A 72,089-nucleotide genomic window follows, 5' to 3' on the forward strand; every position below is an offset into this window, starting at 1 on the left:
GTCTTCTAACCTTAAATCTATGTCCAGTCAAATAACTCCTTCTTTCCAAGAACTAAATATACACTTGAACACTGAGCAGCCAACCAGACATATGAGTCAACAAAGAAATTGTGAGCAAATAGTACCATACCGCTATCCCACATAAGATACTACATGGTATAAATCCTTAAATATAGAAGTTACCCTCTTACCTAGAGATAAATACATGGTGATTTTTTTTTTCCTTGGACACAACTACTTGCATGGGACAGGACTCCTTTCAGTGAGAAAGAGAAGGTTCATTTTCCTAGAGATAGATTAATTTTTTAAGAATGCGTCTAAGCACTTTACATGTTTAGAATACTTCCTGTTCATGAATGACCATAAATTTGTGCAGAGCTAGTAAGATTTTAAATGTACACATTTTTATAACCTTTCCTGACTCAAGGGCTTGTGTGGATAAATAAGATTTATCCCTCTATCCCCTACAATCTGTTCAGAAAGCACCTAACAACTTTCATTGCATCCTAGAAGTAGAGACAACGGTCTGAGAAAACTGATGCTGCTCAGAGGTGGAGCTGTTCTCTCACAGGACCTAGAAAGAGGTATAAAGATCTTTGCATTCCAGTCATAGTGGGTTTGAAATCTTGAGCATGTTGTTGTCCTAGCTCTGTTGCATTCACTGAACGTCTGCCATTCTCATTTCTACAGCCTTAACCACCCAACTCTGATAGAATAAGGGTTTGTGTATCTCACAGGATCTGTCCAGTCTCCTGCTGTCATTGCCAGAACTATTTTGTCTTGTCTTAATCTCATCTGCTTCCCTCTTCAAAGCCTGTTTCTGTCATGGTTGGTCTCCTCAAGTCATGGACCACTGGCTACTTCTCATTGTGGTGTTGTCACATTATGCGAGGACAAGGCTCATGAAAAAGTACTGAATAGAAATATAACAACAAGAAACAGGGAGATGCAAAGCCTTGACTAGAAAATAACAAGCCTTCAAGGTGTTCCCTTTCCCACTGTTTACATGACAGGCATTTACAGATGTCATGGCCAAGAACCTGTTGTTTCAGCGTTTAAAAATAAATGCTTTTTTTCAGCTTTCCTGGAAAGACCCGGTGATGGTTTATCACTAAGAAATCTGTTCAGATATGATTTCTGCATAAAGACAGTGAGCATACTTTCTCATCCTCTGGCAGACTCCCTTTTCAGACCGCTCACCACTAAAGTGGACTAAGATCTTTGGCTAAAGTCCAGGAAGCATGTTCCTGCTCAGGTTTATGGATGTAAACTGCATGAAGAGTATGTGTGTGTGTGTTTTTAAACTGCATAAAGAGTTGGAAAAATGCTTTAATTGTGGATAAGTATGTAAAAAGAGCAAGAGAATTAGTCTTTGCAGGGGAAAAAACTGTCCTAAATTTCCCAAAGTGATGTCTTGAATTTTACCTGAATCAGACTATCAGTCTGTTTTCCTTCCAACATCTCACTCCAGACCTGGGGAAAAAATAAACTCACCAAGATTTCTTTTAGACTTTTCTTGGATACCATGAAGTAACTTTAATTTTTTTTTTGTTGCCTTTGGGTTCACCATAAGGAGAAGTAGTCCCACTCGGCATCTGTCAAAGCATTTTCCTCTGAGAAATCCGCAGGGCTGTTACCCAAAATTCTCTTCACACATTTGCAGAGCTCTGCACTTGTCCTTGCCTCCAAGAAATAATGATTGATTTAGGGGGCCAGCTCTATGCTCTGTGTTTAATTAAAGCTTACCCTGTCCTCCTTTTTGCTATACTGTCTTTCATGTCCCAGAACTCTTCACAGAGCACATAGTTGGTGTTGTAATTAAATTCCTCCATTCTGGGACCTTGTTTCTTACTACTAACCACTGGTTTTTCACCTTTAGAATGAAGTTTTGTTAATCCACTCATGTCCTTTAGTATAGACTTTACACTTTCCTATCAGAGGTTTCCTAACTTCTCTCCCCTGCCAATTTTCTGACTGCAAAGATCTTTGGCATATCAATAGTCTTGGTACGCTGCTCTTGCTTGGGCACCTTTGTAACATGTCTGCTTGTGGTTTTTATGACCATAAAAAACAACTTCCCAAATATTCCTGTGTCTAGCATCTCCAGAACTCCTCAAAGTGCTTGCCTAGACCCTTAATAGTCACAGAATTTCTAGTTATATGTTTCTTAAAGATGTCCTTGTTCTTGATGCTGCGCTGCTGCATCTTGCCTTACTGCAGGGCGTGCCCATAGTGTTTTCTACAGATAAATGTATTTATCAGCATCTATTTAACAAAGGTATGTTGGTGTTCACTGAGTGCTGGTTCAGAAACATTTCTCAGTTTCACTAAGACATGGGTAGGTGAAGGGGTATTCATTCCCAACCAAAGAATTGCTAGTTAATAATCATTTCTTTTTTACCAAGCAGTTTATAAAGTTGTCCTCTTCATGTTGTAAATAGGCAAACAAATTTGATATTAAGTGAAGTTTTAAAGGGTTCTACACTTCAAAGAAGACTCACAGTATTTTACATATGAGCATATTTAATATGTACAAATCTGAATAGTTGCACATACTGAATACCAAAAGAAAAGCAATTTCAGAATCAAATTCTTAATAGGTGTCTGTCATCCATGGTATCCTGTCTTGAATAACCTGGGTTCTCATTGGCAGACTGACATCTGTGAGGTAGATAAGCATGTGCTAAATGTCTGTATGCTTCCTCTGGCAAAAATGTACACCTAAAATACATCAGTGGAAGTTTGAAACTTAGGTGAAGGTTACTTCAGGCTAATGCTGCCATTCTTCAAAATTAACTCCTCAAAGAGGGCTAAAAACGCTTGTTTTAACATGAAACCTTTACTAAAAAATAGCATTTATAGTATTTATATATTATCAGACCCCCTCACTGAGCACAATATGTGTAGCTTAATCCATTTTTCATCCCCTTTTATCTTCATCCTCTGTAATCTGGCTCATTGCTTCAGTGTGGGAAAAATACTGGGAGTTAGAACATTCCCTTTACTTCACCTTCTCCTCCAAATATTGAATCTGTTTAATTCCGCAAAAAGAGCAAAACTAATAATGGATGTAAATATTGACACATTTGAAATGCATCAGAAACCCTTCCTCTCAAAGTATCCTATAATTTTGAAAAACTAACTCTAAAAAGAATATACTGTGGGGATGACAATTTGGATTTTTCTCCCTGACTTGCTAAACGGGAGCTTTTCTAATTGCAATGAGTGTAGTTCAAATAATCTGAAAAAATAAATTTGATTAAAACAAAAAATTGCTTTCATTTCACTAATTTAAATGAAGTATTTGAAGTACCAAAAGCTTAAACAGGAGAAAGCAAATTTAAATTAGCACAGATGCTATTAGTAATAGAATATAAATTTGCAACTCACTGACAATGAGGATCATGCTTAATTATAAACTCAGCAGGATTTAGTCCAGTGTTGAACAACATGATTTGATGTGTGTGCTCAATATATTGACAACTTCAAGGTGTGATTTGAATAAAGTGAATTGTCATAACATTTTTTAAAAGAAATGCTGTTTATAATTCTGACATATAAGAATCTTCAGTGTCTCAGACTTCTTATATTAATGATGACTGTTTCTCAAAAATAATGACTAAATGATTTTTTTTTTCTGGGTAAAGTAATCCAAAAATACCTGGCAACTGTGAAGGATGATATGACTGAGATTCCAGCTTTCCTGGGATTTTGCTTCTGTAGTGACAGTAATTAATAATTACACAGTCATTAGGATTAAATGAAAATGTCACATTGATGTTATTACAAATGAAATAGGTTTTCCTGAAGGTGACACTGTGCCTTGCTTACAAACCAGTGTGATGACAGCCATTACACATTTTTGTGGCAACTGGTGTGGTCCAAATTTTCTACGCTCCTAGGAACAGCAGCAACATGTGTTTGAGTCATCTGGCTATATAATCAGAACATGAATATAATTATATACACACACACTCCTCTGACTCCATACCCACGAGGGCTGCTGCTGCTGCACTCTCCCTGCGGCATCCAGGGCCATCTCCCTGCTCCGACTGCACACTGCTTCCCAGACAGGCAATGTTTTTATGTTGGGGTCTTGCCCCATTGTGGAGCTGGAAACAGTTCCAGCTCAGCCATAAGCTAAGGAGAATCTGGGTCTAGGTTCCTAAAGTACCTGTGTTGCATTTTCCTGACTCTAATTGTGCTCATTATTCCTGCTCCCTCCCACAAGCTGTTTATCAAAGCAGGCAGTGGATTCAGTGTATTTAGGAATCTGATCTCCTGAGTTGATTACAATTCTGATATAGTTAATAATGCTCCTCAGAAAGCCAAATTACCCAACTAATTATTATACATTTCTAATGAGATAACACTGAAGCTGTCAGTCAGCAGACAGTGGTGCTGTATTTATTAAAAATTAATGCTGTTTTTGCACTCTTCTCCTTGGCTTAAAGTGGTGGCTGGTCTAGTTTAGTTTTGTTTTAACTGCACAGCTTCTACTAATCTACTTCTCATTAAAAGCACCAAGGCAAATCCTTTCTTTCTGTTTTGGCTGGCAGTTTCAGAATTGTCTGTACATCCAGTGCAAACAAATTTTGCCTTATTAATACCAACCACCCACCTCCTGAGCACCTGATTAATCCGCCTAATCTATGGCATTAAAAAAATACCTATTGCCGTGGCATAATTAAATTTCCCGATTAAATATAATTTGATTTCATTTGGAGGGAATTTTCACGGTGTGGGTGGATCTCGAGGAGGGTTTAGAAAAATCACGCAAGCTACTTAACAAGCTAGTAGGGGATTTAGTGGTTGTAACCCTCTGCTGAGAATGCAAAAGACTAAAGAACATAACCAGCCCATGCACATGGTTAAGGTGTATGGCAGAAACAAGTAGAAAATGTAAGTATGAAACTACTGAAAAAATATTTCTATATAAATGGGAGAATAGAGCCTTGCTTGGACAAGTGCTGTGGTCACCACCACACTTGTACATTGCTCACATCTGACTTTAGTTTATGTCAATAGGATTATGAAGCTGTTGATACACATGAATGCTATCACCTCCAGTAATAAGATGCTGAATTAGTATTAAAACACTTAATCCTCTTCCACTGAATTTAATGCTGTGAATAAAGTGCAAGAGAAAACACAGATGAGTCTAAAATTCCTTGGAAACAGCCATTTAACTATTGACTTTCTTTAGAAGCTGTTGTAAAGTAGAAAGCCTCTACTTGACTTTCAGTGATTTCTGAGATCTGGAATACTTGTCAAAAGAGGGAAAAGATTGTTTCTCTATTATGGCAATGACACTAATAAGTGTCTTAATATGGGGAGTTAATATAGTGGCTTCATACAAGGCCACAATTTATCATTCTTGATTAGAAAATCATTGAGTTTATTTCCTATTTTTTTCTGACAAAACCTGCCAGAACTTCTGATAAACCTGGTTTTAATCAGTTTGGTTTGATTTACTGTAAGGGTAACAGTGATTACCCTCTTGAAAGGGGAAGAAAATAAAGAGTTGCTAAGAACTGCAGCAAAACACAGCAGATATGATAGTCCCAGCCACCAAATGGATTCTTATTGTTTGAGAAATAGAGATTGATCTGCAAATAGTTGCAAAAGTATTTTAAAATGAGACTCTGAGCAATGAGATTGAAAAGCTGTTGATGTCATGGATACATACTGATTTATAGTGTGTGCCTATTTGCTGCATAGGGAGCTTCCTCAGGTTTTTTTCAGACTACTTTCAATCCTCTCCTTTATAGTAAGATTGTCTTTGCCATGGTGACTAATGACTTTTTCCTATGTATGTCAAGGTTGATTTTTCTGCTGCCCTTCTGTCTCACTTCAGTGAGTCTCTAGTGAGACACTAAAGGTTCCCTCTTCTCACACTGAGAATTGTTCCCCAGGCCTTGGATAATGTGTATATGGAGAGACATAGTTCCAAGCATTTCCACCACCGACTGGGTCACCTGAAGGGGAATTTTACTTACACCAGCAAACACAAAAATCCCTTTAGACCCTTCACTTCCCTGGTAATTCACACCTGACTCCCACCCAGATAATTTAATCAGTGGAGGCTTTAGGACTCCATTTATCATCTCTCTCTCTTCTCATTTACTAGGCAGCTAAAGTTATCTCCACTTCCTTCTGCCTGGGTCTCATCACCCTCTTAATCCATTTAAATCCTTCTATTATTTTTTTCCTCTGCTAAATCCTCAGCTTCAAGGTCCTATGTGCCACCTCTTAAAGTTTCCAAGTATATCCAGAACTACAGTACTGGAGTGGTTTTGCCAAGACTCAGTAGAGCCAGGAAAGACAATTTATCTTTTGGCCTTTTGTCTGCTGCTTATGACTAAGTAACAAAATGGACTTTTGCTTTTTTCGAGTCTTCCTGCAGGTTCAGGACCACAGGAATTCACCTACAAGGAAGTGAATTATGGTTGGACTCAATGATCTTAAGGGTCTTTTCCAACCTAAATGATTCAATGAATAGGTCAGACTGGTCAATCTGTTTAGTTGAACACACCATTTTCAACAATAGACTAGTTTCTGTTTCTTTGTTTTTCCAGAGGAACTGTATCATTAAATTAGTGCTTTTTTCTCTTCAACTCCATTTGTATTTTTTAGATCTTTTTTATGAGACTTGTCTTCAAGAGAAAGCTAAAATGAGTCTTGCTCGATATCTAAATATCCTTTAATACTTTTGGGCAGTGTATTCTGTAGCCATAAAACAACCTCATAAACTGTCTGCTCCATAATCCAAGCCTTTACCTCTTCTTACAGGTTCCATTTCAATTGTCTTCATCGTAAGAGTGTTAACAGGATTTTATGAAGATGGCACATGCATGGAAAACAGCCTGTACCCAAACTCTTTGATCTTAAGACGCGTCCTAGATTTTGACTTCAGTTTGGATTTCTAGAGTGTGCTAATGCAATTCACAAAAGGGTACTGGGCAATGCAAGTTGAATGGTAGGAGATAAGTTAATAATGAATAAAATAGTGAGTAAAAGTAAGATATTCAGGAAAACATTTGTTTTCCAGGTTCCCAAGTGCAGTCCTTCATCAGGCATGAGCTTGTGTTGACCACAAGGAAGGGAAGAATGAACTGACTGTCAAACAGAGGGATAAGACTGAAATCATTCACATCACAGACAGCCCAGAAGGAAGGCGGCCGGGCAGGATAAGAGGATGCTATGTATACATTTAAAACAACCATGGATTGATTATGATTCTTTTAAAAGAAAACAACAGTTTCCTGCTGGAGCCGATGTGAAATTTGCAGAGAGTGACATGGAAGTGTATGATGATGTTGCAGAGCAGGGCATGATTATCAGTCCGTGCGGTGACCAAAGCGGAGCTGGAAACGTTCCCTCCTCCTCCCTCTGATCAAGGGATTTATGATGAAATCGATGATGAAGATCCTATAACTAGCATGCCTTCTTCCACAAAGCAGTCTGGAAAAGATTGTGGAGAGGATGTGTATGACGATGTATTCTTCAGACTTCCCTCCACCACCTCCTGATCCCACTGCACCAAAACTAGCAAGCTTTGGAAAATGTTAAATCGGATGAAAAAGAGGTACAAAAGCATAAGAAGACGGAAAGAGAAGAGAGAGTTCTGAAACAAAGTTCAAATTTTTAGGTGAACTAAAAGTTCTATACCACCACAGTTCAGGATTTGCCCAAGAAAAAAATGGAGATTTAAAGAATTACAAGTTAAACCAGGGGTGTCCCTCGATATTATAGAAAGTACATGTGACACCAAGGTCCTGTGCTGGCATGAAGAGGGAAAATATGGCAACATCTTCAGAAACATACAGGCAATTCCTCTGGAAAAGCCTATATCTGGGAATTTTTTGCCAATTACTTTAAAAAGAAAAAAAGGGAATACATGGAAGCTGTTGCTGGTATTACTACCACTATTTAGGTTGCAGTAGCTTATGGCACACTGCATAGGCACAACAAAGAAGATTTTGTTGCCTCTGTGGTTGGAAACCACCCATATTTTCCATTCCATACTGCAGCTCTATGTGCATCTTCACTGCCTATCTGCAGGCATTGCCCTTCAGAGAACAGGGGTTATGTGGATTCCTACCAATACCATTTAATATCCAAAGTTAGTATCTGCCCTGAATCAACTTTATGTAGTTTCTGAATCTCTCCTGAGCTACCTTTAGCTTGCAAAGGGTAAGTAAACCCATGGTTTATGTGTTTGGTAGGTGCATAAATAACTGATTTTACTATTATAACACACCAAACTACATTTTAGCCCATAAACCACCAATTTTTTCATGTTGGAAAATAGCAAGTGGAAGAGTTAGTTGCTTTGATGTAAGTATGCCTCAACAGTTTTGAGTTATTTTATTGTGTTGTATGAGGAAACATAATTTGATTCTTTCCTTTTTATTCCCTTTAAAAGGAATTGTTTTGGATTTTTAAAATCCATTAGAACAGACAGTCTGGACGATGAAAAACAGAATGAGTTTATTTAGAGAAAGGGAAGGAAACTCTGCTTATCAAATGACACTCATGACCAAACTAAATTCACTTCCACACAAAATGCACATGCTGTTTTTCAATCAACATTAATTTGTCTTTCTCATTTTATTTTCAAAGTCTAATGGGACATTTCTAAGAATATATTTTAGTTGCTTCTTCTAGATTCAGAAGATCTGCAATTACTCTAAGCAAACTTATCCAAAATATGCTCTAAAAATTCATCATCTCACTATGTATTTTCTCCATGTTTAGAAATGTGTTAGAAGGGGACTAATCAAGTGGTTTCACAGATGCAGTGAAACAGATTAAAAAATCTTTTATCTTTACCCCTGTTGATTATGATTTGTCATGAATAATTTTATTTTCTAAGTGTCTACAACAGTTTAGTGGCCTCAGCCTGTAGAAAAATATAGTTTAAATTACAATTTTTTTTGGGATTATGCTGATTATTTTTATTTATTAACTTATGAGTCTTCTTGTAAGAAAGGAGGATCTATATTTTCTATTTTAAGCACGCTTTATGCTAAGGAATAAAGATGGGCATGATTGCATTCTATATTATTTTCCAAAATGCTGATAACTCTGGAAGCTGAGCTTATAGATAAAAGTAAATTTGCATTTGATAGATGTAGTAGTCCTGCAGATAATGCCATGGATGATAGAATGCTGACCCAGCTTCAGAGGAAGCTGGCTGCTCCCTGTTCAGGTGAAGTTTATTTAAAGGCAAATTTAAATCCTGTCATTTTCTCACTTCTAAAATTATGATTTACAGAGCACCCACAAATTCAGAAGAACTGCAGAAGGGCAACAGTAAGTGCCTACTGACCTGGGGGATTCTGTGAAATGGGCAGCCTGCCTGCTTAAGGATTGCAGAATAGTGTTTAAAATGCATGAATTCACAAATAGCACAAAACTGTCTTGAGACAGGGTAAACTAGATGGAGAGAAAATGAATTAAATTGACTCTTTATAGTGTATCAGTGTGACTTCTTGCATAAAAGCTTTTCAGCTACTATAGGCTTAGGGCAGAAGTTTATAAGAGCAAAAAGGTATTTTGGTTATTTATTACTTCTGGTTTAGCCTGAAGAGTTTATGCTGATTCAATAACACATCAGTCACACTTAGCTGGTTAGAGCAAGTTTATGGCTATCCTGCATTACTGAAGTGGTATAAAATATTTTGGCAAATCTTGCTTTAGCTGCCATTTGACCAGGTGTAAGAAAGCAGATAAGAAACTTTTATTATTGTACTGATGGAGAAATAGAAGCAGGTGAGGTGACCTGAGTTGCTCAAGATGACAGAGCGGGTCCGGGCAAGCAATCAGATACTGTCTGTAACACAAACTGATGAAAACAGTGAGGTTACGTGAGGAACATATGTATATATATATATACAGATAGATGTACTTAAGCTATTTCTACACAAAATTTCCCAGAGTTTACATCTTATTAATTTCTCACATAAATCAAATATTTTGTTAGGTTTTACTGAGTTTATGCAAGATCCTGTGCCAGCATAAAGTCTTCTGTTATTGTAGTTATTTTGATTATTCGCATAAGAATCAGTTGCCTAAGAATATAATAATTTCTTTTATACCTGGTCTGAGAATGATACTTCCGAAATATATACTTCTGGACCAACTCACATAAAAAAGTCACTTTCATGACTTAGTTTTCTCTTACTGCTTACTGCTGTGGATTTTTTTTCTTTCCACTCTATAGACATTTTCATGCCATCATTTAATGCCATTTAAATTCTTCCCTTCCCAAGGAACAGATATGTTTTCATCCAACAGAACTAGTTCGACTGCAGCACCTGTTTTCAAGAATATATTATACTTCAGTGTTAATTTTGGTTGGCCTTATGCGTTGTCAACTGTTATTAAATGGAACGGTGATGTTATACCATAATTCATATTGCACAAATACTGGTAACATGTTACTTCAATGTAGGAGAAAGCTAAAGCATATTCATGTTCCTGTGTACACAGTGATATTCAAGATCAGAATGACACAGGCTGGACAGACTGTAGCACTCCAGAGCACATTTCTCGGATGCTAAAAGGAGTTGGTTTGGATTTTTTTGTTTGCTTATTTAGCTGTCTAAAAATTGTGATGCATTTTCTAGACACCCAGCTAAACCCCTGCCCAGTATCAGAAGCTGGGCATCAATTATTAATTAGAAGACTCATATCTTCCTAGTTCTCTGCAGATGCATATTTGTGTCTTTGTATAGATATAGATAGATATATAGATATTAAAAATAAAAAAGATGCTGCAGCAAATCTTGAAAGCCAATGCCTGGGGTTTTGCTCAAGAGACATAAAAGTGTCCCTAAGCCTATGGACTAAATTTAGTGTGCAATCCCACTGCTTACATTGGGAAGATGGTGCTCTCACATCAAGGCAGAGCAAGAAAAACGCTGCTCCAGCAGCAATTCAGAGCATTTAAACTGGTCTCCTATTTTGAATAGAGATGGGGAGAAGTGTTTTCTTTGACAGTAGTGATGAGCAGTTGTACTAATAGGATGACAGTACCACATAGTAGTAGATATAATCACAGTTACAATTACATGTGATACAAATGGTCTTTTCCAGGCAAAGGCAGTGTTTTGAGTTTGTCTTCAATCTGTTTTAAAACTACAAAATGAACATCCACCACCGCTGGGTATTCAATGCATGAGTGTATTTATACAAAGGATGAAGATACGTAGTTGTAAACCTCCTCCTTTCCCTTCTCTGTGGCTATAAGACAGACTCTGTGACTTGTTTATCAAGAAATAGATAATTGCCTTTTCTAACCCAAAGCATAGCAGCCATTTTTCTACTAAAATGCAACTAGAATATGTTGTGGTGGCACTTCTGTAATGACCTAGAAATGAATGCTGTCAGCCTGGAAGTGGGAACTATTTTCTTTTCAGGGAGAATGAGAATACAGCTCTTTCCTCTTGTGGCCAAGTGTTCCAGCCACCACATGATCCTATCCCAGATCTTTTGTTTAATTTTGCTTCAGCTCAATCATTCTTGCGTCCTTTGTTCACAGAGATCCAGTTTCAATAGATGGGATAGATAATACTCCTACCCAAATTACTGGGTAATGAGAAAGGGTGAGGAATGAGCTGAAAGGAACTATTATACTTCCTAGCTATATTCTTATGTAAAAGAACACTATTGCCTTCATTTACTGAAAATCACAAGGATAAGGGAAGACCCTGATAAGTAAGAAAAAAACCCCAAACCAACCAGCATTATGTTCCTCTTTTAAAAAGGCAAGAAGGAGGATGCAGGGATGAGGTGGTCGGCCTCACCTCAGCTCCTGAGGACTTCATCCTCTTGGAGTCCGTTCTCAGGTATATGACAAAGCGACCAGCACAAATAACTCACTCTCTGGAGGATCAGCAAATGGTGAATATGAAGTAATCAGACCATAGTGAGGCCTTTGACATCCCCCGTAGCATCATCATTTAGGAGCTGAGGGATTATGGCCTGGAGCAATAGATGACCAGGAGGATTTGAGACTGGTTGCACAGCTTGGTTCAGAGAACAATTAGTGCACAATATTCGTGTGGCAGCCAGTGACCGGTGGGGGGCTCCAAGATTCACACCAGGAGCTGATGTTTTCCAGCATATTCACCTGGATGGTGACACAGAGTGCAACTCAAGGGTACCGTGGTACACAGGAGATGTCTCTGACATGGCAAACAGCACACTCAGTCCAGAGGGAGCTTGCTGAATTTCAGAACTGGACTGGCAGCAACCTCATAAAGTTCTACAAGGAGAGGTGCAGAGCTCTGAGCGTCGGACAGAGCAACCCCAGGCATCTCCCCAGGCTGAGACCAACCAGCCCTGCCGAAAGGGACCCACAAACATGGCAGTGGATGCCAGGCTGAACACAGGCTGCCCATGTACAGAACTTCCAGGTGATTTTGTAGAGGCACCATATGCTTACAGGCCCAAGATGAAAGTGCATCTCACCCCAGACAGATTTTCGGACTAAGACCTGAAACATCAGTGTCAGTGAAATGCCTTTGCCTAAATACTTCCACTATTCACTTGGGAAATTATAAAATTTTTTAGGTTAATGTTCTTAAGTTATCTTAAGTTTGTATTATCTTTATTTACCATCAACCTCACTAATTTTACCTGTCAGAGAATGAAAGTATCTGAATTAATACATAATTACGCATGAAAATCAGTGACTTAAAAGTTACAAAAGCAGTTAAAACAACTACTACATGTTTAAGTAGATAATCACGCCTCAGGCCCACCCTTGCAAAACATTTATTTTTGGATGTGAATCACTGCCCTACCAAAAGCTTTACCAAAGATATTACAAGCTTGCAAGGATTTGCAGCTCCACTCCCTTTCCGTGCAGAGCTGGCTCCGAACGGGCTGGGATGTGCGTGCACCCCGACCACGAGACCCACAGCGGGTCTGAGTCACGGAACAAAAAAGAGGCAAAATGGTAATAGTGCTACAAACTTCATACAAAGCAAACAAAAGCTTATGTATGCATATGATGGCTCAGATTTGGATGACTTTAAGTATGCCTCATGCTGCCCTTCTCATCGTAATCTATTATGGTCCCTTGTCCATCCAGATTGCCTACTTTCATATCCAAATAACATCATATTGAAACTGTCAAAATAATCGAAAAACACACAGTACTCTTTCCTAACACTCTGCAAAAGATATGGCAAATCATTTGGAAAGCATAAAAGGTCTTTGTTTAACCCACCCCATCAGGTTCTTCAGTGTTCGTACAGACCTCACAATGCTACAACTTTTTGTGCAGTCTTTTTACTAAAAGTTCCTTCTTTTCTTAGCCCTAACTAATATTTAAATAAGTATAAATCCATATGTAAAATCACGCGTGACACAAACCTCCCATTAGCTTCAGACCACTGAACTAAACGTAGAGAGACGGGGATTTTTTTCAGATAGGAAATTTTGCTCTGTTTCATCTTCTTTGTGCCTCTTTTAGGCCTTATCTGTCAGTCTTGCAGCCTGCAAGGTTGCAGCCAATTAGATCATGGCGTGTTTGCTATCTGTGTCAAACTAAGTTACACAAAACCACAAAACAAGGTTTGGTTCTTGTCCTGATACTGTCTCATTAACTACAACATTGCACAATTGTATCAGAAATATCTGACCCTTAGCTATAATATTTCACTAAGATGATGTCATCTAAGCTGTCACCTTAGGTATAGGAGGTACTATGCAAATAAACTTGATAACAAAATGCCTCACTTGCTTTTGAAGGTTGACTACAGGGTCTTAGTTTTTTGTGTACAAATGAAAGACCCCAGCCTAAGCGGCTGTGCCTCTTCATGACAATCTCAGGTTTTTAACCCTTTGAACTTGTTTTTAGGATTTATTTTTTTTAAAAAAAGGATTTATCATTGAAAGTGTCTATATGCTTTTGCTTCCTAGTAGTAATCTGGGGGGGTCAGTGCAAGGCCACTCCCAATCTTCACCTTTAGGCTGTACAAAGAACTTTTTTGAAAGGTCATACTTTAGACTCCGCAATATTTTACCTAATTATACTGTAGGTCAGCCACACTTTTTTCCTACTTCTGTTCTTTTTCCCCTCCTTCTTCCCTTTTACATTCCCAAAAGTACTTCATACTCCTCATGTAAGCTGTAGAAGAGATATCCTAAAGGGAAGCTTTGCTCAGATGCAGCGCCCACAGGTTAATTTTGGGGGTTAGTGATTTTGTGTCCTCTGTACCGTGCTGAAATCAAATTATTGTCATCTGTTTGCTTGTAGAATGTATGTATTAGTATGGAAAGGTAAGTATTTTCACAATTATTATCTATAACTCCATCGTAATTATGTTTAAATATCTGATTTTAGCAAACCATGCTGTTACTCCACCTGCTTCAGAATATTCATATTGGATGTTGTGAAATCTGACAGTGCCTTTTCATCTAACTTCGGGTTTTGTTTGTGTCGTGGTCAACAGAAAGACAGAAGTTTCACTTTCTCCCCAGTATCATAATTTTCCTCATCTTTTTTTTTTCCTGGATCATCTACCATTCTAATGTTTGTGCCTAAGATCTGTTTCTTAACGTGTTGAATCTGAAATTGTTTCTTGTGGGGTTTTTATAATTTTTTCTGTCAACCTCTGTTTTGTCTCCAGTCTGCTCCCCAGTCCAGAGCTGCAATCCAGACGTTATCTATCCCTATTCCTTTATTGTTAAAAAAAAAAAAAGGAAGAAAAGAAGAAAATATTTTACAGTTCAAAGTCTCTTGAACTTGTATTAGCATTAGTTTTGGAAGTCTTGAGTTTCCACAACATTTCGAAATGGAAGGGTGGTGCAGCTGGGAAAAAAACCAAAAAACCAAAAAAACAAAAAACAACCAAACCTAGAGAAGATTATTTGCCTAAAGTGTACAGTTAAAAAAAATACAACCAAGTAAGAAAGGTTAAAAAAACCCAAAACAAAACAATCACAGAACATTTTCTTTCTACTAATCTTATTTCTGTTTCTCCCCCACTCCCAATTGCTTTGCGAATTTGTAATTCACTACTTCCAAAGGTTCTTCAAACTTGTTCTACTGGTTTTCAGAAGCAGACAGACTTGTTTTTCTAAGCTCTTCAGCACACCAACTAAATTTATTTAATTTATCATTTTGCTCCTACAAAGAATCCCGGGACACTCCTTGAAAAGTCCTAAATCACTCTGTTGTATCCTATGGATATATTCAGTATGTACTCCACGATACTTTAATTACCTGGTATATGAATCTGTGCTAAAATGAAGGCACTATTTAGCAATCGTGAAGACCTCGATCCAACAGCTAATGGAAAAGCACATTATCATAAATAATGCAGCCGGCTACGAGGGGAGCAAATTTTAATGAAAATCCTTCCCTTGCTCTGTCACAAGACTAAAGGGTGAGAGTTGTAACTTTGTTGTCCTGGGTGGAGGGGGCTTCACAAGGGCCTCTTAAAGGCCTCCCGGAGCAAGTTCCACCCTGTTTTCTTCCATGTTGAAGTTGTCCTGGAGCAAGTTCCACCCTGGTTTTAAGGTCCATGTTTCCAAGGGCTTGTAGGGACCCAAAACTGTAAAGCTCTGGGGTTGCTTTAATGTGCTGGAAGACAAGGGTGTGGGATACTCCAATGGAGCCCTCGGAGCTCTCACAGTCTTGGAAACACAATTTTTGGGTCCGTGCATACCCTGAAGGAAGGGGCGGGGGTTGAGGGGGAAGGTCAGAATTGGTGCAACTATTTGGGGAGGCTGTGTGTCCTCTATCCCTATGAGGTCCGTGCTTCTTAAAAAGAAAAAAAAAAAAGGAAGAAAATACGGTTTCAACCTGAGGGCCTGTGCCCCTGGGCTGGGGTAACTGCGGGTTCGCCTTCAGGCAGACCCTTTTCCCCTCAAGTTTACCGCTGTGGAGCGGGGCCAGGACGGCGCCTGAGGGCGCGGCCCCGCCCGGCGCGGGGGGCGCTGTCGCCCCCTGCAGGGCCGCGCCGGGAGGGCGCGGGGGGAGCGGGCGGGCGGCCCGCGGGGCCGGCACAAAGCCCGGGGCGGCGGCCATGGGGAGCCGCCCGCCTCCCTCCGCCCCGCCCCAGATGTCCCCGCCGCCCGAGGGGAGAGGGGCGGGCCGGGGCGGGCCCGGAGCGGGCGGAGCGGGCAGCGAGGGAGGCGCCGAGCAGGGAGAGCACCGGGCGGGCTGAGGCAGCCGCGGAGCGGGGTGGCCGCGGCCCTGGCACGGCGGCGCCCGGGGGGCGGGAGCCCAGGGGCCGGGAGGAGGAAGAGGAGGGGCGCGGGCAGCGGGGAGAGGACAGAGGAGCCGTCTGGAGGAGCCGAGGCGGCGGCGGAGGTGAGCGGGCGGCGGCGAGGCCCCTGCCCGGGCGGGGCTGGCACCGACCCCGGCGCTCGGGGGGTGCCCGGGGGTGTGAGTGGGGGCGGCAGCGGGGACAAGGCGTGTGGCGCCGCGCCGGGGGGCGAGCGGCAGGGGAAGGGCTGGGGAGGCTTCCCAGCTGCTCGGGGGTTTTCCCAAAGGGAGGTGGTCGCGCTGCCAAGCGGCTGCTGAGCCGCTCGTGTGAGGGCGCGGGGCGCGGGGCTCAGCCCGGCCCGGGATGGAGGGGCTGGCGCGGGCGGGGCGGTGGCAGCGGGTGTCACGCCGTGACCCGGGGGCTGCCGGCGCTCGGCTGCCGCGAACAAAGAAGTGTGCGGGGAGCAGCAATGCCCTGCCGCACGAAACTCCCGAGAAACGCCCGCAGCCGGCGATTGGGAAACGGGGTGAGGAGAGGATTCGGTGATGGAGCCTCGTAAGGAGGAGTGTTTCTGAGATGAGAAGATATATTCAGTTTTCCTCGGGAGAGAATGTGGGTTTAAGGCCGCTGTCATATCTGTTCATTGTTTATTGTTATTTTTTCTTGCATGTGGCTGATCGCACCTCGTAACAACGAATTTTCTTTAAAACAGCTCTTTAAGTTTAATTTAACAGTATTAGCAAAAGTAAGGAATAAGAGCCCTTGACTTTACTCTTTGTTGTCTGCATTTGCCACTGACTGAATTATGACTTGCATGTAGGGTTAAAAGTGCTGTCTCCTTTATTTCAGAGCTCTAGGGGAAGATGTTGTCTCTTCTGACATCTTGCGATTGAGATACCTGAGAACAGGTTCAGTAACAATCCCAAGTTCCTGAAGAAGACACTTACGAATGTATTGAAATAAGAAGCTGTAAACATTTTTTTCCCCCACCGTCTATACTGCATAAGAAACCGTAATCTGAAGCACTTCTCGGACACTCTCCCAGATGTATGAAGTCTGCAAAGCTCGCTGTCCAAACTGGCTGTTTTAGTCAGTGGTACTTACCACATTTGTGGTGTGTATACAGTACTCTGAAGAAAAATCACTTTCTTTATAAAACTCCCAGAAGGAACATTTTGTTATGGACAGCTTTTTCTGGATGTATATCCAGGGAGATTAATGCCTAGAGTTGAAAGGCATTTAGTATACACTGCAAAGTTGGCTTTCCCTCAGTTTTTCCAGATGTATTATCTCCCCTGTACACTGGGAACACGCACAGCCGCGTAAGCTACAGATGCAGCCATGGAGCTGTGTGAACTTGTGAGCCACACGAGAGGTGTTGCAGAGTGCTGGTACCAGACACGGCTTCACGATGTCAGCTGAGCTGTGATTGTGCCATGCTGATCACAACAAAGCACACGAATGGAGTGACACCCTTCCTGCCAAGAGGCTGTTAAGTTTTACGAGGAAGGTTAACTGATCTCCTGTAACCTCTGTCAAGTTCTGTGCGAGATGAGCGCGTGTCTCCCTGCTCCGGGATGTTGAAGATGTGCTGCTGCTTATGACACATCCAAGAGAAGAAGCTTTGTAAAATGGCTCAAACCAGCTTGCTGCAGGGAAAGCAGTTCTACTGTAGGGAGTGGGTTTTCCACAAGCTTCAGCACTGCCTCCAGGAGAAAGCTAACTGCAGTGGTAGCACTGCCAACAAACCATCTCTTGTAGCGAATTCTGGGAATAATACCGGTAGTGTCTCTGGGAAAGGAGCTGCCTGGGGTGTATTGTTGGTAGGAGGGCCCGGTAGTGGGAAGACAGCCCTCTGTACTGAGTTACTGTGGCCAAGCTCACCTGCAAACCTCCAGAGAGGCTTACATCGCCAGGCTCTAGCCTTCCACTTCTGCAGGGCCCAAGACTCTGACACACTCTGTGTTGGAGGCTTTATTAGAGGTTTAGTCACACAAATCTGCCGCAGTGGACTGATCCAGGGATATGAGGACAAACTAAGAGATCCTGCTATTCAAAGTCTCTTGCAACCCGGGGAATGTGAGAGGAACCCTGCTGAAGCATTTAAAAGGTAAAAACAAATTATAAAAAAAAACCTATCACAAATAAAACACAAATAAAACAAAAAATATCTGCTGTTTAGTTCTTCCTTCTAATGAGTCTAAGATGCAGATAGTTTAAAACATGTTTGGTTCATGGCTTTTTATCTCTGTTCAGAGCTTGCAGACCTACCATGGAAAAATCTAACTTTGTAGTTATAGCTGACATAAATAAATATTTACTTTTAAAACAAAGTTTAGTATTAATAGTGAATTTATTTACATTTGTATATTAATACCCTCAGTTGTAACTGGTGTTTTGGAAGGACTTTAAAGTAATTGACTTCAGAGTGGAAAATACCTAGTCTGTGGCCTTCATGTGCCATAAAGGTAGGGCAGTTGTCCTTCACAGACCTGAAACAGACCTTACAGGACCCTTGGAAAAGCTTCCAATAACATGCTCTGTCTAAGAGGAAACTGGGCTAATGGATCTCTGGGTCTGATCCAACACATCGGTTTTATGTTGGTCTAAAAATATGTGGTAGGAAAATGCCAATTAACTCCTTATGTTACTTTTCACAATATGCACAGATTATGTCAAGTCTTTATTGCCACTTATTTTGTAAGTACTTCAAAGTGTTGAGCAGATCAGAAATTGAACAAGAAGGCTCACCCTGCCCCTTAGAGGGTTTGTCAGCTGTCTAAGCTGAATGGAAAAAAATATATTTTTTAATTAGTGTTCCCTAACAAACCAAAGTCTCCTGAATGTGTCACTGATAATTTTGTTTCTGTAAGCATAAGGATGTGTATAAGGATCTATTATGTGTATATAAGAGTGTATGTGCATAGAACAAAGTACAGTCTTGAGCACAGCCTGTTCACGTGTGTCTATCAGTCTTTATCCCTTGGGCTAACAATGAAGGAAAATTCATAAAGGATAAGGCTTGTCTTCATCAACAAAGATTTAGTTGCCAGTATAGAACTTTTCTGGAATATTAGTTAAACAGAATCTTTTTAATGTTGTGTAGTGATGTAACTTTTTGTGGTACTTGAGGGTTTATTGGCTGATGTTTGCAGTAAAAAAAAAAAATTCTCTTTTCTCATTTTTTTGCTTTCCTGACCATTAAGACTGGAAAGACAAGAACTGTAGTGCTTGCTCTTATTGTCCTGGTGGTGTAAAAGAGCCTTCTAGTTCTGATGGCTGTTATGTCTTTGCCTGCTGAATAAACAGGATGCATGTTTACATTGTTCTCAGTGTAGTGTCTTAAATAGTCTAAACCAAGACTACTTCTGGCTTTTTTTGGTTTTTTTGCTAAGTGAATATGCAACTTCTAACAGCTATTAAGGCCCTAATTTCAGAAGTATTAAACCCTCTTACTTTCTAATGAGTAAAAACTGGGTGTAATTAAGTGTCTATAAATGGAATAGCAGACTGGCCATCTAGCTTTAGGCAGTCTTTTAAAATCATGAAAGTGGATTAATCTGGTGAGTAAAAGCTTGTTTATGTTCAAAAGTCTATTACAAGGAAATCTTACTAATTTGGCACAGGCAAGTTCTCTCAGCTGGAATCCTTCCTCTGTTCTAAGCATGATTGCCTTACTCCACAGAAGAGGAGCTAGGTAAATGTCTTTAGACAAAAATGTAACCTAGAAATAGAAAATCTAGAAGATACTTGTGAGTCAGAGTCAGCTTTTTAGAGTGATTTTTATAAACACAGGGTTTAACGATGGGCTCTTTGAATATTTAGGTCAATATACAGGGTTCTTGGTTTTGTACTGGAACAATCAAATGTGACACAACATCCGGTAATAATTTTTTCCTACTCAAATTTTGCAGCAGTGATTGTGAACAGTAAACAATAAAAATACTTTTGGTGTAGTACAACAACTTCAGTTGAGGGGATTGGTTTTGGGTTTTTTTTGGCCCTTCACGTGTTCCCTTGCTGCCCACTTACCCTGATCTCCTGCTCTCAGAAGCAGCTGTGGTAGATGGTTTTCATTCTCATATTTCAGATTTAAGGGAGATGAGGTGTTAGAGACAAGGTGCTGTACTGGGAATATAAGTTTTCAGCACTGTGGCAGGGGACCAGGAGGTGGCTGTTGACAGCAGTACAGCGAGCTTGTTCTGCTGGATGATACAATCTCTTGTCCACAAACAAGAGGAACTTGGCAACCCCCTTCCCACCATCAAATGCCTCCTTCATTTGTTAACTGAAGTTTTGTTAATGTATAAAGCATGCAATAAATATTGAACAAAAGTATAAGTTAGGATGTTTCATGGTTTCTAAGACTTACCACTGAGCACTTTAGTCTTCTGCTCTGATGCATTTATATATAGTTTATGTTGAGTGAAAGTTGTTGTAACGTGAAATGAGTTCTAGGAGGACTTAACAGTCAGCTGATTGCTTCTTGCTTTGTGTAAAGGCACTGAAACGGCATAAAGCTCTTGTCTCAATGCTCCATCGATTTTACCTTATTTTGGTTTATTCAGTATAAGAGGGGAAAGATTTTTCTTTAAAGGCGCTGTCAGATTTTTGCTCTGCTTTTCACAGCTGCTCCAGACCCAGGCATGTGTTCATGGCCTAAAATGGAAAGACTTCTCTTCATAAGTGCTAAACAAGATTACACCACTCTATTTTTGTGCTAATTGTCCTGGAAATAGTGAGAAAGAAAAGCTTTTTAATGTCTTGTGCCATGCTAGTTTCTAAACAATATAAAGTTTGTTAGCTAAAATAATGAAATCTTTTCCTGAAGAATGTTTTTAAAGAGATTTTTAGCAATCCTGATGGTCATAGTGATGCATGTGCAAGCGATGACCTGGAGAGTTAAGATGTTCTCCTCCTGTTTAAATGTCTTATCTTAAAAATTTCTTATGCATTTATAAACTTAATGTGCCCTAAAAATGCTTTCGGGGGCAGATGTTGCAGATTTGAAGAGCTGGAAGGGCTGAACTTTACAAATCTATTTAAGAAGTATTTATTGCTGCACTGACAGCTGAGAGAAAGAAGAGCTACTTATGGTGCTGCTTCTGAGGCACTTCTTTTCTCAGTCACACAGTACTGGAGCAGAAAGGAGTCCTAAATTTAAGGGAGGATGCTGAAGCCTCATATTCAAATTCGAGGTGAAAGTGAAGCAGAAGGGAAGCCAAAGACTGTTACAAACTCCTAAAGAAATAATGTGTTAAATGAAAAGAATTTAATTCAAAAGATCCATTATTCCCCTATTCATATAGAAAAATTAATAACCCAAATTTTGCAATACTATCTCTAGGGTTGTTTTGGTTTTGCTGCAGCAAGTTTATATTTCCAGTGACTGGTGGGAATACAGGCAGATACCAGTTATCCAAGGCCATGAGGACCTGAGGAGTTCTGATATAAACCATGGATAATACTGAAATTTGTGTAAACTAGGCTGTAGAAAGGCATTTCCCTTATGTTCCTGGTTTATGTTTTTCAGACAGAGGAAGTGACATTAAACATCTTCAGACAGTAGGGAAAGGCACAGAATTCCCATGTGTTGTGCTGCAGTTCTGATTACTGATGGAAGGCAGAGCTTGGTTGATTCCCAGCCCAGAAAGTGGCTTTTACTGAAAGTGTGGGCATAGTTTACCCTGCAGAGCTGGTTTGTTTTGCAGGCATTGCTCTTGAGTTTGAAAGATCCATGACAAGAGCTCCTGGGTCAGTTTAGAGAATTTAGAGATGGAATATGTCTGTTAAATAACATGTTTTTAAACTTGCACTAAAGTCGCCTTTAGTGTGTGTTGATCTACTGCAAACTTAAAGCAAAATTTGAATTTTGCCTGGGTGTATTGCTGAAATTAATAAATCACAAAAAAATGGTGAATTTCCACATCTCTCAGCCAGGTTGGTGCAGATGGAGCAGCTTTGCTCTCACTCACAAGTGGAGTTTCTTTCCATCTTCTGCATGTCGTTTCAGGAAACTTCAAATCTTGTAAGACTTTTCACATACATCTCAGATACTGAATTTGGTTCAGTGATTTTCAAGTGGTTTTTTGCTTGTGCAGTATCCTAAAATTTTGTTACCAAAGTATTTCTGATACAATTACCTTTATGGAAGAAGGTCTGATCAAAGTGATTTTTATTGGAGGAAAAATGAAACTGTGAATTCAGATTTCCACTTATTTGCATTCCCATGCAAGTAGATGTCCCTGATCAGTAGAGACGCAAGAAATGAAAAATTTAAAAGAAATAAACGCACAAAACAAACAGAAAGAGCTGCGGAACAAATCCATGATTACTTAAGAACTTCATAGAAAGTTTTCTCAACTGATGGTTCATCCTCTTTACCAAAATGAATATAGGGAAGCTATACCTTTTTTTTTTCTTTCAGAAAGGACACCAGGGTTTTGTGCATGCTAATGCAAAATTCAATGTGAAGCTTTTCTTCTATTTCTAACTACTGATCTCTCCTACTCATATTTGGAAAGGGAAGCCCCAGAGAGTTAACCAAGCTGGGCAAGGTGACAAGAGGCATCCACACCAAGAGTTTAAATTAATGGCAGTAAAGGATTTTTTGATATCTCAGTTTCTTCGCACTTCAGTGCTCTGTGAAGCTGAACTGTGTATCTGTGGTGTAGCTCCTATGTCTGCAGGGACAGCAGATTTGGCTTGTAGTGGAACGTGACCAACAACATTAAGTGATACAGAAAGCAAAACAGTTTTACAGTTCTCTAGAACGTACAAGTATCTGTAGACTTGATTGTAAAAAGTGTGAGAGGTCATGTAAGGTTTTCTGCTGACTGCAAGTTTGAAGCAGGGGTTTATGTTGATTAAATTTGAAAGCCCTGTATGAGTCACTCATTTGGATAGCGTTAAAGTGCAACAACTCTTGTGCCAATAGCTGTTATCTTATGTAAAGTTACTTCTGCCTGTTTGGTGTTTTGTCTTTGGCAATATGATTGAAACCTCATGAACAGCAGAATTCAGAGTAAAAACCTGTGAGTGTCAGCCAGTGCTAAAAAGCATTTCCTTCCTCCCAGCCCTTCACCTGTATTGGCTTTCCATGCTACTGAGTTATATTTTTTCCTTCCTTGTTTCCCCCAAGAGTTGTGTATTGCCAGAAAGTTGCAAATTGTAGGTGATAGAGCTTTTACTCTTCTCTAAGTGATATGGGGAAACAAGTTTTAATTCAAGTTCTGGATTGTTTCTGTGGCGATGTAGAAAAACACAGGTTTGTTCACCAAATGTTAAATGACTTGTCCTGGGACTTGCAACCTGCAGTATTGAAATGCCATTTTTCTTGCTGTTTATTAGGTGTAGATGAAGGAACAGGTTTAGACATTGAGTTGTATAGGATAACAGATGAAGTGTGAAGAAGCTGGTTTTTTTTAGAACTCCTTGTGCCGTCTTTGAAGTCAGTGATATAATTAAAATGATAATGGATTGTGTGGGCTTTATTGAACAATTAACTAGTGAGCTTTTTGCTGTTTTGGAGTAGCTTATTCTTAATTGTAAAACCTTCAGTGTGTTTTGGAGTAAATTTGAGATTACTTAGAGTGTCCTGATTTTAATGGGGTTTTGATATTTTACCCTACAAACTTTGAGTTTTCTTTGCTAGTGAATTAACCACCGTACGTGTTTCTGCTGCAGTTTGCAGCACCCAAGTTCTGAGACCACTGAAAAGATAACAGAAAGAGGCAGCATGTTGGGCATAGAGATGCCTCAGCTTGAGCTACTGGAAACTTCAAAGCTGTTGGGATTTCTCTCAATTTACTCTATAAGACAGTAATTCAGTATTAATCTTTTATAGGTAATAAATGTCTCAGTTTTTCTCATCCAGGTCTCAGACTGTCTGGAAATGATCTACATCTTTTCTCTAATCTCAAAAGGCTGCTACAGAGCCTTTCCCTCTGCTTCCACAGCTCCAGTGCAGTCTTGGTAGTTGTAGCTTTGCAGTGGTTACAGGGAAGGTATGAATATAGATCTTGTCCAAGTCTCCTAATGTTGTAGAGCTCCAAATGGTAGAAACAAAGCCAAGGATTAATTGCATCCCATGTCATGCAAAGAAAGATCTGAATGCATAATAAATTAATTTACAGGACCCTCTGAAGAAGAAAGTTGTTAAACCTCCAGTGTGTTTATTCATTTAGCACATGTAAAGTTCAAATGTGCAAGTGACTGATTTGAACCTTGAGAAGGTTGGAAGGGGAGCTCAGAAAAATCAAGTCCAGCATTTCCTTCCCCAGGCAGGAGAAACTGAGTCTGGTTTTGAGAGATGTGCAAAACCTCTGCTCTTACGCCTCAGAATTCTTATGGGAAAAAAATCCATATGTCTAACCTGAGTTGTTTTTTCCTGCTATAATCTGAAATTGTTAGTACTTACAATGCTCTGCAGAGACATGGAGAATAGAGTCTTTCTTTCCTTTTTGGGACAGCCTTTTACATGTTTGAATATGGCTTTATTCTCTTTCATCTCATCTTGAAATTAAATAATTCCAACTTGTTACTTTCCTCGGAGGTCACACCTAAGAATGTGATGTAAAAAAATCCCTTAGCAAAGAAAATGTTTTCCATATTTAAAGGAAACCAATGTTTTAGATGTGTAAATAGGCAACATTCTACTTCTGTACTTTCCCAGAATTTTTTCTATTCCTACATCTTTCAGTTATGCTTGACTAGAATCCTGAAGCTATTTGGATCCTAGCTCAGAGGAGCTTGATCTGGTACAAGATTGAATTCTCCTTTTAGTAGGAGTCATAACGATTTTCAGTTAAAAACCACCTCATTTCAGTTAAAAGCAAGTTGTTTTATTTTTTTATGATTTATTTTATACTCAAAAATGGTAGAGGCAGGACACCAACTGAAAATTATACCAATTCATGGGTGAGATGAAAAACTATTTCTGTAAGAGTATACAAAAGGGATTAAAAAGAATCTGCCAACTCAGCCTGTATTTCCAGCTCAATGAAAGTGGAGTTGCAGAAGGTAAATTCAGTCTTGTGAGAGCATCTTGACTCTCCTGGAGCTTCTGATTCTGAGTATTTACACGTAATGTGTAATAACTGGGGCTTTCGACTTTTAACTGATGCTGGGTTTCATAGAAAACTCTGTGTTCTGGTGTTCTCCAGACTATTAGAAAGCTGAGCATTGCCTGAAGCTTAAGTACTTTGTGGCATGTTTCTCTTTAGGCTTTTCCCTTAAATCTGTGGAGTTAACGGGTCACATAGCAGCAGTTAGTGTTTCTGCAAGAGCAAGTTGTATGTTCCTCTTTCATTGTATGGAAGCACAGCCTACAGACTGAGCGTAATACCATTTAAGGTTTTAACCTTTTCAGATTAAATTACCATAAGAAAGTTTCCCTAAGGCATTTTAATAATGACAACTTACATAGACCTTTTTGTCTTCTAATTCTATAGGCATTAACATTTTGCCTTTAATCAATGAGGCTCAGGCTTAAACCTTACAGGTTTTCCTATAAGCTGTTTAGTTAGATGGACCTTCGTAGCAATTCTTACTTGCTAATTATTTCCCTTCCCTTCAGTTTTCTATGCACATGTTCATAGCTTGTGCAAGGGTTTAAGTTTCTTTTTCTTTCTTCTTTTTCAATGAAAAAATGAAAAGGATTTGGCAGATTGTGAAGTAGAAAGGACTTAGTGTGTCTTATATACTGGGAGAAGATAGTATTGAAATACTGCCTCTCGAAAATGTTAGTGAAGCAATGACTTCAAGAGGTTTCAGTTTCTTCTGTGTGATGATGTCTACAATACACTGGGAATGGTGAGAAATCTTCTTTGTTTAGGAGCAGGAATGTTTTGAATAGTTAATGCAAAGATGCTTCATGATTGAAGAATTACTGCTCAAAAACAAATAATCAGGGAAAAAAAGGCAAGAAAATAATTATGTTGAGGCAAGGGTTGAGTTGTATGTAGGTGTTCAAAGATATTGCAGAGGAGGTGCTGCAAAGAATGGAGGTGGGTAGGTTCCTGGCATGCTGATGACATCAAAGTGTGATGAGAGCATGAAAGAAGAACTGAAAATGAGATAATGAGAAGAAGGTGACTGGGGACATTTACATAACTGATGAAATGAAAGGGGCAAACCAATTGCAGTCAAAACCCTCTATGCTGCATGTTTGCAGATACCTTCACACAAAGACAGGACCAAAAAGTCTTGTAGATAGGCCATCAGACTTCCTGGCTCAGGTGTGGATGCTGTTTAAATTGAGAAAGAATGGGAATAAAGGATCATGTGTGAATGGATTATACAGACCATAAACAGTGTCTTTCCCTTGGGTTTTTTTCTCTGTCATGTACTAAGAAGAGTCAGTAATACCGGTGGTTGTGTGAAGAAGGGGAGATGGGCATCTGACTGCACAGATGCAAGACGGTGTGCTAAAGATCCATGGTATCTTAGTACCCAAAAGGGGGCATGGTGGCATCATATTTAAGGTTTTTTGCAGTGTCGTGGAGTTGTCCTCTAGGAAACAGAAAACTTCAGAAGTTCTAGGTTGGTTAAGGAAAACACCAGCAGTATAGACATGACATTAACCGGAAAGTAGGAATGAACCTCATGAGGAAAAATTGTTAAGAATGGGATTACAGCATGATTTCCATCTTAGAGCAGTTAATTAACAGGTCTCGGTTTTAACTACATTGGCTCTTCTGCAGCAATAGTGAACATGATACAATCACTAAGCTGTCTATCCCTTTTCTACACTTTCCTGGAGTAGCATTCAGCAGGACATTGGAAAAAAGCTCTGTTAATAGGTAAAGTGCATCCGATCCGTGATGAGAGAAATTGTGCCCTGTCAGATTTTGGATTACTGTAAATTAGCAAAGGAGTACCAACTCTGCCCAGTCGTAACAGATGGAAACTTCATCAGTCAACAGCACACCACCACAAATCATTCTGTGTGTCCATACTTTTTTCTTTAGTACTTTTGTCTATTTTAAAGTATGATAAAGTTGTCATCCACAGTAAACATTTTCTGTATAAATTGTGGGGGGAAGGGAGAGGAAGATGTGGTTTGTCACTTGTTCTAGTGTAGTTAAGGCTAAAAACAGATCTTACTAAACATGAAACTATAGGATTAGTTCCAAAGCTAAATGCATCACTGGTATAGGGTAATGGAATCAGGTTCACATGGTGCTAACCTAGCAGTCTTTTTTGAAAGTAAATTATGGAGAAGATGCAGAAAGGATCAGCTGGAGATTTACAGTCAAAACAGAGAAAATATATCAGCTTGGGGCTGGGGGACTAAAAAACCAAACCACAAGATGACTAATATGGCCCCAGAGTGATGCATGAGGAACATATGCTGTGGATTCTGCTTTGGGGAGTATGGGAGAATAATTTTGAGTGGGACACAGGAGAGCTGCTCCATCTGTTGCCTCTTTAACTAAGATAGTGCAGTTAAAGGTTAGGATAGTCCATTTTTCTTGACAAAATAAGTTGGAAAAAGATACGTGGTAACACAAACATAGTAGGGAAGCTGTCTCGAGTGCTTGACTAGGAAGGTAATATCTTAACAGCTTTTCATCTGGTATTTGTGCAGAGGATTTTCTTAAGATGAGATTCGACAGTATAATCCTGCAATCAGTTCAAGAGTTGAAGTGTGGGGTGCTTTATGATGATGTGCAGGAAATGAGATAGGCAGGTATAGAGCAGTTTGATTAGGCATTGATCAAGATTTCAAAATGCCTACTGTTGTTTAGCATGGTTCTTCCAGGCAGGCAATTCAGGAACCCCCTATTCTGAGGGAACAGCTACTGCAGCACCTCTTCTTCCTCCTTCCCAATCAGTAATGTTGGGTTTTATTCCACTTGGAATCAGATGCATAAGAAAAATCCAATTAATTTGAGGATTGTCAGACTGAACTGCAGTAATAATGGTGACTTTTGTATTGTGTGCATTAATCTACTGTATTCTGTTATATGGTCATGGAATAAGTGAACATAGGGTTGGCCAGACAGTAAACTACCATCATCATCATGGCTAGGCTTTGCGAACGAAGATTTGGGAAACTACCATGTAGCCTGACAAAAGCCCCACAAATGAGTGCATTCAGTGCAGTTTTCCGCCTGTCTCATCTGGGTGGGGTTTTTTTGTTTCATTTTCTGGTTAGCATTTCTCATGTCAGCAAATACAATCATGTACCTGGAAAGCAATATCTGTTCCATGTTGTGTTTATGTGCTGTACAAATCGAGACAGAGAAAAGAAATGGATCTTTGTCTATCTCCAGAACATAGGGTAATACCTACAAATTCAAATGCCTGTAAAGCTACAAGAATTTCAATTCAGTTGTGTACTAATGTGTTCAGATAACGCTGCTCATAGAAGCAGCTACATTTTTGTTTAACAAAGAAATATTTTTTATATGACTAAGGAATCTGGTAGTTAATAAGGAAAGTTGAAAAGACTATGTATATATATTTCACATGGCTGTACCTTTGGTTTCATAAATGATTTAAAGCTAATTTTGTAATTTTAATTCATTCTTTGCATATATAAACTTGGTAGTTTTCTTATTGTGGTATATGTTGCATTTCAACCACATATTTTTGAATATTACGAAGTTATTGTCCGAACTTTACAAGAATGGAAAATAAGATACAGTATAGGCAATTCTCTCATTTCTACTAATAATAGTTTTCAATGAGTCTGACTTGATGCTTTCATCTCATATACTTGATGTAATATGTACTTTCTGTGACACCTTCTTTTTTTTTCAAGGAAAGAGATGGATTCGTGGAAACTGATAGTGAAAACTTAATTGATGCTTAATAGAAAGAAAAGCATTGATTTTGACCCTGTTAAAAGAGCTCTGCAACAACACCTGGTGAATGGAAAATTCGAGGTGTAAATATAAATAACAGCAGCTTAAACAAACAGCTCAGAAACTGGGGGTGGTGGAGGAGGGAAAATAGGGTTAGTCATATAGGTCATGGGATGGACAAAGAAGAAGATAAGTTAGTGAGTAATCAAATGCCTTAGGTGTTTTCATACAAATGGAAAAAAGGTAAGGGTGAACAAGCAGAACTGGAAATATTAGTATGCGCTCAAGGATTGAGTTAAATGCTCTAAAAGATCTGTGAGGATATCTTGTATAACTGGTATGTTTAAAAAAAAGTAGTTTGTTTTGTACATAATGTGCTTGCTTGTATTCTAGAATAAGCTAAAGAAATTAAAGCCACTGAAAAATCTGTGATTAAAAAATATATATATAAAATTATAAAAATATATAAACATATATAAACAAAAAAAAGTATAAACATATATACCATATGTGATTATAGTTTAACGTGGGATTTCTACTTAGTTTGTTGTTAAGTGTTATCTTTCATGGACTGTAAATAAAACTATCCACCAACTACCTATCAGACCATCTTGTGTACCTAAAAGTTTACCTACTTTGTCCAAGTGTAGTAGGTGGGAACTAAGAGAAATTCCCACACCTCTAAACCATGTCTTTCCTAAAATACAAGTGTTTTACTTGACCAAATCTGCAAGCTCAAGTAAACTAAGCTGCTTTAAGCTATCAAATGAAATTATCCAAAGTGTAGAATTTGGATGATAATGTCTACCTCGTTGAAAACTTTGAATAACAAAACAAACAGGAGATAAGCATCAACTGGGAAAGCAAGATATAAGCAGGAGTCTGCCAGTGACCATACTACTGGTGTCAAAGAGGAGAAAATAGCTAGTGGGAAGACATAAATGTGCTTCAATCAGATTGGAAAAAGTCAGCTGAGAAAATGAAAGAAGTCTTTTGGAGACAATGACTATGAAATGATCTTAAATGTGTTGGGTTAATGGTTGGACTCAATCTTAAAGGTTTTCTCCAACCTAAATGATTCTGTGATTCTTTTTATAGAAGGGGAGGAGAAAGGAGGACAAAATAAAATCGGTGGGCCTGGAGATACTGGTGACCTCAGGTAATTTGTGAGTAAGATCTCATGAAGACAAGTATAATGAAAGGAATTAACTGAAATAAATGCTGAGGTCTCAAAACAGTGTATTAAATGTCCAATTCAGTGAAACTGAGCTCTTCTTCGTTCATGTGTGAAATGTGGGCACGAAGACTGCAGAAAGCAAGTAGAGCAGCTACTAAATGTGAAAGTGAAAGTCTCATGTAAAAATGAGGGCAAGACTGAAAGTTCAGGGGGCATTAGTCATGTTTCCCGTGAGATGTGTTTTGTTTGGTAATAAGAAATAGCTCCATACCTGCTTTAGCAGAAAGGAGACAATGCTCGCCAAGTGTTGGTTTGCTATTCATTAGGGAGGGGAAAACTGGTAGCAGTGGGAAAGCTGAAGTTTTCAGTGCTTTTGTATGTTGCCCTTTCTTAAAAAACAGTCATTTTGCAGTCAGCTAACATAGTTAAAACTAGCAAGAAAGAGGGAAGATTAGAGAAAAACATAGCCTAGACAAAAAACCCAAAACAAACAAAGAGAAACCCAATAGAATAGGTGAGATGTTTTCAAACTGTTACTGATTGTCTTCAAAGGACAGGTTATCTTTATCAGGATGGCTGAAAAATTCAGACTTGAAAGAAGAAGTTGCATATTTAGTGCCTTGCTTTAAAAAGGGACAAAAAAGATGTGGGGAACTAGAAGCCTGTCAATTGAAATGAAAAATGCCAGGACAAATAATCAGCCAAACTATTTGCAAGCAGCTGGGAGATAACAAAGAGTTGAAAAACAACTACCAGGTTATGACATGGCTTGGTTTTGATAAATTTAATCTAACTTGTTTGTAAGAGTCACAGTACTTGGGGATAAGGGATAACCATAAATGTCATCTTGACTCCAAGAAGGCTTTGCTGACATTAGACTCATGCAAACAGTCTGTGTGCAAGGTAGAACTATATTTGGCTATGTGCATTAGGAGATGAGTAACTGAACTTAATTATCCTAGCTCACTTTCAAACTGACACGGCATTGGTGGTTTCACAGAGATCTGTCTTTTCTCAGCCTGTTCCTTAATGCCATCAGCTGACTGAATGGAGGGAAATGGTTATAAATTTTGGATACTACTGGCTTCCTTGAAATGACCCTTCTGTTACCCGTGGGACAAGTTATAGAGCAAGAAGTACAAGTTTGAATTGCAGGAAAACACGTAAAACTTCCCGGTTACAAGAATATTGAAGCACTGGAATGGATTGCTTAGGGAAACACTATTGATCAGTGGAAGTCTTTAGGAATGCCTGGACTTGTATCTCTCGGGGATGACAGATGTAGAGCCAATCTAGGTGTAGGCAGGGAAGTGGACCAGGTGACCTCTCCATCACTATAAAACAGACCTGTGAGAGTTTGTGTAGAATACATTGCTTTTTTATACTATGTGATTGGCAAAAAATGTTTGTATTGTCTCCTGTGCTCTCCTCCTCTTCACCTTTGGGAACACAGAATTTTGTATGTTAGACTTGGAGTAGTTTAGAACATATTGTATATGTTAGCACATATGTTTGTTTAGTATGTTTAGCAAGTATGTTCTGTTTAAAAGGTAGTCAGTCGACCTGGTCATGGTAGCAGTTGTGACTGGTTTTCAGCCACAGTAGTCCATCCTTTATAATAGTCAAGTTGTTTGCAAACTGTTCTGGGCAGTCCAACTATTACACCAAAATATTTGCTCTTAAGGCTTCTGTTTTCTGAGCTTTCAAGTAAATCTCACCAGTAGATCTGCGGGCAGTGCTTTATAGCCAGAAATCACCGACGTATTTGTGTGAGACTGTAGGAGGTCTCTAATCAATACACAGGGTCCAGTATGGCCTGTTTCTGTGTGACCAGTGGCTCTGGTTCAGCGATAAACTCTGCTTTTGTCTGGCCTGATGCCCTGGAGGTGGCTTTTGTGCTCTCCTGGTGGGGCTACAAGTCTGCCTTACAATTGCAGATAAAATCCAGGTTGCTACAAGACATTGCAAAATCAGGTATTGAGTTGCACAAGACTTGCCTGCTGTTTCTAATTCACCGCTTCTGAAAAGGCCAGACCCTTGATTTACATCTGTGTACTTCACCTCGAGCTTTCCCAATAGGTGATTCTCAGGGTGAGCTTTTCTTTTCTTTCTACTTTCTGCGTCATCCTTCATAAGATTAAGCGTGGTTGGGTAGAACTGTTAGAGCCAGTTTGTTGTCCCGTGCAACCTGCAAATAAATAATTTACTAAAACCAATAATCTACGTTACACTGTAGCCCATGAGTGTGTCTTAATTCCAATATTGCACTTTGTCAGAAAATCATAATCACACTTTATCATGTTGAAAAATTACAGAACAGGCCCCTCAATAACCTGATCAGATCTGGTGTGTACACAGGTGTGCACACATCAAACTGCATTACTTCACTTTTGCCTTATGTTCTATTTCGCAGCTTTTCTAAGTGTAAAATGGTTCTGTGCTTCACAGCCCTTGTATTTCTTAAATATTCCCAGTTAGTTAAAGGTCCTCTGTGGTGTTTTTCAGGATGTTATTACCAGTCTGAGCAGCTGGGCAATTAGTAAGAAGCAAAGGCCTGTGTTACACATGTATATAGTGCCGAGAATAGGGGCGATACTGTACAGAAAGCAGCTTTTGGACTTGATAATTAGTTTCCCTTTTACTCATTAGCCAGAATGCGTTATAAGGCAGGTAAACAAACTGTTTACTGTAAGTCATCCTTAAGAGGTAAATGCCTTTTCATAGGACAAAATAAAACTCACTCCTCTACAAATAGTGCTATAAACAATTTGTAAAGATGCTCTGTTTTTTCTTTCTGTGTGAATACAGCTGCTGAAAGAGGGTAATATTTCATAGCTGAATAGCAGGAATTGTCAATTTTATTAGAAGTTAAATTTACCTTTTCATCTTTTATTGCGACCTGTGCCCTGTATGCAGTTTGGAAAACAAAAGAGAAAAATGCAGCTATTAGTCTATGTCTGTCTTTCCTGAAGCTTCTACAGTCTTGAACAGCTTTATCTTCACTGGCTCCAGGCTTTTAAATGCAAATTGGGAACTGGGGGTGGTGCGGACAGCTTTAATGGATTATACTCCCTGCTAACCAGCCTGTGGATTATTACAATATACATGAATATGTGTCTCTAAACTCCTGAAGAGGAAGGTGGAGTATTTGCTCTCACTTGTTAGAGTTTTTCAAGTACAGGTGATTTTGAAAAATCTGGAGTTTTGCATTTTTGTTTTCTATACTTAGGCATTTTAAAGTTTTTAAGTTTATTCCATGAGCAGTGGAAGTAGTGAAAACCCTGTTGTGTATAGATTTGTGCCCTTGGGCATCTCTGTCCTCAAGTATCCTGTAATGGCCTGAGCTCCCCTCAGTAGAGCCTGTTTAACAATTCCTTTCCCTTTCCCTGTCATGCAGCACCTCCAGCTCTTCACTGCCCTAGAGAGCCTTCTGCTTCCCTGCCTGTCCCCCAGCAGTGGGCTGGGGAAGCTTCTGCTACACCTGATTTAGAGCTGGAAGAGGCAGCATCAGGTTTTCTCTTAGGGGTTAGGATCTTTGTTAGGTCTCAGTGTGTGATTTTTAGGCAAAAATCCCTCTGCATCTTATGTTGCTGGCAAAAACTACTACAACATTATGTGAATATAGTTGGCTTGTTTACAGTCTCACCATGTACTTCGTTTTCTCTATTTTCAGATACAATTTAAAGGGAAATAAGTGTCTTAAAAGGGTAAACGGTAAAGGGCTGTGATGTATCATGTAAAGCACTTATAAGAAGGAAGATGCTTGTTTGCTTTTCTGAAGATTGAGACAAGTGTCTGAAGAATTGTCCATTTTTTTAATACACTAGAGGTAGTTAAACTCTCTATGTATAAATACATATGCATACAAAGATATCCATTCGATATATATAGGTATACTTCTCCATTTAATCTTCAATAATTCTTTAGATCAAATGTGCAAATGAGCAGTTTCCTTGTAAACTCTACCAGGTATCTACATCTCATATGGAGGACAGCACTTCGTTGTCTGTGTCACATAAGGTGAACGTTTTATGAGGGGTTTTTGGCAAACTTTTGCAAATATAATAATCAGGTAAAACCCAGTGTAACTTTACTGACAGCAGTGGGTCAGCTCCGTCATGTTGCTGGTAGTCACCAAATGTAGGTCTTACAAATACATTTTTTTTCAGCATATGTTTACAGTCCTAAAGGAATTGCTTCAGTTTAAAGGAATTAGAGTCCTCATGGAGTTTGCAGCTGTTTTCTGTTATTCCGTGTGATCACCTGCTACTGTTTCTTGTGACTCAGAATAGTGGTGTTAATATTAACTTAATTGTAAATATTACATGTGAACTGTCTCACCTGAATATTGCTTTCCTTTTTGAAATGCAAATAGCCTTTGGGTAAGATGATGTTCTGGGGGCATCTTGGCAGGGAGGTGCTGGTGAACTCAAACAGGAGAATGCCAATTTTTAACATTTTAGAACTCCCCAAAACAGAAAGAAGCAAATGAGCTAAAGTCAAACTTAAGGACAACCTTACCTGACAGCAGTAAAACCACTTGGAGCATTTAGCATCATTTTTAAAAATCAGTTTGGGATGTTTAACTTGCTTTTCCTGTGCTCATGTCCTGTAGTGGTGTCTTTTAACATGCAGCATTTCCAGTGAGAGATGCAAAACCAGTGTCACATTCCACCTTTGGAGGGAATGCAGGGGGTGTGCCCACTTCCAGAATTAATCCTGAAGCTACTTCCCTAGCTATAGTTTACAGAGATTATTTCCTCTGAAGAAAAATGTTTGGAGGCCACTCCTAGTTTAAAATGAGGAGGAAAAGTTAACTCCTTACTAATTACAGAAGGAAGAGGGGAAAGAGGTTATTACGAATATGACAAGTAACTGGTGAATTTCCTCAAGGAATCTAGTCTAGAAGCATTTGTGAAAAAGCAGGAGACTGTGCGTGGAATAATGATGTTGTCTGCTTCTTTACAAACTGTCTTTGGAAAGAGCAGTGTTTGTAAATACCCAATGCAGACCTCTGGAATGGTGGTTCTTGCCATTGGCAGCTGTAAGTGGAATACAAGTGCTGAACTATAACCTAGTGGCAAGAAGGTGACTCAAAAGGCAGTTTGTTAAAGCATTGTTACGCTGATTAGAAAAAGAAACATAAGAGCTCAGGAGTAGCAGCAAAGCAGAATTCCAAATAAGTAATTTCCATCATGAAATTTCAAGTATTTCATGTTTTGCTAAAAGTAGCAGCACTTGGAATTTGACAAATTGGGGATTGATTATGTTTTTCTTTAATTTTTTTTCCCTTGCTGCTTGTTGCCTGCTTAGGAGATAAGTTTTGTACATTTGTTCTGTGTGTTTGTCAGCAGTAAATGCCAGCAGCTGGGCAGAGAAAAGGAAGCCCTTTTAGGGATAAGCTACGTTCACCCTCTATCAGCCATCAGACGGTTCAAGTGGGGGCATAACCAAATTTCCTATACACCAGAGGCAGCCAAATATGAGGAATGCATTCATGAGAAACTAGGATTTATAATTTCTTTTGCTCCTAAAGCCACTCATTAATTGCTATTTGGCATGTATGTGTTTGCTTTTTTCTTTTTTTTTTTTCCTTTTAAAAGCAAGTATGTGCATTCCACTGTGGCTCTTTTCAGCCTTTGTGGACAACACTGCTATCTTTCTACTTTATTCTGTTGTGTCTTCGTGTTTGTGTGGATCCAATCTACAAATCTCAAGCAGAACTGCAGCATAGCCTGTGTATATTCCTTCCATGTGTGGAAAATCATGTTTGCATGGGTTCAGTCAACTCAGTAGCAATCCTGAAGAATTCTGTGGGATGGCTCATTGTTCTGAGGAATTCTTATTTGCTGCAGAGCATGTAAAACATCTTTGCTCTGCATAAGTAAGTCATTATATTGCCAATAAAATGAATTCCATCATTTAAAATACCTAATTGTGCTGTTTTCTCTGGAGATTTTGTATTTTTACTGACTAGTTAATTTTGTTGTTTTTAACGATAACCACTTTTATATCTGTATTGAATATAAAAGTTATAAAGATAAAGCTGTTACCCTTTCGGAAGGTAAAGAAAATCAACTTCTAATCCTTTGAGAGGCACTCTGCACATTAAGCAATCTGTTACAACAATCTGTAGATGAATCACCCTTGAGGGAAATACTTTAAGACATTGTTAATTCCGTGTTGATTTATATTATTTTCTATGTAAACCAGAAATAATAGGGGAGTGGAATTACTAAGTCAGGTTACAGGGGTAAACAAAGAATCATAGAATTGTTTAGGGTTGGAAAAGACCTTTGAGATCGTAGAGTCCAGCTGTTAACTCAGCACTGCCGAGTCCATCACTAAAATATATCTTGGGAGAAGAGACTGACTGACTGAGGGTGCCCTCAGTGCTCTCGTCCAGATCATCAGTGAAGATACTAAATAGGACTGGCCCCAGTACTGAGCCTGGGGGAGCACCATTTATACCTGCCCACCAGCTGGATTTAACTCCATTCACCACATCTCTTTGGACTTGACCATCCAGCCAGTTGCTCCAGGAGAATGATGTGGGAAACAGTGGCAGAGGCTTTACTGAAGTGTGGGTAAACAACACCCACAGACTTTCCCTCATCCTCTGAGCGGGTCACCCTGTCACAGAAGGATATCAGGTTGGTCAAGCAGGACTTGCCTTTCATAACCTTGGCCTGTCAGGTCTGATCTCCTGGCTGTCACATAATGTGACTTCTGGCAAATTAGCACAGCACTTACCGAAAAGTTTCACTTATTATGTTACTTGGCATCCACTCTGAACTCGTGATATGAAGTGTCTAGGAAGAACACAAGTTTATCCAACAGTTTCAAAGGGCACTTAAAGTCCAATCAATGTCTTGTCAATGCCACACGTTTATTAATATTGCTATAAGCTGCGAGAAGTCATTGTGCCTCGTTTCTTACATGAAAATATATATATATATATATGCATATATTTTTCATAGTGGAGTTTAAATTATATTAAGATTCAGAAATATATTATGAAATTAAAAAAAGCAAAGCACGGGGAGACAAGGGTCAGTGCAACAGCCAGTGCAACAGCATTTTATGGAGCACCATCCATATACTAAGACTCTTCTGCCTGGAAGGAAATGGCTCACAGAGGCTGTGGTACAAATGTCATAAAGAAGGGGAATATGACTACTGCTCACTGCCCTTTTAGTACAGAAGCTGAAGGATATCAAATGAAACAAGGACTTTTGGGGCTTTAAATTGCAAAAGGGGGTGTTACTTCATGCAGTGTGTAGCTAAGCTTCCGGATATTGTGGGCACCAGAGTCTTAAATTAGTTCATAGAAGACTTGGACAAACCTATGGAAGTGTGGTCAGTTAAGGGATGTTAAATGCAGAAGCTGAATCTCTGGCTCAGAAAGTCCCTGGAAGCACTGATTGCTGAGAGTGCTGGGAAGATGTGGTTTAGTGCTTGCCCAGTGCTTACATTATTCCTTAGAAATCTGCTTCCAACCTTGTTTAGAGGCAGGATGAGCCTTTTGATTTGACTCTTGACATCCCACTGCTATGGACTGCAGGAATTCAGCAGGGTGATTTGAGACTCCTTCCCAAACATCAGTTACCTTTTCTCAGTGATGTTCCCAACAGGTAAATACTGACACGAGAATGTTTTCAGATGCTCCTAAGATACTTTATAGGCATTTCGTGACAGTCACACAGATTTGAAGTGAGATTTTAAGATGCCATTTCTTCATATCATAGTAACATTCATTCTGGAAAAGTAATTTTATATAGGGAACTATGTGAGAAGAAAATTAATTTTGATAGAAAAAGAAATGTTACTGGGAAAATGGCTTGGCATAAATAGCTGAGAGGACAAGGCAGAATTGTGGTGGGGGAAGGGTGGAAAATGTGGTCATTTCCAACCGCCTCCTTTCATTGTGGGATTGGCATCACTTAGGAGAGTAATTTTAACCTTATGGCTACTTTAATTTCCTGTTCTGTAAATCGGTAGCTGCTTAAATTCCCAGCTTAGTGAACAGTGATTTTAGTTGTATTTCTGGCATCTTCTGAAAGAATACCTACCTGGGGAAATACCAAAGAATTCTCAGTACTCTTCTGCTTCTGAAAAAAAAAGGGGGGGGAGGGGATGCAATAGGATTTTAAAATCCATCTAATGCTGAGTGCTTTCAGAACACAAGAATTTTGTACTTCCTTTTCATACCTTTGAGGACATTTCTCTCTAGTCTGCTCTGCTATTACTGTCAGATGTGAAAGGTGCGCCCCTGTTTCCATTTTGCATTTTCTCAGTCAGAAAACCAGAAAATAACAAAGCTTCCCCTAACAGGGCTTAGGAATCATTTCTGAAGTGGGTTGTGTTCTTCCATTAACAGGCATGATTTGCCTGTATACCCATTTGAATGCTTGGTAGGTGACAATGTGTTGACCAAAGCCTTCTGAAGATAAGTTTGTTCAGTAAAACAAATGAAAAAAGATTCTTATGGACTTGAGTAAAACAAAAAGTACAATTTGTGTGCCTTCTGGGCATGTGCACATAGCAAATCTACACAGGAGAGTAAACTGTTAGATATGTATTTTTGTCACCTCATTTCATTTTCCAAATCTTTGTACTATAAAGTCAAAATTTGCTTGCCAAATGTATTTAAAGATAATTTAGTCAGTGAAACTTACAGGCCTAAATCACTATGAATTTTCCTCGAAAATAGTAGTGTAGCATGGAAATACTGAATAGATGCATGATGGTTATGTAGTAGCTATTTAAAGATACATGTAAATGCAGAGTTAGATATATTTTTAAGAAACACTCTTAAGGAGGGCAACAGTAGATGCAAATTTGAAATTTTTAGCCACACAATCAGATGTGGTGTTAGAGCTCCTAGCATCCCAAGGATGCAGATAGTCCTTTTTCAGTAATAGAAGCTTGGCAACTTCAATATAAATAAAAGCTAATACATCAAAGTCACTACCAAATGCCTCAGACTCCTACTAATTTGCATTTTATTTGTGAAGGTATGGCAGAAATTCTGTTATTTGTAAACATGTTATTCATTCAGTCTTGAACTCTTTGAGCTTTAGTATTTTATGTGTATTGTAGACTTTTGTTTCATGACGGACTGTTGTTCACTATTAGTGTGGGATAAGCAATGACAACAGCTGTGACAGAGACAACAGCAGTGAAGTTATTAAACTTTAGGCCAAGTAGCTTCTTTCTTAGTGAAGCAATGTTTTTCCAAGTCTTCTGATTAGCCTTGAACACTGTGACATAGTTTTAAAGTATTGTTATCAATTATAAGTTTGTGAAAAAGTAATGTTGCCCAAACAAGAATTACATCGCTACCTGTTCAAAGTATTTCTGTTAATTCAGTCTACTTCAGTATTTTCCATGGTAACTATTTAGTTTTGCATTTTAAGTTGATCATAGCTTCACCTTGAATAACTATATTGTTAAATGTTTTTGGTTGCTGTTTCTCACAGGTGCATTCTACTCCCTCTCCTGGGAATGAAGCCCCCTCAGCAGAGCCTCTTCATACTCGTGGATTCGGTTGATGAGGGCTGTAACGTTTCTGAGGGTGAACAGACTTCCACAAGTTTATCTGGAACAATTGCAGAGATTTTAGCAAGCCACTTCGAGTTCTTCCCTCCCTGGCTGCTCCTCCTGTGCTCTGCCCGTAAGCAGAGTAAAGCTGTTACAAAAATGTTTACAGGTGAGTACAGAGCACAGGAAGTGTTTGGTACCATAACTAGGATGTCGTATTTGCCAGACCCTGGGTGTGATGGTTGCATGCTTAGTTCTAAAAAATGACAAAAAACAACAATACCAATTCTAAAACACACGCATCCCACTTTACCAAGGACTACAGATAGCTTAAATCACACAAATATTTTGGAGTTAAATCATGTCTTTGCAGTGCACCTGCCAAGAATAGGGCTGCTTTGAGTTTTCCTCTCACTTTACTTGTTTTTATGAGGCTTTGAAACAGCAAAGGTGATGTGTAAGTACAGAAGTACATGCATACACCCATGCCTTACAACCTCAAAAGGTTTTTCTTTAATCTCCCATTAAAACCTCTCCCCGTATTTGCAGGAAGTAAGAAGGTGAAATTGGAGAGAGGAATAATGTAGATGTGGATTCTTGGTGCTTGCTTTTGGCAGAGGTTGCACAGTAAAAAAATTCTTAACAGCTTCTTCATCCAGGCTTTACCGTGTCATGAGAACATTTCTTCACTATAATGACATTGTTACTGGAAGTTCTCTGAAATTTAATAAAAGGCAATATCTAGACTGGATTCCAAGCCTGTGTACAAAGCCTGTGTGTATTAAGGACACAATTAGGACAAAAATGTGATTATAGAACCTAGACCCATAGGCTTGCTCATTTGACAGTGGCAAAAGGTCAATGGGATAATTGCATTTTGGAATGAAGTACTGTATTAATCAGTGGCAGACATGAAGACTGGTATTTGGGAGTATGCGAGAACTAAAAGAAACTTTGGGGTAGCTTCACAGGGCTCCTTTGGACATTCATATGAGAATAGTTTTGTCAAAGTTTGGCTGATTAGATATGTTGTCATTGCCAAAAAACCAGACAAAACTTTCTTCACAGCAACTCTATTTCCTTTCCACTGAATCATATAGTGTTTCAGACTAGTCCTAAAAAATTGCTGTTGTTTTCTAAGTGTATTTCCAGATGGAATTCCTGACAGGAAAAATCAGCAGAACTAATGGATATGCCTTTAAAATAAATTTGATTTCAGTGAGTTAATTTCTCATTTCCACAGAGCATGAGTTGATGAATAGCATAAAGGAAGTTGATGTACGATACTATAATCCCATCTTCACTGTGAAAAGGTATAGCAAAGAAAGAATTGGACACAAATTGAGAAGGAATTTTAGGGTCTATTCGGAAGGAAGTGGTGGTTTAGCCACTGTGAAGAAAAATGGGACATTACAGCCAATGTGATGGCTGCCCATTTAATACACTGTTGGATGATTTTCCTGTTAATAGCCAATATTCAAGTTTGCAAAAGGTATGGTCAGGGGATGAGGAGCATTGCTGAAGCTCCTGTTAACTTCAGAAATGTTGCAAATTGGTGTTGTAAAACTGGAGATAACGTGGATTTCTTCTCTGGTTGTAGCCTGAAAAGGATTCACTGACATTAAAGTTTCTGCTGGGGCAAACTCTTCTCCTCCTTTGTGGTATTTGAATGTTTACTTTTAGCTGAGCCAGTTTTTAAAGCTATTTATATTTAGTTGGTGGGCAGGCAGAATTGAAGATCAACAATAAGTATTTGGAACAAAAAACAAAAAATCAGCTTCACTGTAACTTAGTAAGATAGACTGGAACCCTTTTAGGATTGTTTTAGGAAAATGTACCCCATCTGTAGCTTTTTCTGCTAAAAAAAGTTTTGGAGTATAATATGAAATATATATTAACTAGTATTAACCTGACTGCAATAAGATTATATCTGTTTTCACTTAAAATTTTCATGCAGTGAAAGCTTCCTCCAAATCTTTCTGACAAATAGGTTTAGCTCTCATTTTAGCAAAGTGTTATCGATGACTGGATTGCTGCATTGACCTTGTCCTGTGATGTTCTTTTTTGGATATCCAATACAAATGAGAGTTCTGCAAGCATCTCCCGAGCCAAAAATAGCCATGACGTGGAAGAGAGAGTCAAGCTTTTCTAATCCACCCTCATCCTAATGGTGAATAATCCCTAACAGTCTAAGAATGAGAAAAGGAGCAGGGTAATTTAGTCTGATCCTCTTTATTCTTTCACTTCTGTTGGTGACTTATTTATGAAAATTGAATAGTTGTGCTTACTCTGCTGCAGCTTGTGCTCTGGGCCCTTCTGTATTCCCAGATTCTGTAGTAGCACAGTGTGCTACAGATTTTTTTCCCCTTACGGAGATTCTCAGCTTTCATTAATTTAAAAAATAAAAAAAAAGAGAAGGAGAAAGAAAAATGGTTTTGTCTCTTGTGACTGCAGAGACAGCCTCAAAAATATGAACCAAATGTAAAATGATGCCTGCATGAGTCTGTGGTCACCCTCCACAGAGAGCAAAAAGCCAGCCAACTGAGTAAAAAAAGGAGGGGAACAGATAATGCATGGCCTTCTCTTGCATGTGCACTGTCACTCCCACATCATGCCTGTTTGGTTTTTGTAATGACTTTCCCCCCAAATTGAACAATTCTATCTTGCACCCATAGTTATCCACAGGGTCTCCCACATCATTATTTGTTATCATTTGGCTACAAGCATGGACAGTTAAGCAGCTACATTAAACACAGACTTTCCAACCTAAAAGTGGCACAGAACATCCATTTTTTTTTAAGCTTCAGCTAATGAGCTAATTAAAATGCTTCTCCTAAAATGAGACTAAATCTTGAAGGCATAGGAGTCATTCTTACAAAACCTGTTTCCTTTCTTAAATGTCCGTGATAGTAGTTGAAAAACTTGAGACATTTTAAAATCAGGCAATTTGATTTAGATAAGTGTGAGTGAAGAGCAGATAATTTCTCGTTAACAGCACCAAGTTAAATAGACGAAAGTGCATATGTACAAATACTCTATTTATTGGGTCAAAGAGGCTTTTTTCAATAGGCATTTACTTAATTTCTTCTTTTTTGCTGCACACTTAAATCAAGTATCTGTGGCATCTGACTTGATTATACCCCCCAATTAAACACTGACATTCTTCCAAAGAATTCCTTCTTGTGCATGAGGCATGAATGCACCAGTGAGGTACAACACCTGCAGATGTCATGTCTCAGGGATCCATAGTTTTCATTAAGTTAGTGTTAAATATCAGAAAAATACTGAAAACTCCAATAAAAAGAATCAAAAGTGGAGGTGAAAGGGTTTGGTTTAGACTCAGAGGTGACTTAAGTTCCATTCACCCACTTGTCCATAGGCAAAATTAGACAACATCATTCGTTTTTCGCTCTTCCTTTTTTCTGCCATTGAGTTTCAGCCAGATATTTTTAAGAGCTGATATTTATCCAAATTTATTATTAGAAATATTGGGAGCGTGTCTTTCTCATATCGCTGCTATTTACTTGTTCTGGTCTGAATAAATGTGGAGGGTTGATTTTCTTATACTGTTTCCGAAAGCTAAAATATAAGCAATACTTTAGAGAAATACAGTAAAAAATCACAACCCAGCTACTCAAAAAACCTCACTGTTTGGTGATTAAAGCCACTCAGAAAGTCATATTGCTGAATCCCCAAATCGAAGCAGTTCCCTGATTTGGAGCTGAGCCTCTCTGATTAGCTGCCATTCCAGAAAAAAAATGGCATGAGACCACTACAGGAGATATTGCTTCAAGAATGAAGAATCTAAGTTGTCCTCTAATTTTTCATTGTAGTTTGGAATTTATTTGGATGACCTCATGTTACTTTAAAGACTTTATGGTAGTTGGATTGTGACTATAAAAGACAAATTTTATGTATTTTTGTAGTTGTAAAATTTGCTTTTAAAGTACTAAAGCTTTGAAAAACTTTATTTGTTGTTTTGGTTCAGGTTTTGGAAAGGACAAATGTTCAAAAGGCTTGGGAAATCAACAGAGAACTTTTAATTATTGTTTCCTTTCTTGTCATTACCACTTCGAAAGCACTGTACTAGAGAATTTCATATTTCCTAGTAAAAAACTGTGTGTGAATTTGGAACTTAATCGCCTTGTAATTAAAGAGGGAAGACTAAATTGTTTTAAATGAACTGTTACCTGTAAATCTAATTAAATAAACTTCTGTGCAATGACACGGACCAGTGAGAGCAGCAGATTTCAGCCTCAATGTCTTGTAGCACCTGCAGTAGATGCAGTGATATTTGTAATGCACAATATACTGCAAATGCACTAAAAACCAAATGTGCTGCTTGAATTATCAGGTGCATTTTACTCTGCTGGATAAGTTATTCTTTTTGAGCAGGTGTGCATAAATGGCCACAAAAAATACCTGATTTATTATGTGACAGATCAGCAGTGTAAATTATTAATGCCAAATCATTGTCATGTTTATAATCATTTAAATTACTCTAAAGTTAACAATTCAGTTAAACATATAAAAATGTGTTTAAAACTTTTGTAATTTACTTATGTAAATTCATCAAAAGCTATGGAAGTAGAAGGATTTTTTAAGCATTTAGTGGAACTTGCTAGTTAATAGCTTATTTTTTATTATTAAAGTCTGAGAAAGTTGACATACTATAAAAGTATTTATAGCCAAGATACTTTTTTTCTCCCGCTTTGAATGACCCTAGGTCTTGCCAAGAAGTACATTTGGAACTGATTTGTTTACAGAACTGCCAGAAATGTAATAAATCAGGACAATCCATATTGGAACTGTTGTTACTTTGAAAGTGATGTGTTGTATGAAAAATTTTAACAACCCAAAAAGCAGGGTCGTGGGACTGCAGGTTCTGTCTACTGCAACTCCTGTTTTGCTGAGCTGAAGTAGTTCATGGGAATGCTTCTGAAACAAAATGAGCTTTCTCTTAATGTTTTGGTGCTTCTTTTATATGAAAGTGACTTATTGTATGGGGCAGGGTTGAAAAGCAAGTTTGCAGGATCTTTGTTTGGAAATGTAAAATGACCTCAGTTAGATAGATATTTGGGGCAAAAAAACCAAGGCTTTGTCTTCCTTCTTCAAGCTAGCAACAAGAATTTAAGACTTCAAAAAACTATAGTTCTATCTGTGAGACCTTTTTTGAGTTATTTGCTTATTATAGTATGGCATGGTGCAGTGGTCAAAATTAACAACCTATTTCTGTCCAAAAGTCTGTTACAATGGCAGTTTGTTAATCCCAGCCCTTAAAGTGCATTTCATCCCTGGAATGTGTGAAGGCCTGTGTGAGTGTACTGTGCTTCTTGGTATCCAGACTTATTTTGAGATAGAAAATATAGGATCTCACTTACAAGGAATACATGGAAATATTGCAGAAAAAAAAAAAAAAAAAACAAACAATTTTTAGCTTCCATGAACATACAGCCACTCAAATAATTTTAAAACTGTTCTGAAGTCTTCTGAAATTGTTTTACCTGTCTGAAGTGCTTTGATATTTCGTGTGTCTCAGGTAAGTACAGATCAGGGTGATATTTTTAGCCCTAATATGGAACAAAGTAATCAGAGGATCATAGACTGGTTTGGAAGAGACCTTAAAGATCCTCTAGTTCCAACTCCCCCACCATTATCAGAGACACCTTGCACTAGACCAGGTTGCTCAGGGCCTCATCCAGCCTGGCCTTAAGCTCTTCCAGGAATGGAGCATCCACAATTTCTCTGGGCAATAATGCAACCTTATTTAAAGGGAAAAAAACCCAAGCACACAGACCCTTCCTTTTTCACTTGTTTTATCTGGAGGGCTTGGATTTTTATATCACATCCAAAATTATTTTATTTTCCTACCCATTTTGGGAAGCAAAATGAAAATTGCTTTTTCGAAGAACACTTGCAAGGTAAGAAAGTCTTTTGCTTTTGAAACACACGTACAGGGACTGAGGCACTTAAACAGTTATCACTCTGCAAGTTTTCCTGGGAAGGCTGGGAGTCAGGAGAGGTGAAGTGTAGTCATTAGTCAGGCAACACTGAACATCAGCTGAAATCCCAGGATTGCTGTTGTGCGAGTCCATTAGGAGGTTTTCTCGTTGTGGTGAAATGAAACTACTGAAAAAACACTTGAGTAATGTAAAAATAGAAATAGCTTACATTGCAGGTATATAGTAGAGGGAAGGATGTGGGCAAGGGATTATGTGTGAGATTTTGTGAGCAGGGTCACTTGTGACTAAACACATAGAGAATGAGTTTGCAGAGCTCTCTGCCTGTCCTCATTTAGCCAAGTGACAGGTTCAAATCAGTACTGGGAGAAGCAGAGCAGTTCAAAGGAAGGTGAGTGAACAGGGTTGTGTATTTGCTCCAAATAGAGCAAAACAGAGCTTTTACCTATGCACGAGCCAAGCAAAGGGACACTTGTCTCTAATTACAGCTCTGTGTCTGCACATGACTGTGAATCCATGCACCAAGCAATGCCCTGTTTTTAATGTTATTTTTTCACTTGTGTATCTTCTGAAGGATCCTGACCTAGAAACAGCCTTTCATTTCAAGTGAAAGCTTGGGATCTGCAGAGTTGCAGGGCACTGTCTGTTCTTACTCAGCAAAGTTTTTTATTTGGGTTATGTGCAAGAATTAAGGGCTTTACAAAGTTACATACAGAATATTTTAATAAAATACATAGTAAATAGATGAATTATCCCATTCTGCAGGTCAGGTTAGGACGTTACTTGAATTTGTGGCAAATGATGGTGGATAAAGATGGTTCTTTTGAGAGCCAGGAAAAAAAAAAAAAGAGCCTCTGGAACAAATATCCCCCCCCAAAATAATTATTTTCTTTCTCCTGGCCTTCTTACTCAAAAATCTTCGAGTAGTCAATCTTATTTGTCAATCTTATTAGCCTCTGAACTGACTGTGCAAATCCTCTCCAGTGGAGAGAAGCATGATTTTATTTTACGTATTCTGTTGGTTTAGCCCTGTTCGGTTTGTAATGCTTCCTTAATTAATAAGGGAAGCAGAAATATTTTAGTAACACTTCCATAATTAATAAGGGAAGCAGAAATATTTTAGTAACACTTCCATAGCTTGCTCTCAGTTCTGATCTGTTGTGTTTGTACAATGCTCGTGTAGACTAAACAGTTAACAAAGTGAGCTTAATGGACATTCAGAACTTCTGTTGAAGCCACTGGGAAACAAAAAACACAGCTCTGTTATCAGCCTGACTTTGCTGTCAGAACAAGCTCCCAGACTGAGCAGTTCAAATACAATAAAACCATAGATTTAGAAGCAATATTCTTCAGAAGCTCACTTAAAATTATTTGTTCCGTGGAGATAGGGCCAAAATTGAATTGAATACATTGATCTATGGTTACTTTTCCTTCTAAATGATTTAGAAGTTCAGTAACTGCTTCGGTTGGAAAAGCAAAGTTGGGTTTTTTCCCTGACTGAGCTTCCTGTAAGGAAATGTGTGCAGTGTGCTCTGGAGGATGGGATTGCAGCCCGTCCCTGGAGGAGTGAGGTACAGTTCTGGCCTGAAACACAGTTGTCTAAGCTGCTGTGTCTGTGACCTCTGTGGTTTTCCCATGGCTTCGGGAAAAGCTGTGTTCAAACACTGTAATGTGTCCCTGTGGGGTAGGTCTTCATCAAATGCTTTCCTTGGCCCTACCAAAGCAAATGTTTGAAGCAGCAGAGATAGCTGTGTATCCATAAAACTATGTCTTTATTCCACCTCATTCCCGAGAGTCTTACGGCTGCTGAGGTGGCCGTAGGGAATTCTTTGCACGTGCTTCTAAGAATAGTGTCCTTTGCTTCAAGAGGGGAGGGAACAGGCACAGTCTGCATGTATGAAATAATTTCCCTTTTTCCTCTGAAGAGTAAACAAGTTGGAAAAACAGTGAGATCATACAACTATGAGAAAACCTGTTTCCTTATACAATGAGTCACCTACCAAAGAACCAGGGTGTTTATCTAAAACTCAGTCCTCACTTGAAAAAAGTAGGTAATTTTTGGTGCACAGTGATCTAAAGACATTTAAAACTATTTTTGAGTGTCTCTTCTATATCATAACAGCTTTTAAAAGAAACTGTGGTGGTCAGGTTAGTGTTTTATATACATTTCATCATGCACACACAGCAGGTGTGAATAACCTCTTCTGTAATTAAAATAATAATTTTCTTAATATAAATAACTGAAAATTATTTGGAATTCCAGTGTTAACCACATCGGAGAAGGGATTATTCCTTTAATAATATAATAATACTTAATAATTTTATTTTTGTTGTAGTTCTGATGGTTTTGCTTAGGTATTTAGTGTTGTCCGAGGTAGACACACGGTGCCTAATTCAAAGTGATTTTCAGTATTTTCTGTGTTAATAGCACTTCTTATAGTAGATGATGATCAAAATGCATCTATTATCAAAGTTTTCTCCTGTTATTACTATTTTACGTTCACAATGTTTACAGGAAGAATATCGTATCGTGGGTGTTCCCCACCCAGTCTTTTATTTACTTTTTTTTAACACTGAGTTAGGCAGAACTGGATCAGAAGTAATTATAACTTTCTTCCCTCCTTATAGGTTTTCGAAAAATAAGTCTGGATGACCTTCGAAAGGCTTATATTGTGAAAGATGTGCAGCAATATATTCTGCATCGTTTAGACCAGGAAGAAGCCCTGAGACAACATCTCACAAAAGAAACAGCAGAGATGCTGAATCAGCTTCACATCAAAAGCAGTGGTTGCTTTTTGTATCTGGAACGTGTCCTAGATGGAGTTGTGGAGAATTTTATTATGTTGCGAGAGATCCGTGATATTCCAGGAACATTAAATGGCCTCTACCTTTGGCTCTGCCAGAGACTTTTTGTGAGAAAACAGTTTGCGAAGGTCCAGCCCATTCTTAATGTAATTCTTGCAGCCTGTAGACCCTTAACCACCACGGAGTTGTATCATGCAGTGTGGACCAAAAACATGACGCTGACGATGGAAGACTTCCAACGCAAATTGGATGTCCTGTCAAAAGTCCTTATCGATGGCCTTGGAAATACAAAAATCTTGTTCCATTACAGTTTTGCAGAATGGCTGCTGGATGTAAAGCACTGTACACAGAAATACTTGTGTAATGCAGCAGAGGGACACAGGATGCTGGCAATGAGCTACACCTGCCGAGCAAAGGATTTAACACCACTAGAAGCTCAAGAGTTTGCATTGCATCTGATTAATTCAAATTTACAGTTAGAGACCTCAGAGCTGGCCTTATGGATGATATGGAATGGCACACCTGTCAAAGACTCCCTGTCAACCTTAATTCCTAAAGAACAAGAAGTATTACAGCTGCTGGTAAAAGCTGGTGCTCACGTCAACAGCGAAGATGACCGCACGTCTTGCATCGTCCGGCAGGCTCTGGAGAGAGAGGACTCCATTCGCACCTTGTTAGACAACGGAGCGTCAGTAAACCAGTGCGATTCCAATGGGAGAACACTCTTGGCCAACGCAGCGTACAGCGGCAACCTCGATGTTGTCAACCTGCTGGTCTCAAGGGGAGCAGATTTAGAGATAGAAGATACTCATGGGCAAACAGCACTTACCTTGGCTTCTCGTCAGGGACACACCAAGGTTGTCAATTGCCTGATCGGATGTGGGGCCAATGTCAATCACACAGATCACGATGGTTGGACGGCACTGCGGTCTGCAGCGTGGGGAGGGCACACAGAGGTGGTCTCTGCACTCCTTTACGCGGGAGTCAAAGTGGACTGTGCGGATGCTGACAGTCGAACGGCACTGAGAGCAGCGGCTTGGGGGGGACATGAAGATATTGTGCTGAATCTGCTTCAGCACGGCGCTGAAGTTAATAAAGCTGACAACGAGGGCAGAACGGCGTTGATTGCGGCTGCCTACATGGGGCACAAAGAGATCGTGGAGCACCTGCTGGATCACGGTGCAGAGGTGAACCACGAGGACGTGGATGGAAGAACGGCTCTGTCTGTCGCTGCGCTCTGTGTGCCGGCCAGCAAGGGACACGCCTCGGTGGTCAGCCTGCTTATCGACCGCGGGGCCGAGGTTGACCACTGTGACAAAGATGGCATGACCCCACTGCTGGTGGCTGCTTATGAAGGACACGTGGACGTTGTTGATCTGCTTCTAGAAGGAGGAGCTGATGTTGATCACACAGACAACAACGGTCGTACACCGCTTCTGGCAGCAGCCTCCATGGGCCACGCTTCAGTTGTAAATACTCTCTTATTTTGGGGTGCAGCTGTTGATAGCATTGATAGTGAAGGTAGAACAGTTCTGAGCATAGCATCTGCACAGGGCAATGTTGAAGTAGTACGGACTCTGCTGGACAGGGGGCTAGATGAAAATCATAGAGACGATGCAGGCTGGACACCTTTGCATATGGCAGCTTTTGAAGGTCACAGATTGATATGTGAAGCTCTTATAGAACAAGGTGCTAGAACAAATGAAATCGATAATGATGGACGTATACCTTTCATATTAGCTGCACAAGAGGGTCACTATGATTGTGTGCAGATGTTACTGGAAAATAAATCCAACATTGATCAGAGAGGCTATGATGGGAGAAATGCTCTCCGAGTTGCTGCCTTAGAAGGTCACAGAGATATAGTTGAACTACTGCTCAGCCATGGAGCAGACGTGAACTACAAAGATGCTGATGGCCGGCCAACACTTTATATCTTAGCGTTAGAAAACCAGCTTACAATGGCTGAGTATTTTTTAGAAAACGGTGCAAACGTAGAAGCAAGTGATGCTGAAGGAAGAACAGCACTCCATGTTTCCTGCTGGCAGGGCCATTTGGAGATGGTACAGGTGCTGATAACGTACCATGCTGATGTGAACGCTGCAGATAACGAGAAGAGATCTGCTTTGCAGTCTGCTGCGTGGCAAGGTCATGTGAAGGTAGTGCAGCTTCTCATTGAGCATGGAGCTCTGGTTGACCATACATGTAATCAAGGTGCTACTGGACTCTGCATTGCAGCCCAAGAAGGGCATATTGACGTTGTCCAGATATTACTGGAGCATGGTGCTGATCCAAATCATGCCGACCAATTTGGGCGCACAGCTATGCGAGTTGCAGCTAAAAATGGACACTCTCAGATTATTAAATTACTGGAAAAATATGGTGCATCGACTCTGAATGGTTGCACTCCATCTCCAGTACACACAATGGAGCAAAAACCCTTACAGTCAGTCTCTTCTAAAATGCAGTCCTTAACAATGAAGTCCAATAGTTCGGGGAGTACTGGTGGAGATATGCAGCCCAGTATGCGGGGATTATCTAACGGGCCTGCGCACGCCTTCAGTTCTCCTTCTGAGTCCCCTGATTCTACAGTTGACCGTCAAAAGTCATCTTTATCAAATAATTCCCTGAAAAGTTCTAAAAATTCTTCTCTCCGCACCACGTCCTCGACGGCGACTGCTCAGACAGTGCCCATTGATAGTTTCCACAGCCTGTCGTTCACGGAGCAAATACAGCAGCATTCCCTGCCACGCAGCAGAAGCAGGCAGTCCATTGTTTCTCCTTCTTCCACAACTCATTCCCTGAGTCAAAATCATAATTCACCAAGTAGTGAGTTTGAGTGGAGCCAAGTAAAACCTAGTTTGAAATCAACAAAGGGTAACAAGGGAGGGAAAACGGACAACTCCAGCAAGTCTGGGTCAGCTGGAAAGAAAATAAAGCAGAGTAGTTCCTCCCAACCCAAAGTGTTAGAATATGAAATGACTCAGTTTGATAAGCGAGTACCTATTGCCAAATCTGGCCCAAGCATGCCACTGAAATCAATGCCGGCAGAGCCACAGTGCAAAATTTTGGTCCCGCCAGCTCAGCAAGAAGTTGGTCGATCTCAGCAGCAGTTCCTGATTCACCAACAGAGTGGAGAGCAGAAGAAGAGGAATGGGATTATGACGAATCCAAACTACCATCTCCAGAGCAATCAGGTTTTTCTTGGCAGGGTTTCTGTCCCACGAACAGTGCAGGATAGAGGGCATCAGGATGTACTGGAAGGTTATCCTTCTGCAGAAACGGAACTCAGCCTTAAGCAAGCCTTAAAACTTCAGATTGAAGGTAGCGACCCAAGTTTCAACTACAAGAAGGAAACACCATTGTAAAAGGTAACTTACCCTGTCGCAAAGGAGCCAAATGTCTGTATTTCATCATGTGCATTTAAAACATGCTAAATAACATTTTATTATCATTTCTCTTCATAATTACTTTCATAATGAAAACCACAAATGTTAAAATCTTAAACTGGCAACTATTTGTTTTGCTGTCACTTAAAAGCATCAGCTGTAGAGGAATTGGGTCACTGTCATGTTTTCTGTTGAATTCAGATTGCTCAAACTGTGCCCCCACTGTCTTTGATATGTGAATAAATAAAAGAGCAAGTTTCACCTAGCGTTGATTTCAAATTTTGAAACATAAGGATAGATGGGAAATCTAATATGTAGTATTTTCAGATATAGTCATTATTTCATTATTTACAAAAATACTTTTCAGTAAGCTTCTGAAGGTTCTTATAAGTTACAGGCAAGCACTCTTCTGAATCACAGTAGCGCAATTATCTAGAAATTAAAAAGTAAACATGCTATTCTTAAGGTTTGATTTTATGTTTCTCTTAATGTAAAGGTAACCCTCCTATAAAAGAGGTGGCTTTTCTCAGAGGAAGATTAGAAATTATATATGGTACCAATTTTCAGACCATTCTGTAGTTCTAAATCAGTGGAGGTAATTTAGATTTCTCACTTTCTGTCCCATACTGAATTTTAAACTGAAAAAGTAATTATAAGTAGCTTTTTTAGACCTGAACTGTCAGTGAGTCAGCTAAAATAGTTCTATTTTTCTCCCTGTTCCTATTGAGTTTAATCTTTTTTAGGGTATTTGGAATGTGTTAATAATTAATATATTTTCTATTTGAATTTCAGAGAAGGAGCATCTGTATGATATGTATGCCCTTCTCTTATTGCTTATTTGCTTATTTCTGAAAACTTTTTTTTTTGTGTAAATGCAGCATTTTGGACAGCTCAAACTGCTGCTCCTTAGAACAGGAATGTTCTTGCCAGCTGACTCAGTTCTGCTGCAGGTCATCACAGACTGCGTGTTCTAGGACAATTGCAGGTGGTGCAGAATCCACAAATGGGAAGCTTTCAGCTGTCAAAAACACACAGATGGGAGTTTTCCCTAAGTGTCCTGGAAAATGATTTCACTTTAATGGAAGAAGTGTAAATGTAGCTGAGGATGTAGCTTGTGAATTGGAGAGTATTAGAATATTCTGCAGGACCCTAAGTTGGGCTTGGCATTTTGGTTAAATTAACATATTTGAAACAATAAAGTGTTTCAAAAACATACGTACTACAGCCAGCACATTTGTAAAATGCAAATATTAGCAAAGGGTCACATGAGCTGTAGGACAGGAAGAAGGGATGAGGCAGCACAGCAGGAACCAGCATAGAAAGGAATCATCAGCTAAGAGAGAATGGGCCCCAAATCTTCTTAAAAGTTATAAGCATTTCAGATTCCCACAGTTGGACATCATGCCCAGACAGGATTTAAATTGTAATTTTTTCCTGCCTCCATAAAACATCAAAACATATAATTAAGAATTGTATTTCCTAACTCTTATGTACCTGCACCTGATGTTCATTGCTTGCTTTCATGTTACACTTTATTGTAAATCCATTGTTTGGTTCACCTGGGAAGTGTTGATCTACCTGACCTGTCATCAAAAAACTAGTTTTGATGATTTTTTCCAACTTTGTTGGTTTTAAAATATAAACAGCACATAAAAAAAAATCTGAACAATCTACACATAACTATAAAATTGGGCTTTGCTTTATCTGGAACAAATGGTGCATTACTGAAAATTCAGGGGTTTTCTCTGTGAAGTTCTTGGTTAAGAATAGCATTTAGCAAATGGCTAAACAAAGGAGTACGAATAACCTAATGGTTCCTTTTGCTTTTTTTCTTAACTTTTTCATTGCTTCATTGTAAAGATGGAAGTTTAAAACAATTTTGTGTGGATTATTAATTGCTTGGCACAGGCAATAATTTACCTCCTCTTTTGCCAAGTCTCAAGCACAGAAACTGTAATTTCCTTGACCGGTGAATAAATTAGTCACCTGTGGAGAATCCCATCAGAAATACTCTACGGGAGCACCGGAGGAATGGTTTTCCTTCCCTGGCTGCTGCTTCCGAGCGTTATTCAGGAAGCTCTCCTGCTGTGGGGACCTTTGGATGGCAGAGAGCACAGAGAATCAATCATGAGATTTGGGTTAGGGAGGAGGCACTTTCCATAATCAGGTGGTTGTTGTGTGCTTTAAACTTTAATTTGAGATGATATAGCTCCCTTTCTGACGATACTGTTTGTATTATGGACTATTTCAAAACTTAATGTTTTTATTTTGTCCTTCCAGGCCAATTCCGTGATGCTGTGAACAGAAGCCCTTCTGCTCCAAAAGATTTATCAGCTGGCTGGGATGAAAGCATATAATGCTTGTTTAGTCCCCCTAGAAATTCAAGAATGTGATTACTACAGTACAGTTACCTTAATTACTGTAACGTGCCTACATTTTCAGGCTGCCTTCTCAGTATAACCCTCTGTGCTTCAAAATTTTATTTTGTGTACTTTGTATTTAATACACAGAATGAGCACTTTTTTTGATTGCAGAAAGATATATGCTGTATTTCCCTGACCACAGCTGAAAATGGTAAGAACAAGGAATTCTGATTTCCTATTCCAGATTGCTTGGTAGAGGTGCATGTGCCACAGTGAACTGTGTATGGAGAGGCAGTGCTTTTTGTATTTATTTTTCTGTAATAAGCAAAGAAAATAAGCAAAGAGTTTGTCACATTTGCATTGTTGTCCTGTATGGTCAGTTCCCTGTGTACTTCAAAAAGTTCTCTCCAGAATTACAAGTCTCGTAACAGTATTTTATAAATACTGTACTTGTGTGTTCTGTCTGTGTAATAGCTGTTCAGTGGTAGCAAAGGAGTCGGACTGCAACCATCTGCAGTGTCTTTGGGATTTTTGAGAGGCAAAAATCCACTCTCTGGTACTACAGCACCAAATCTGGATGGCAGACTGGGACCACTGAAAGCAATAGGTGAATTTTCTCTTGGACACTTGGTCTTCAATAGCCTCCGTTATTGTTACGGTAATGAGGTAACTAATGTGGGTATGTTTGAGGTGCTAAAGGTCTGATCCTGCTTTCATGTATATCTTTATACATTAGAAACAGCTCTTTCTTTATTCCAAGGACTGTATTGAGAATGTCAGTAAAACAAACGGTGGAAAATGCAGACACTTTGTTAATGGGGCTGAGGGAATATACAGCCGTACGGTGGAAAAGCACACAGTCAGTGACAGCGTTGCCTGGGGAGTACAGAGATTACTGAGTTAGCCCTGTCCTGAGACAATAACTCTTTAAAGCACAAACTTGTATGAATGTGGTTGCTGCTTCAGGTGGCTCAGGTAGAGCCAGTGTGAGTGTCTCTGTACCTGGAGCTTGGTTAATCAGCAGTCTGGATAGTCCATCTACAGATAATGGAAAGCTGGTTTCCCGCTCTTACAGCAGAAGAATTTTACTTAAATGAAAGAGAGCAAAGTCAAGGTCATTGCTGTGAAAGTGAACAGTGTGAAATTTTTCCTTTGAATGTGCACACCTTACTTGCGCAGTTCTGCAAGTGATAAAATAAAACTAGTGGGTTATTTTCTCCTACAAATGCAAGCTATATTCTACTATTCACCATTACACAGCCTTGCTCTTTAGAAAATAAGCCTATTTTTGTATGCAAGTATTTCTTCTAAAGGCTTAGGTTTCATCTTTTTCATACTCTAATTCTGATCATTCCAGAAATAAGATGATAGAAAGCTGAGGTTATTTTTCATAGATGATTAATTAGATCCTTAAACTTCGATAAATGGCCCCTGGATGTAGATGTAGTGTATATTCTGAGGCACTAAAGGGCTTCATGTCTGGTTATTGTGATCCAACAGTCATCAGAACATTTTTTTTTAAATCTTGCACCTCCATTTTTATTTGCTTGCTACTAAATGTAAAAAGAATCTTTTATAGTCAGGCATTGAGCATATAGTAAAATTAGATGTTAGAAGTTAACACACGGCAATATTGATTATTCTGAATGTTTCATGTATTGAATTTCTTGTCCCCGTGGGACAATTATAAATTAAACATAACAGGAGTCTGGCAGAATGGCCTTAAGAGGCTCAGTAAAGAGAAAGTACCAAAATGTTTTCAGCAAACTTGTTCCAAACCTCAAGTGTAGTACATTTGCAATACTGTGCAAGAATACAACTTTTCTTAGTTATTAGATGTATGTTTTGTTCTGTAGAAAGGGATCCCTGATTGCCAACATTTTTCTACTGACCTTGACTGTCATTGGGATTATATTTATTTAATTTTATTGTGTTGTTATTAATTGCACCTTGTGGACAGAGGACGTAAAAATATGGCCAGTTTCACAAGGGGCCACAATATATAGATAGATAGTCTGGTGGGTTTTTTGTGAATAATATTTACATTTGAAGCAGTCGCTGGTGAAACCCTCCATCCAAATCAGCAGAAAGTAGACCTGTTGAAAATGTTTCCAGAATGACAATTCTTCCACACTTTGAATATCACTTTGGAACAGAGCATGGATTGCTTTAAATCATCCACTTTCTCAGAAGGTCTGCGTAATTCCATGTTGCTGTTGCGTGTGATTTTTAGCACCACCGTTTGTGAGGGTTTTGTGTGCCAAGCAAAGTTGCTGTTCCCCACGTTGTTCCCTCTGCTCTTCCATTTCGTGTCCGTACAATGGAGTGGAGGCGAGCGGAGGTTCAGAGCTGTGACTCAGCATGGTTTCTTTTGCCAATGTAACAATTCTCACAGCCTAAAAAAACCTGAATAAAACATGAATCCTCTTTTTCTCCATCCCATTTCGCTGGTCATTCCAAGATCACCTCCACAAGACGTCTAAAATTCTTGATGGGAGAACTAGGGAAAAGGACTGTTTTGTGGACATGGATGTCAATACTGTGTGCATGTGGAAAAACACGTCAGAAGAGAAATGCATTAAGAGATACAGAGGCACAACTGATGCATTTTGTCTTCTCTGTGATCAGTATTGAAAGCATTACCATTTCTTTAAAACTAAAAAGGTATTTTCCCTCCTCAGTTAACTCTGCTATGCAAATGTCTGTTATGCTTAATACTCCCCATCTGAACTCCTCAGTTAACTTGGTTTGCAGATAGACTGTTTTTTTCCTGGAGTGGGTTGTAAATAGCCTTTAATGTACATTGAGTGAATTTCACATTGTAAAATTTTTATTTTATTCCTTGTATTATATTAAGCGAAAATCCCTGTGTATATTAAAGTGCATAATAAATATATTTGCTTTTCAGCAGACATCTGTTTTAATTTTTCTACCTCATTTCCTGGGACATTTCAGGAAAAGGTTATTAAACTTGATTAACATTTGTGTAATACTAAATGAAACATTATGTATGTGTCCAGTAAGCAGTCCAGGCTAGCAAACCTCAGACCTCAATGTTAATTCCTATGACCCTGAGCATTTGCAGGAGAAAATTTGCTGTGTGTCCTTCTGTTTAAAATGACTGTTATATACTGTAAAGACCAGGAGGGCCAATAAATTCACTATTTCAGTTGCTATAAGTCCTTTACCACTTCAAATGGATTTTGTTAATTATCACCTTGATCAGTGTTACCCTGTAGTATTTTCAGTTTAAGCAAAAGCTCTCCTACTGATGGTGGCTACTCGTTTTTCTTGAATTTGTTATTAGAAAAGGCAGGAGAGAAAAGTTTTCTGGTCATTGCAATAATCCCCTTTGACCTTGTGATCCTGTCTCACTTCCACTTTGGATTATAAAGGTGCTGTGATTTCTCTGCAGAGAGTTGTTGAGTGTGAAGGAAGAGTTCGGCTGTGCCTTTTGCAAATGATGGTTCAGGTTTACCTCCAGATATTTTCATTCACACAGATTTCAGTGGTTGGTGGGCATGGACCAACTGATTTCTAAGATTAGGAGAATGACAAAATTGTCATTAATTGTTGACTTGTTTTCTGTGTATTTCTGTTGTTTCTCACAGCAATTATTGACCCTCTTTTGTTAAGTTTTCTATATCTGAAATGACAAAGTATGAGGAGCGTTAATTCAGTGGCTATTTTTCATTGAGGCAAAGAATCATTTTCACTGAATTAATCTTTGAGTAACTTCTATTATGTTTCAGATACAGACATTTTCTTCAGATAATCACTGTACTAATCATTAAATAAAATTGTCCAACACCTGTTTCAGATCTCTTACTCTGTGGAATATAAACAATTGCATTGAATAGCACTTCACATCTTCTGGGAGATCTTTACTACAATTTGATTTGTATATTACCGAGTAGTACCAAAATGTATTTTTCAAAAAAAAGCTGAGACTGGTTGGCTCAGTCAACTAAAGCTTTTCGGTTGGAGGCCCTTTGAGAGACAGCAATGACAATTTGGCATTGATCTAAATCCTAATCATTTTATGCTACAAAGAGTCACAGAAATAGGGTGTGGGACTGAGAAATCTACTTGGCAAATCATTTTATTAAAGAAGTCTCCAAATGTATATGTAGATAATATAAACAGATTGAACTTTAGGAATAAATCTAATTTGCTGGTGTCCCAGAAAGACCAACTGTTCTCACATCTGTTCTTACAATTTTATATTAGACCTGTGAAAGCACAGAACTACAATTACAGGTGGAGTTTAAGCTGGAGAAAAACAGCTTCTATTGGACTCCTGTGACAAAATCATGTGTCTTCAGGAATAAAGTTGGTGTCCTGTCATTTTTTTTCAAATGGATTAAGAACACAGTAAAGGATTTTGTGATTTGGTTTGGGACCTTTTTCCCTTCTCTGTGCCTCATTAGTTCATCTTGGACTCCCCAGCCTGTTCTGTACTTGTCTCTTGGGACTTGCTCAGGTGTTTGCACAGGGGGTTGGCAGCAGTGTGGTAGCTTTCAGCTGTTAGTCATGTGTATCCTTGAAAAAATGGGAGATAGGGAGGAGGCTGCAGGGAACAGCTGTGCTAGATAGAGCTAATCAGAAAAATAATTGTCACTTCTTTGAATCTGGAAGGTTTAAAGCAGTTGCCTCTGGTTTAAGGTGGGGGGTTTTTTTCCATTGATGCACTAATTCAAGCTTTATGTCTGAACCATGAACAGCTGGATGGCAGGAGGGTGTTGGATCTCCAGGCAGGTGACCCTGCAACACTGGGTGTTTTATTTGGAACTGCCAGAGAGGGCAGGAAGCTTTTAAAGAATCCTTTGCAAGATGTTTGGTGCCCTTCTCCAAGGAGCATACCAGCAAAGGAACCTCCTGGTTCCTGATGGCATTGCAGTTTTCTTAGTGAAGTTGATACTCTGAAAACAACAAGATTCCAGAGAGGAGAGTTTGGGGGATAAAACAGAATAAGCTATGGGGGTTTGGTTGTTGGGTTTGGTGTTTTATTTCCCCTATAACTTCTTTGATGTAACTTATTTTCAGTCTCATTCTCATATGGGGAAAAAAAAAGGTAAGTAATAAAATTCTCTCTGAGTTAAGGCTGTGAGCACAGCTTTTGTCTACTTTTTTATGTCTTGGTGAACATTAGGCAACCTTATAGGGAAACTGTTTAAAATTCAAAGCTTTATTCATAAATGACAGAGTGGCAGAGTGGACCTTTATTATTATTTATTCTGTTGTCTTCCATTATACTGGCTCTTCAGTTTATCATTGTATTTTCCCCAAGAATAAAGCATTCCAGTTTCATAATAGTTACCTTGCTGTTTTTCCACACTGCTCTCATAGAAGGTGTTACTTTTCGCCAGTAAATCCCAAAACATTTTACAGAAAAGATGAGGAATATTGAGATAAAGATACATTTGCCCTGGCTAAAAACATCAGGAAAAGCCCCTGGGTCTCTCCCAGCCCTAGGCAATTCTGCCGCCTTGAATAACCTGTTGTCTGGCATTAACTCATCTCCTGCTTTTTTTCAGTTGCTTTTTTTAGTTGCTTTTTCTGCATTTGCAGTGTAACTCGCTGGAGGCTGTCCATGCAGCTGGGTCCCTCCAGCTCCAGCTCTTGGCTGCTGTTGGAGCTGTGTCAGAGAGGAGTCAGCTCCGGTTCGGAGGCTCCTCGGCGAGTGGATTCCTGCAGGGTTGGGCTGAGGATCACCTCGCTGCATCAGGCCTCTGCTGAGCAGCGTGGCACCTGGGACAGCCTGCCAAGCTCCCTGTGTAGTTGTGCTCATTTTTGCTGCTGCAGTCAGAACTTTCAAAAGCCCTCTGGAAAAAAAAGTAGGAAAAAAATATAGGTTTGTCCAGGAGCCCGGTTTACAGGTGAGAACTTTGTGAGAAGGAATACTGAGCACTAATCTAGCCTTTGTGTCCTGGTGCCAGTCTTCTCTTAATGTAATACTCTGAATTGAATGGAAGATAAAGCAACATGAATGTTTCTGTCTCTGCTAACATTTAATATCTCCCTTGTGCCTTGGTTAGCTGTCAGCCTTTTGACAAATTAATGGAGATGACTGTTTCTGAAGGCTGTCATTTGATGGTATTTGTGGTATGGAGAGACAAGATCCTTTTACAGGCACAATGTTCAAAGCAGAGAATTTTTTCAGAAGCTGGATAGGACCAAGTCTCTATTTATCCTTCCAGTTGTACTTTTCTGGAAGGCAGGAGCAAAAAGCACCAGAACCAGCAATGTAGAAGATTTAATTGTGTGAGAGAAAACAAGGAGGAAAGGTTCATGTCATCCCAGAAGTCTTCAAAATGCAACTCACTGTTTGCCACGTCTGAAAACTTTATTGCTGAAACAAATCTTGAGATGCTTAGAGGGTGCATAATTAAGAGTCCTCATTTGTCCTCAGGAGATGTTCATTGCAGACCAGGAACGAAGCAGAAGCACATTTGCTCTGACTCTGTTGCAATGTTTGCCTTAATAACACCATAGTTAATTCACTCTACTTGCCTTCTGCTGAGATTTCCCACCAGAGGACTGGATGTAGTTGTTTTTGAAATGCTTTTTCTAGTTGCTCATTTAACATGTGAAATTAATGAACAGAATTATTCAGGGACATTCTTATTTACATGGGGTTGAGACTCCCTGCTTGAGCAGGTACATCAATTTCCATAGCAGTACTTGAAGAGTGTGGTTCCCTTCACCTGAGGAAAGGTAGCAAAATCTGTGCTTAAATTGATACTAAAGTGCTTTTTGGCTCACACTGCTGGCTCATTTACATGAAACCTGCTTCTGTAAAGGGTGTCTTTCCCCTTTGCCAAGATGGGATGTTGGATTTAAGAACAGCCATTTCAGCCACATCAGAAATTCATCCAGCCCAGTAATCTGTCATTAGCAATGACCAATATCAGATGTGAATAGAAAAGTATCCTATTTATTCAATGAATTTTCCTCTGAATGCTCTCCAGCTGTTTGTGGTTCGAGGATTTCCAAACCCAGAGACAGTGTCTTTATCATCAATATTTTCTATGTTCATCAATATTAACTAAATCAGCTAGGAACAAATGGAAAAACCACATTGTAATTTATAAATAGTATTTAATATTTTTTTCTTGAAGGATAAGACCACTGGACAATCAGCCACTGAACATAAGTTTTAAACCCTAAGTAGATTTATACCAGAGCTCCAAATGTCAAAAAAATTTGGTCTGCAATAAATGTGGAGCAGTTGGTATTAGCATTATACAATGCAGAAAGTAAAGATATTATTTGAGACAAAAGAACTTCCTCACATCTGCTGAAAACCTGTTTTGCAACAAACAAGAAAAAACATTGCTCTGCCCCAGATCTGTGTAGGAGAGTTGGTAGGTCTTTTGCATAGAGACAAGACAGTCCCAAGAGCATCGGAGTTCTTTTTTTCCTTGTTAACGACATGAACAAACTTGAATATTGATTCACTGTCTTTCTGGTTAGTATTCAAAGCCATCAGGTGCTGGTAATAAGGAATGCATACTCTCAAAAATGAGTGTTTTCCAAATTAATAGTGGGCACAAAGGGGAACGCAGGTGCAAGAGCATATTTCCATTGTGCTTCTCGGCAGTGCCGCCATTCAACACGGCAGGAACTGGGTGAAAAAGAAAATTAATCTAGCAGATGTGCTCCCTCCTGCACTTCCTAAGCTCCCAGTTTGCCAAGCCGTATTCCCAGAATCAAGCATTTACCCTGCAGAAATAATGACTGCGTTTGTCTTTTTAATCTGTTTTCATTTAACTCTGAGATTTTCACAGATCACATGGACAGTGACTAGAAGTTGCCAAGCAGTGTCAAACTGCTTTAAACTTGATATTCCCCACACTCCTGATCTACTCTTTAGAAATAAAACAGGTTTCCACAACTTAGATAACACCATGGTCAAAGTATTCCTTGGCTCCTTCAGTGTTCCCACTCTGGCAGGACCTCTGGGTTGTGGGCACTGTGCCTCACATGGCAAAACCACTCTCAAATCTCTGTTCTCATTTAAGTGTCCTAATTAGGTGGTGAGGTGGTGCTGAGCATGGAGATGGACAAACAGAGGATGGATGTGGAAGAGAGGCTTGATCTGTATGTGTGTGTTTGTTACTGCCCAGGGAGAAGTGTGGAATACCGTGTTTGAATACCCAGCTCCACAGCGGGCAGCAGCAGTGAGAGTGGCCAGAGTGAGAGCTGCCCTTTCATAACAGATGAGAGATGAGAGTGGGAATCAAAGCCTTCAAAAAAACAAGTGGCTCATTTTTAACTTGTCAGAGGAGGGTGGCATAGCAAAAGCCATGCTAGGAAAATTGTCCTTGAACCTTGACTCGGGGTGGATATAGCACGAGAGGTCCTGCAAGGGAAGGTCTGAGTTGAAGACTAAGTTAGCGATAGGATGTGTTCATCTTCCTTCTAATATAGTCTGGGCTATGTCCTGCATGGGAAGGGCTGGTCTGAGGACATTGTTTAGATATCAGGGTGCTGCCATAGCCTTTGGGTAGAAAGCAGGCTAGCACTGTGTGACCACTCCCTTCAGAGGAGGACTTTGTTCCATGCATTCATTAGTTTGAAATTACGTAAGGCTATTTAAGATTTAAGTGTGTTTCTTCTCTTTTGGAGATGGTTTGCCTGTTGTGCAACTAAGACCAGCAATACCTTGTTTCGTGTAGCACTGCTGGGACTGCAGCGTGGTCACTGCATCCAGTACTGGAGCAGTAGCCTTCCCGGAGGTAACTCCCAACCCACCCCCAGACTAATGGCTGCGGGCAGGGTTGGCTCCCTGGGAATAAGTTCAGGGCTATTCAAAGAGCTTGAATCTCTTTCTAAATATGAAATGCAGCCAGCTTATGACACAGTTCATTCTCTGTTAGTTAAGATTAATAAGGGAGTCTCCAGGTACACTCCCTCAAACATTAGTACTGCGGGATGTGCGTGGGAATGCCAAATGCAGACATCCACATACAGGCCAGCAAGTTTATTAGCCCCAGGGCAACCCTGTGCTGGCTCCTACAGGGCGAATTAATGCAGACACTGAGCAGAGAGGAGGAGACAGCTGAGGCCAGGGCTGCTCCTGAGCTCACACAGCATCCTCAGAGACAGGACCAAGTGGAGAGACCCAGCATGTCTCAGCCTGTCCCCGGGGCCCTTCCAGTCCAGCTTAGCATCACCACTGTGCAAAGCTGTTTGGGTGCCTCTGTGCTGTCTTTTACAGGTCTCTCTGCCACAGCTGAGAAGCTCCCACAAGTGCTGTGGGGCAGGGCTAGCGAGCCCATGGGGCCCCGGGGTGTTTCTCTGTGTTCCATTGCCTTGCACTCCCTCTCCTGGAAACAGAGAACGAGCCTGCCCACTATTGGATAGAGGTGCCTCCGGGCGATGATCCCAAGCTGTCCTTTGAAGCAGTGGAGACCTGTTGGTGCAGTTCTGTGCCTGGGCCAACACGCCCTGTCCCATTTGTGCCAGCTCTGCTCCTCCCAGCCCGGTTTATGGGACCAAGTGGGAGCTGACAGGCCTGGCTGTGTTGATCTGGGGGCAGTGGACGAGGACAGGGGGCCTGCAGTGGCCCCATCACTGGTAAGCCCCTCTCAGACCTGGTGACCTGGCGTGAAGACCTGCTGTCTCCATCTCCTGTAGGCTTTGCAGTGTGTCTTTTTTTTTTTTTCCTCAGTGTCACCCATGTTTTTGTGGCTCAGAAGCAAAATGAGTTTCCAGCAGGAGGTGTGTGCTATGATTAGCACAGTGCCTGTCTCCACTTTCTATCTGAGGTAGCTTCTTGGCAGAACTTCCCCTCTAGCATTACATTGTTTAGGAGAAACCAGAAAAAACATATCTGCTCATTGTCCACAACCACTTTAATCCCCAAATATCTGTTTGGACTGAAGTTTACTGCAAAGTGAGAATTAGTTTACCTTAAGGTAATCCAAACAGAGCATGATGGAATACTGCTTCACAAACTGTTACTACCTCGGCTGGCAGTGGGTGACAGATCTTTATAAACGTGGAGCAGGCTGACTAAAAAGGAAAATTACTTCACATAGAAAGAATCTCCATATTGCTTTTAAAAATTAAATAAATAAAACAAAAGAAGGAAACCCTGAGCCCCTTTCCTCCCACCAGACTGCAGCATCTCAGAAAGAACAATGCAATATGATGTGGAAAAACGCAGGCATAACTCCCAAATGTTTTCCCTATCTGTTTTTATTGCTGCGATTGCAGCTTATGAAAGATTACTGTAAAAAGACTCAAAACTGATCCTGAAAAGACACAGAAAACAATAAAGTTAAGCCTATATGAATGACTCTGTCACTGTCCTTCAGTATTCCATTGTTCAGTGTAGAGGTGCAGAATGAATGTCATTCATTTATCACTTATTGATGGAACTGCTTTATTACTAGGCATTAATATAGGAGTTCTGTAGCTGAAATTCCAGTGAAAGAATGGTATTTTATTGCTGAGTTCAAAACCCATGAAAAAAATACTTCAAGATCAGATTTAATCTGTGACAAATCACAGTGGAATACTCTTGGTCAGTCCTTGGCATTAACCAGATGCAGTGGGATTCAGGCTTTTCCATTGTACCAGAAAATGACTCACATATTCCTCTTTCATCCTAAGGGACAAATGAAAAACTGACTGCAGGCTCTCTTGCCACTATCCTTTCCTGCTCTGGCACCCATCCGGTGCTCAAGCTGGGTTTAAGGAGAATAAAAGATGCTTATGTTTAAGAGATTAAATATGCTCTGACTGTTATCACAAGCTAGTCCCTAGCTGTGGCACTGTGCTGAATTTGTGCTGTATCCCATTCCCAAGGCATGATAACAGTCTTCTTCCCATCCCATTCTAAGGTTGTTTTGCTTCCACTGGCTTTGCAACTTTCTTGATCACATGGCTGGCAAATTGCTGCTGCTTTAATATATACTAATATATCTACTTATATTTAATGGAAGTTTGACCCCATGAAATGATGTTTCTAGTACAGTATTTTTATCACTATATATGCTGATGAGACTCAGAGCCTGATATAAATGCAGTCATTACAGACCCAGAGAAATTGTCTTCAGGCTCGTGCCAACAAATTGTGATTAATTTCTTTGTTGTGGTGCAAGCTGGTTTCTGAACATGTTCCCCATTAGCTCTGTGAGCATCCAGTGCAGTCACTGGCACGCTCTGCAGGACACATCCATCCTCCGTTTTGCAGACCTAACTGCCAAATGCAGGACCAAGCTCATTGCAAACCTCTGTGAGGTTTTCTTCCCTCTGTCTTTACCTCCAAACTAGGAAACACTTCTTTTTTCACTGCTCTGATGAGCCATTTGGGACAAGCAAAGATGAATGTCCTGGTCCTCTTATTATACATTATAGATATAATATATATATATTATAGTGTACATTACTATATATATATATGAAAATAGTGGCAATTTATCTAAATTGAAACTGCTCAATGGAAAGAAGATTCAGTTTTAATTTTCTGCAAAGTTTGAAAGCATCAAAGCATTTTCTTTTGTAATTTTGTTACTTCCATTTTTTAAAGTACAACTTACAGAAGTAAAAGACAGCCATAAAAATGGAGGGCTTAAGATGAACAGTCAGCATTTTTTTAGCTGATTTGATACAGTTTCCTCCCCTTTAGATTTCTGGGTCAGGGTAGCTTTCAGATGTTGAGTCCAAAGTCTTCAAACATCAAAAGTTTAGCCTTTACCTGACTTTAATTTTCCTGTCTTTTCGCCATCCAGACTTCTTAAATGTGTCAAGTGCCAGGTTTTCCACAGTGCAGGATTTTACCTCCTTTAGCTTGTTTTATTTGATCAAATCACTCGGAAGTATGACAAGGCATATTCCAGTCTCTCGTTGCTCTGCTCTCTGGATTTCCTCTGGCTGCCGTCCATTACGGAGATGGAAAGAGGCACAGGCACGACTTGGCTTTGTGGGGAGCAGTGGTGAGGCTTCAGAAGCGAGACGGCACCAAAGAACATGGGGGAGGAAACTCATTTCCTCCTCCTGCATGTTTTTCCCTTGATTTAATCATTCCAAGCACCCTATAGATCTAAAGTCCAAGCACGGGCATCTTGTCTGCTCAGGTATAAAGTTTCAGAGCTTCTGCTCAGAATAAGCAAACTGAAGCACGTGTACTTTCCCAGAGTATATTAGTTCTTTTTTTTTTAAGCCTTCCCTATCCTCCTTGGTCAAACAGAGGGGAGTCAGGTTCATGGTCATAAAAATGCATAAGCCTGGAACCTGGAGTGTCCAAGAGGCAGAGTATAATGACTCATGCTTTGTGCAAGGACAAAGGAACATGGGGAGGTCATATATATAAGGAAGAAGTGTTTTAAGATGAGGATGATGAAACATTGGCACAGGTTGCCCAGAGAGGTGGTGGATGCCTCCTCCCTGGAAACACTCGAGGCCAGGTTAGATGGAGCCCTGAGCAACCTGATCTAATTGAAGATGTCCCTGCTCATTGCAAGGGGTTTCATCCCTTCCAACCCAAAGCATTCTGTGAATGCCTCATCTCAGATTGCCCAGAAAACCCATGCATCCTCAAGTATAAGAAATTTCCTTTACAGCACCATACACCTGGAGTAGCTTCATTGAAATTAACTTTAGATTGATTCAGTTAGATCCACCATTTAAAATCAGCAGTGAGGAAAAGAAAGCTAATCTCTGTTTCTAGGAAAATGTTATCGTGAACTCTGCTGACTTATCATAATAGAAATAATGCCTTTGTTCCTCCATAAGAATGGATAATTATGTTTATTTTAGTCACAGTAATCTGTTCGGAGCTGACTGCAGAAGATCAAGTAACTGGATGTGATCTCTCTCTCCATGATTCAAGAGTTACATTCTTTTGTTCTAAAGACTCCACCAAAACCAGCTTCCAAACAGTTAATGTAACTGGTAGAAGGTCATACAAGTTTGGAATCTAAGGTAGCTTTAATCTGACTGGAAGTCATGTTGTACAAAAGAACTTATTTACAGCACTACAGTCGTTTTTGTCTCTTACTTGGAGCCACGATTCTGCCTTAAGTCATATCACCTAATGCTGTGATCAGATTTCACAGGTTAAGCAGAGTCACACCAGATCTGGGTGTGATGGGAGTCCTTAAAAATACATCTAGTGCTGCAGGCAAAGGCATCTGAGTCTCGGCTGGATGATTGTGCTACTTCATGGGGGTCTCTCAAGATGTATGAAAAGTTATTTTTGGCACACAGCACAACTGCAATAAGAAGGAAGAAGGGTATAGGGAATGCTCCCCCTCTCTTCTATCTCTTTAATTCCATTTTACCTTTGTCCTCCTGTCCCCTGCATGTTCTCTCTGTGGTGGGGAGGTTGTCCTCCTGTTCTCCCCAGCAGTGATAAGGCATGTATGTCTCTACCTCTCTGCTTGGTGCTTCTTCATACCTCACCACCAACTTTCTGACAGAGAGACACAAATTTCACTACCAAAGCAAACCTAGTTGGTAATGATATTATTCTTGTTATTATTATTTATTATTATTATTACTACTACTATAATTATTATTGTCATTTTATTTAGGGACACAAAAGCATGTTTCTTCCTAGCATAACGTATTCACAGGCTCCTTGAGTGCTTAAGACCTACAGAAAATGATAGTTCACATCCTTCTGCATCCTTGTTTTATCAAAGAAAGTGTTAAAGCTAATTATATAGACCCCTGGGCAATTACTGGCTCCATTCAGACGCAATGAGTGTTAATAAGAATTATGCCCTTTTTTTTGTAATTCAGCATAAACCAAGGCCTATTGCCTCCAGCTCTCTACTGCATAAACCCCAGGATGTATTTTTATATCTTTCTTTTTCGTTTAGCATTGTCTTACAGAGAGTGTTTGACAATAACCTTTAATTTTAGGAGACGCTGCTGCAGCTTGTAATTAAGGCAGCCAGTTGGGTTTTTGTATTTTTTTAAAAAAGCAATCAACCATCAGTGGAATCTTTTTAAAGATCAGGAGACCTCCTCCTTCTTAAGTTGTCTAGAGGACATGTGGAGCTTTTTTCCTTGAGAAAATACTGTTCCTTTCAAATATATTAAATATATCAAGGTATTCTATAGATTATCTTCTTGAAGGTAACTTCTTAAGTTTTGATGATGTAACAAAAACAAAGTTGGGAAGTGTTTTGATTATAGCTGGGCTCAAATTTCAGTTTGAAAGAGAAAAAGCCTTTTGATTGTTTCTTAAATAATTGCATGTCATATTACAAGCTCCTTTGTAATGTTTAGATAGAAATAGTTTATATATAAATAGAGACATTTAATGTGAGAGTAACCTGATATTATGTTTTGAACAGTGTGATACTTCAAGCTCTTCTATAGGATTAAAGCATTCTCATTTCAGTAGATACCTGTTTAAAAAACAATTTTAATGATAATTTAAGGCCTAATTAGTTAGTTTGTAATACTTAACCAATATCTTTACCTATCTTTGCTAGGAAAGAGGGACCATACCTCTGACAATTTAAGCTAAAGGAACTCATAAAATACTAGTTTAAATGAGCTGTTTAAAAACAGAAAGGAAATATTCTCTTATTTGAAAAGAATTCCTTTAAAAATGAGCTAAATTACAAAGTACTTTCAGCTTTCAAGAGATTCTGGGAGTAGCAGTAATTGCATCAATGGATTTCCACACAAACCACAGCTGAGGTCAGTACTGTGACTCTTGTTTTAGAGAGAGGAAAGTTAAAGTGTAGAGGAGGGGCTGCCACTGAAAGCATCCTGTCCAGTTGCCAAGGTAAGAACCGATGGCCAAGTTCTGACTGAGTCTATGCAAAGGAAAGGATATCAGTTTGATATCTTCATCTATTTTGCATTCATTGGCCTTTTACATCAGTGAGGATTATCAGTTATTCTGACACAGAGCAAGAGATTTCACAGCAATCTAATAAAAAGGGTTACAGTTGCTGTTATTAGGATGGTTTCTGGGTGGAGAACAAGGAAAGATGTGAGATTTATCTGGTGTGGAAACCGATATCCAGGCAAGATTTTCAGTTTTATTTATAAATCTATGCTGCTCAACAACATTACAATCTCTATTGCTGCTACTGTGCATACAGCATTCCTTGAATGGAAAGAGATAATATCCCATGTTTTCTCCAAAACAAGCTCATCCTTGTAATGGAGATACGTACTCGTGCAAAAACACATGCTTTTTTCTGAAAACATTTTTATTTTGAGGGTTCTAAAATAGAATCCTAGAATGGTTTGGGTTTGAAGGGACCTTAAAGATCCTCTAGTTCCAACCCCTGTGCCATGGGCAGGGAATGTGATCTACATCGTTAGAAGTACCAGATGAAAAAATAAAACATTCATGAATACGCTTCAAGAGGGTTTTCCAGCCTGCTAGGAAACAGGTTTAAAGCCTTAAAGCTTCAGCTATCTTCAGGATTATACAAGTTGAATATCCCTGAAGAGACTTGGTCAGTGGCTTAATGGTTACAGAGCACTGTGTCAGGGATTATGAACTCCCACGCGTATTGTGCTAAATTGCCTGTGACTTGGTTTAGCAGAGGAAAAAAGCTTTAACATTGCACCAACTTCTTTTGACACAGGCATAATAGTTTGTGCCAGGCAGCTGAGAGCCATTGTGCGGGGAAAAGAGAAAATGGAGTGGTTTAGATGGGACAGCAAATTGCCGAAGAAAATTAGGCACAGCAATTATGATATATGTATTTTTAATTAAATTTCATAGGTTTTAAATGTCATTCAAAGACAGGAGAATTCCCAAGGCTGGCAATCATTTTGCACAACTTATAATATCTGTAAAGTGCTACTACCTTTCATCAAGCCACTGAAAAAAAAATCCTTGAGCATAATATGGAAGATTTATAGCACTGGAAAAGTTTGCAAGAATGACAATGTTGATATCCAAACTTCAATTTTGGCAATGTTTGCTGTTCATTTCATCTTTTTGCTTTAATCTCAGCAAATGAAATTGACTTAAAACCTCTGATTTTTGTTACTCTCCGAGCTAATTCTAGGGCCAAAAATCTCTGTGATGAATATGCCTGAAGGATCATAGAAATTGCTGTGTTTCGTGTTTGCATTAGTGCAGAGTATGCTTTGTACTGTATATGCAAAAGTGCTACTGCTTTATCATCATATGGGATCTCCTGCTATAATATTTTCCTAGTGTTTCTGTTTATATTTAATTTCTCTTTGAGATCTTTAGAATACAACTTTCCAATTCAGTTGCCCTGGTAAAAAAAAAAAAAAAAAAAAAAAGCCCAAAGATATATTTCTAGTAAGCAGAATCTCTGAAAAGAAAGGGACAACAGATAAAGTACCTCCACAGAAACAAGTCCTCTAGAAGATTCTGCTATTGAAAATATACAATTATCTACTCACTCCCATCCTGGTTTGAAATGTACAGTTAGCTGACATCTTCTCTCCTCTTAAAAGGGAACAAATGCTGAATGGATTCAATTAGAAAATGATTAAATAGAGTATTGCTGGGGTTCAGTGCAAGGAGGAACTTGAAGGATTCAGATAGTTCTTCTCAGTACTAAGACAATCACATCCATTGTATCATCTAATTTACTCAAAGCAAGAGCTTTAGCAAGCCAGGTAGGCCAAACAAGGATCAGGAAAACTGTTGTGTAAATAAGCTGGCAGACAAGCCAGTATGAATACATGTAAAATAATAAAGGTAGGAATGACTCTTGTTCACCTCTGAACTTGAGTTTTCCTTTAGCATGTCCAGGAAAAACTACCTGAGCAAGTTCCATGACCTCTTTAGCAATAGTCATTAGACAGCATTGTTTATATCCCTATGAATGGACTTAGAAGAGCATTGTGGGAAGGCTGCAATAATTTTGAAAAGCTAATAATATACATGGTATATAATGATTTGTTAAATTTATATAAGGAATCATTATATACCTCAGATACACAGTAACTGCCACTCTGGCAAGTATCAGTTTATAACTTAGCTGTAGCAAGATTGAGCTTAATGGAAAAACTATTAAAGTAAGAATGTGAAATCTTCCAGAAAGTAATGCTATCATGTACAATAAAGAGTACAGTGCCTTTAGCTTCTAATCCCTTCCCTGGCTTCCTCATATCTGAAGCAGATCTTTTGTTAAGTGAATTATTGAAATTAAATGATAAGCAAAAGAGAACTGGAGGAGAGAATATTCTTTATAAGTTATTTAGATATATGTGATACATAAAAAGATGGAAAAACTGGAGCAATTATAATTCAATACACTTTGCAAAGCAGTTGCAGCTGTAGTAAGATTATGGAGGTAAAACTAGTTAAAATGCCAACTACACAGCTCACTTCCATAAATGAGCAATCCCAGCACTGGGTTTTGTGCAAAGCAAATCCATATCTGTAATCTCGAGTCAACGATGTTGGCTATAAGAGTATTTTTTCCACAATCACAGTTATTTTTTCCAGCACATGAGCCCTGAATCTGTTTCCAATTTTCCTGGCTGTGTGCATCAAGTATTATTCCTGACAAATATTGTCTCTCTGAATGGTTTGGGATTGCCATGTGTTGGCAGGACCCCTGTGGTCTTTGATTGCAGAAGCTCCATCCTCGGCCCAGTGGAGTACAACACTTGGCACTGTACAGCCTCCTTGGAAAATGCCAATTATATCTGTGCAAACAGTACAGATACAGTTTTACACACAGATATGTGCATATATCCATGGTTTAGGTCTATGCAGCACACAGTAAGGACAGAAATTGCGAAAGAATTGGAAAACTCAAACCCTCCTCCAGACTCAGGGATGCACCACCCTGGCAGCGCTGTGCATTATGGTGAGAAATGTAGGAC

General features: G+C 39.4%; 1 protein-coding gene across 1 annotated transcript; it reads left to right on the forward strand.

The window, feature by feature from the left end:
- The first annotated feature begins 16,069 nt into the window (after positions 1–16,069).
- On the forward strand, positions 16,070–57,191 carry ANKRD50 (ankyrin repeat domain 50). Its single transcript, XM_032686275.1, has 5 exons — positions 16,070–16,336; positions 17,082–18,342; positions 39,704–39,933; positions 48,353–51,900; positions 54,199–57,191. Exons 2-4 carry the CDS (start codon positions 17,864–17,866, stop codon positions 51,895–51,897), a joined length of 4,254 nt encoding a protein of 1,417 aa, XP_032542166.1. The 5' UTR covers positions 16,070–16,336; positions 17,082–17,863; the 3' UTR covers positions 51,898–51,900; positions 54,199–57,191.
- Positions 57,192–72,089: the final 14,898 nt, after the last annotated feature.

Source organism: Chiroxiphia lanceolata, chromosome 4 (assembly GCF_009829145.1).
Source record: "Chiroxiphia lanceolata isolate bChiLan1 chromosome 4, bChiLan1.pri, whole genome shotgun sequence".
In the NCBI taxonomy this organism is placed as follows: domain Eukaryota; kingdom Metazoa; phylum Chordata; class Aves; order Passeriformes; family Pipridae; genus Chiroxiphia; species Chiroxiphia lanceolata.

Coding starts and splice junctions, on each gene's coding strand:
- ANKRD50 (XM_032686275.1), top strand. CDS start 17,864: ATGGCTCAAACCAGCTTGCTGCAGGGAAAGCAGTTCTACTGTAGGGAG. Junction 18,343..39,703: donor CCTGCTGAAGCATTTAAAAG/GTAAAAACAAAT, acceptor TGTTTCTCACAG/GTGCATTCTACTCCCTCTCC. Junction 39,934..48,352: donor TGTTACAAAAATGTTTACAG/GTGAGTACAGAG, acceptor CCCTCCTTATAG/GTTTTCGAAAAATAAGTCTG.